The sequence below is a fragment of the Adiantum capillus-veneris genome, chromosome 13 (assembly GCF_014529385.1).
Source record: "Adiantum capillus-veneris isolate H3 chromosome 13, ASM1452938v2, whole genome shotgun sequence".
Taxonomy (NCBI): Eukaryota; Viridiplantae; Streptophyta; class Polypodiopsida; order Polypodiales; family Pteridaceae; genus Adiantum; species Adiantum capillus-veneris.
In genome coordinates, this window is record NC_140943.1 from 140,407,145 (window position 1) to 140,479,233 (window position 72,089).

The following is a 72,089-nucleotide window of genomic DNA, read 5'->3' on the forward strand; positions in this document are numbered from 1 at the left end:
AAATCATGAAGAAACCTGATCGGGCTGCTTTATCATATCCCTTCCCAATGACAGTCTATGGAACAAATTAGACTGACCCAGAGGTCATCACTCAAGGATGTGCGACGGCTATTCAATCTAATTGGAATAAAAGTGTGAATTCCATTGGTCAGATGATGGAAGCCTAGCATCTACTTCCAGTGCTGATACAAAAAGACTTCAGGATTAACTTCATAAAAACCAGGTTGAGTTGAAGAAGCTACGGGAGGAGAATGTTGGTTGGTAATCTAAAAGGTTGTCCCTACAGACACGGGAACAATAACAAAGAAGAGAGATAGAGGGACTTGAAAAGAAGATCCAAAAGCTTACTCAGGAAATCAAGTAATGATGGAATCAAAAGAGGAAGCCCATCGGATGTTGATCGCTTCCAAACACTTCTTGAGGCTAAAAGAGCAGACTATAGGGGCATGTACAAGAAACATCAAGTGATGAAAGAGGCCATTTCTCAAAAGTACATTTATCATTGTCTCGTGCAGATAGTGAACAAGAATGGAGATTTAACTCTCAATGTGACTGATCTGGAAAGTTTTATTGAGACAGCTCGATCCGAGCTCCGAGAAAGAACAAGTCGGTATACTACAACACTAGCCAATGAAGCCGTCATGGAATATTTAGACAATCAAGAAAATATGGATAAGACCCAGGATCAGGACCAACAAACTTAGAAGAAACCTGATGATGATGAGGATGGACCGGGTGGTCACAATACTAGTTCAATGTGGGTGGTTCAGCAACTGGTAGCACACCTCCAAATCAGGCTTCTGAAAAGCCATATGAAGACCACACCCCACCGGCTGGAGAAACTCAGAATCCACCTCAACAGGCTGGAGGACATGAAGGTTAGGCATATCCTATCAGAATAAAGAAAAAGTTATCTTATTAGACACTAACTATGCATCTGACCATAATCATTCTACTGAACTACTGGCATTGAGCAAAAGACTGCGGAGAGATAAGAATCTTTAGATCCAGCAATTTCTAGAGGATGACTTGGTCTACTTGGATCTGGAGAGATTCCAGATGCTTTATGTTGGAGCAAGACGGATGGTTGCAGACTGGAAGTCAGACAGTTACCACAATCAAGCAGTTTTTCAGTTACCTACACATCCTGCATGTGTCCAAGAACTGGAAAGAATTCTAGAATGGGACCTCACCAATGATGACAGAATGGTTAACCCAGCTGCTAAAGACTTGACCACAGAAGATCTTAAGTCACTAGGGCTACAAGTGGAAATGTTGTTAGGTAATAAACCAACATAAAACGCATGACCGATATTTGGCAGCAATTGAAAGAGATGCTCGTGCAGATGCAAAGTGCCAGGGGTGTTCTAGATTTGAGAGTCAAAGCCTTACTAGAAAACAATGAAGCCAATAATAGAGGACCCAAAACTAGAATGACTCTCCGGGAACAGGAAACGCAACTGAAGACTCTTTACCACTTAGTAAGGATTACTAGGAAAATGATGTAGCAGGAGAATCAGATGGTTTTGAATTTTCTAGAGTTTGTTCTTGATTCCAGCACTTCTATATGCCATCCCAGCCACAGAAGCTGAATTACCTTCCTTCTTTCCAGCTTTCTATCCACCTCACACTAAGCCAGCAGATTCAACAAAGATACCTTCAGATAGTCGATGGGCTCAGAACCTAGTATGAAGAGGCAACCATTGAATCGCTAGCATGGAACCAAGTACTACAGGACGCGCTTCAGAAGACTGTGGTTAATGAACTACTGGGTGACCTCCGCAGGTTTCAACTTTTAATGAGCCAGTGGAAAGTTTAAATCAAAAGGCTCATTAAGATCACAAATCAGCTGGTGTAGCTAACAATTGAGGCCTGTAAGATTCCAGAGAAGGAATTGGCTAGCAAGGCAAGCTTTGAACCCCCAATTTAGAGAAATGGTTGAGATCCTATTTGAAGCTCGCATTAAATGCAACCAGCCATTGCCTCAAGGATGGATGCACACTACTACCTATTGTCAACTGGCAAGGACTCGCCTAAGGAGAGGCAAATGCACTCCGTATGATGCTGATACCAAGACTTGGAATGCTCTGACGCCCTACGAAGTGGAAATGGCAATTGCCATGAAGGACCAACTGGAGCAAGAGGCACCGTTGGAACCACTATCTGGAAGGCAATCGAGGCACCACCCAAGAGGAAGAAGGCACCTGACAAGAAGAGGGTTCGCTTAGGTGAGCTAATTGGTGTTCTACTACTAGCCTTTTGCAAGATGAAGTAGATTCAATGGTTTTAGCAAAACATGCACCTTTGGAGTCCTATGTTGACATAGAAGGGTTTGATGCCCAAATACAAGAGATACAAAAAGCAATTGGGAACCGTTATTGGGCAATTGGGAAACAGTCTAGGAATCATTATCTAGAAATTTTGGATACCAAAATTCAAGAAAGAAGAGAAGGAATGTAGAAGACAAGAACCACCTCTAGCAAGACTGGCGGATTTCAGAAGCTTCCAGAAGTAGTAACCAACGAGTTACCACAGTAACTGACACTGCACAGTCAGACAAACACCAGTCCGGGAGCTTATAAATAGGATCCACTATTCATTTTTGGGGACTTTTGGACTTTTGTGACTTTTGTAATCATCTTGTACTGCTGCGCTCTCTCTCTCTTGTAATTCCAAAGTCATTTATTGACATACTTAATGCTCACCAGGTGTACACTGACTATTCTGAATACAAATCCAATCCTACTTCCAGTCACAATGTCTTGCGATTTCATTTTCCAGTTCTGTCTTCCAGTATTTTGAAGTGTTCTCTGAATCTGAGATCTCTAACTCTAAGTACCAACCTGGAATAGCTGTCTGAACACATCCAGCTCATTCTAAGTCCCTTTGAGGACTTAAATTGCCCTTCCGCCTACTAAGCACCTCTTGGTGGGCTAGCTACCACTCTTACTCGTTCAGAGGTTTCGAACCCAGCACTTTGGGGGGGTGTTTAATTTAGTTCACACGCTCTAGACCAAAGAGTGTAAGTGCGTCGATGAAAGGGCGGTCTCTTTGAGAACTTAAATTACCCTTCCACCTACTAAGCACCTCCTGGTGGGCTGGCTACCACTCACTCATTCAATGGTTTCCTACGAATTGAACCCAGCACTTTGAGGGGGATGTTTGATTTAGTTCAAACACTCTAAATCAAAGAGTGTGTGTTTCAATGAAAGGGGAAACCCTTTGAGAACTTAAATTACCCTTCCGCCTACCAAGCCCACCAAGAAGCACCTCTTGGTGGGCTGGCAACCAATCTCACTTGTTCAGAGGTTTCCTACGAACTGAACCCAACACTTAGGGGTTGTGTTTGATTTAGTTCAAACGCTCTAGACCAAAGAGTATAAGTGTGTTTGAACCAAAGGGAAATCCCTTTAAGGACTCTTCCGTCTACTAAGCATGGCGACCACTGACTTGTTCAAGGTTTCCTACAATTTGAACTCTACACTTTGGAGATGTGTTTGATTTAGTTCAAATGATCTAGACCAAAGGGTGTAAGTGCGTATCCACAAAAGGGCAATCCCTTTGACTTAAATTACCCTCCACCTACTAAGCACCTCTTGATGGGTCAACTACCACTCACTCATTCAAAGGTTTCCTGCGTCTTAAGACTAAAATGCCTTAAGACTGTCGGCAAATGAGCGTCGGCGTCATGACAGGCCCTATAACAGAGGTTGCTTGTGACTATGTGCTACGCTGTTTGACAATGTGATAGTCTATTGTAGCTGGTTGCAACTATGCTCTCTACTACAAGTCAGCTGCAGCAGCTGCCATCATCAAATACCCCTTCCTGTGGGTGCATTGCGTGCTTGGATTGCAATACAGACGACGACACCAGGGGCAACATCGCAGGAGTTGCTCTATCACCATTGGACCAGGGACCACAACAGATTTAATTGACCCAATCAAGTTTACAGCACTACAATGGTGCCAGCAAGTGGAGGCGAGGTAAAAACGCACCTAAGAGCTCGCTTCTTAGTAAATGACTGACGCTTGTGGCAGAGTAATAGAGTATGTTATGAGGATGGAGAGAAGCTGATGCATCCTCCTAAGTGACCAGCATCATTGCAAGAGTCTGATTTCTGTAGAACTAGCGAAGAAAATCTGTTTACTGCGAACGATCACGAGGAATGATTTTGCTTGCCGTAGGTCAACTCATTACAGAAGAGGCACAGGTATAGAGCGCCCCAATCGTAAGAAGAGAAAAAATGTTCACTTCTTTGCACATTGCAAGCATATTCTTGCTTATCCAACAAACAGCTGCACTTCGGCATTTGAAGTTGTCAGTGATAGGGAAATGACTCACATGGAGGAAACAAACATGCTTACAAAGACAAACTTGCCAACAAAATAACATCTCTTCCAGAAGTTTTTGGTCAAGAATGAAGCACGACGTTGCATAACTTAGCCATTTTACTCCAAAGCGCAATCGATGAAGACCATACCTCAAATTTAAACAGACACATGTAAACACAGATTTGTATTGCATTGACAAACAATGTTACCAATATATAATGTGTGGAATGTGATTAACATGAGGGTGCTTATGAGACAATGATCAGGTAGAGGCTTCTTTCGAATGCGTCTCCATGCTGCTCTGGCTCTCCTCAAGGTTGTAGCTTTCTTGACCCACCTCTAAGAGCAAGGTTAGAAGAGCTTCGCACATTTGGGAAGCATCTGAACACTTGATATCTTTGCGGGACTGTGAATAGACCATCCATGCATGATCAAGCTTTCGATCTGGCCTCACAACAATGGAACCAGGAATCTCTGCATCCTTTCGAACCACGAGACCATCACTTTTCTCTCTATACCTCAGCTCCAGATGAAAGGAAGAAAGAGCCATCGCAGCTGCCAAGGGAGCAATCACATTAAGCTTCTTGGCACTGACAGGTTCTTGTAGATCCACCCCATCGATGGTAGGTAAAGGTAGCCATGGAAGCTCTGCATGTGCTATATATGACATTGTTGATAAAACCTCTGGGGCAATGCTCACCTCAGTGTGAAATGAAACTGTGGGGAAACCCAACGGCAATGGATGCTTGGCCAAAAAGTCTTTTCTTTTGTCATATGTGAGGTCGTCGAGAGAGCGGATGTCACCCTAAAATTTCCCACAGCAATAATGTAAAGTAGTGCACTAGCCTAAAAACAGATTACATGCAACATAGGAACAAGTTACGATGGCTACAATCTTACCTTTATTATCTTGCATATGAGCAGCTCCATAACACGCCGTGTCTCAGTATCTGCAATCTGGCCCTCTCTAAGTATGTCAGACGCTATTGGGCTTCCACCATACGGTGATTGGATTACAACCAAACCCGCAACCTTCTCTTTTAGATCAGTCCAGTATTTGGAAATTGCAGCTGCAGCATCTACGCCACCTTTACTGTGCCCCAGGAGCAACACTTTCTTTCCACAACCCCAATAAAGCTCCTCAATGTAGTTTTTTAACACGAGTGCATTTGTCTCCACAGAAGCCTGTTATACAGCAATCTCTCTCTCTCTCTCTCTCTCTCTCTCTCTCTCTCTCTCTCTCTCTCTCTCTGGGCACAAAAAGTGGCTATATATTGTGTGCAAAGACACCTCTAGAGATGCTCAAAGGTCTATCACCCAAAGGATGTACAAGACAGGGAGTACAATGTGAGGGCTATGTATATATCAAGGTCTCGAAAGGACTCAAGATCTCACCCATGTCAAAAGAAAAGAGTATCGACGCCTCTCCACTGCCCTGGAGGAGCCTGCTGAAGTATCCCACTGGCTACGAAGAGTATGCAGCAGTTCAGTCCAAATAGCAGTCAAAGTGGACGTGGATAAAGGGGAAGACTGTGAGCCCAAAATGGGAGCACAACGAGCTTTCACATGGTCCAGAGAGTGTTGGCTACATATCTTAGTAAAAACCGATGACCTCTATCTGGAATCATTTGTAGAGTGCCAGTTGCCCAGTCTATACCCCAATGAAGTAAGCATAAAGACTGGATCTGTCAAAGAGCCCTGAAAAAAGCTGTGTGACCCCAGAAATTGCAAAATCCATGCAACTGTCCCCACGTCACAAACCCATCATGAATGCTAGCACTAATAAAAAAGCAGCAAACTGCTCTCCACACTGGCTGAGCATACGAACAATGTCACAAGTCAGGCACCACGTGCCAATAGAAAAGAACAGACTGAACAGACTTTTAGTACTTCAATAACAACTGAATTGAAAGAGAGAGAGAGAGAGAGAGAGAGCACACGCGACACGGAGTAGCGGAATTCCACCCAAGAGAGTACTAGCCCCAAACCTTGGCGCCCCTTTTGGTATTTCTTTATATTACTTGAACTCAGTACAATGCCGGTACTCGTGCTCTGCACCTCACTGAAGCATGCCAGAGAATGAGCCCTCTGCTCATATTTAAAGGCCCTTGGCCTCAAAAGCAATGACATGAAAAGCAGTATACTCAAAAGCATCTGGTCCAAAACCAGGTGCTCAAAAGCTGTCAACGTAAATCATGGAAATCCGTACAGGCTACCACGTCAGCAAGCCAGTGCAAAAAGCGGAAATCCGTACAGGTTTCCACGTCATCAATCAGTGCGAAATATGGAGATCCATACTGGCTGCCACATCATCAATTTTTACGCTATTCTTTTTTTGTGTGTATGTGTCCAGCTTTATTTTAATGCCTTTATGTCCTCTGGGTCCCATCGGATGGGGTCCCAAAAGTTGGTGGAACTTTTACTTTCCTGTTGCTTCTTTTTAGGATTTAGAACCCTCAACCAGGATCTGAAGGTTGGTTCCGTTCTTCAATGGCTTGACACGTCATCAATTTGTACCATCCCCCTTTCTTGAAAGAAAGTAATCGTCCACGATTATAGCATATCTGCAAAACAACTCAAGTTAGCTCAAAAATTTATGAGGGTCATCCCGAGGGACATTCCGAGGGACAATCAGTTTTCTCATTCCAAATCGGAGCTTTTGATTTCCTGGGTCGTTGGCTTCCCAGAAGAATCTCATCCAATAAGGAGTATTCAGTGGGTAGCACATCACAATGCAACACAAGTGCTCACATATGCATGTTACAAGACATAGAAACATAAAGTCGACGATGAACACTCCACCCGCAAATAACCATCCAAGTCCGGGCCATAAGCTGTTCAAGTTTCAACGACTCCCTCATCACTCCTCCACAAATAACCTAAAAAGGTCTGGGCCATGAGATATAGAGGCCTTTTACAACCAAATGCCCCCCAGACCGCAACCTGCGTCGTTTGGAGGTGTTGAGAGTAACCACTGCTCAGACTTCTTAATACTCCCCCCATAAATAACCATCCAAATCCGGGCCATGAGTAACAACAACAATTCTCCCAACATAAATAACCACAAGGGTCCGGGCCATGAGTAAAAACAACATTTTTCAAACATTCAATACTCCCCCCACAAATAACCACAAGGGTCCGGGCCATGAGTATGAATAAGCATTCTTAAACATCATTTCTCAATACTCCACCCAGGAATAAAATCACCAACCATTGAAACGAGTATTAAAACCAGAGTCAAACAATTCAAATTGGCACCAAGATACGTTTAAAACAGATACTATCCATTTCAAACAAATTCCAAACAAGTCACCAAAAAAGTTCAAACAAAACTCAAACATGAAAAGCAATCTCGACATCAGTCGAGCTCGAAAAGACGACCGAAACCTGCACCAAGATTAGGGTTAGATTTCTTCCATAAGGTTGTAGCTGACCGCAGCGTAGTCCATCAACTCTTGGACATACAGTGTTCCTCTGGCAGCGATGGTAGTCCCAAGACATAGCAATCACACCGGACCTCCAAGCTTATCAGCTCGAAAAAAGACACCTACTGAGAGATGTCGAGAAATTTCAAGTTATAATCTGTTAAGGTCTCCATGGCAAGCATTTCAAGATTCCCCACTCTGCCAGAAGTTGCACTCCGAAGGAAGATGTCAGAACCATATAACTTCGGGCAAAAAAAAAATGAAAGCTTGCCAAGTCCTTGGAGTGTGCGGCTTGGTAGCTATAAAAATCCATCACTGCATGGCACTGCCTCTCAGAAAAACAGCAGCTTGAAAAAAAATCCTTGATCCTTCTCTTGCAAGTGATCTTTATGGCTTATGCCATGTAAGACACAGCGATGAAGATAGGAGCGTGCCCGATGCGCGATGAAGTAATGGTGGGAGTGGCTAATAAGTCCGGGGTAGAGACACGAAGATTCTTCAAATAAAATTCCAAGAGCCTTTGGAAGCACCGGTTTGCTCTATCTGCTCTTTTGTAGGACCGGTATGCTTTCAGAAAAGCACACGCCTAATGCTCCGATACCACTGTCACAAGTCGAGCGCCAATAGAAAAGAACAAACTGAACAGACTTTTAGGACTTCAATAACAACTGAACTGAAAGAGAGAGAGAGCACACGCGACACGAAGTGGCGGAATTCCACCCCAGAGAGTACTGGCACCCCCTTTCGGTATTTCTTTATATTACTTGAACTCAGTACAATGCCGATACTCGCGCTCTGCACCTTCTCACCAAAGCGTGCCAGAGAATGTATCCTCTGCACATATTTAAAAGCCCTTGGCCTCAAAAGCCGTTACATGAAAAGAAGTATACTCAAAAGCATCTGGTCCAAAAGCAGGTGCTCAAAAGCTGCCAGCGTAAATCATGAAAATCCATACAGACTGCCACGTCAGCAAGCCAACGTAAAAAGCGAAAATCCGTACAAGTTGCCACGTCATCAATCAATGCCAAATCTGGAGATCGGTACTGATTGCCACATCATCAGTTTTTACGCTATTCTTTTTTTTTGTCCAGCTTTATTTTAATGCCTTTATGTTTTCTGGGCCCCATCAGATGAGGTACCAAAAGTTGGTAGAACTTTTACTTCTTCTATTCCTTCTTTTTAGGGTTTAGGCCCCTCGGCGGGGATCTGAAGGGTGGCTCCGTTCTTCAGTGGCTTGACACGTCAGCAATTTGTGACAAACAAACCCAAAAATACTCACGAACTCACGCTGCAAAGTGCGTCTCTGAAAAGTCGGATCATGACCAGCACGCTCAGCCCAAGAGCCAACAAGCAATGTTGCACACACCATCATCCACATGAAATAGCAAATTCTGCAGCTGATCTTGAGGGTCCAAATGCATAACAAAAATTGTCGTTGAAAAGTTGAAGAAATGCATTAATCTTACCGTACCTCTGATTGAAGTGGACGGTGAGCCGCGTGTCGGGTCCTCAAGATAATCCTCCTCCCAAGGGATACAATGTACTCAAAAAATGAGAGAGGGGCCCCATCAGCTCGTAAAGAAGGCCACTGGCACTCAACAAGATCAGGTAGAGGTTGTCCCTACCAGATCCACAACCTCCAAAGCGGTGCCCCCTCTCTGCAGTCTCCATTGCAGTGAAAACAAAGTCAACACGAGCGTCTCTGTCACGAGGAGGTGTATTTTTCCTGTTGCCTTCCGTAAATAAGTACTAGATATTTTATTTATTTTTATTCTTACTTGTTTTCCCCGAAACCCTTGAAAAGGTGCAAGTGGACATTGCATGGCCAGTGTGAAACGACTGCGGCCGAACAGGTTTCTAGCATCGGGAGTCTAAGTCAATCGGTCTGGGACTGGTTGGGCCAGATAGCACTGAATTCTGAAGAGTATGGAAGCCTGTGTGCACCAAATGAAATCTGGGCCACTTAGAAAGTCACAACTTTATAAGTGAGTGGGAACTAGGAAATTAACTCAAAGGGGCAAACTGGACACTTGGCATGAGGAGAGCAGTCTGCAAGACACCTCAGCTGGAGGGGGGCGCCCATTTTGAGGCTGGGGCTGATTTTAGCCTCATAAGTGACCTACAGAGTGTGTGTGAGTAGTGGGTGCAGGTCTACAGCTTTAATGGAAAGCTTGCCTTCTCCTCTGTCTCATGTAGCGCGGTGACTTGCTCTCGTGCATCGCTCTCTCCCCTTTGACACATATGGTAATGTCCCACTAGTTGGGATACTCAGATAAATATATACATTTCTGGGGGTTTATGCGCGTTTGCCAAGGCAAGAGCCTTCTGAACAGGAACTGGATTAGCTAACTGTTAATCCCCCACAGGTACGCACAGTTCCATCGCGAAAGTTTGCGAGTTTGGAGAGTTTTCTCGCGTGAAAACTCGTCCAATTCACAAGGGAATTGTCCCATTGCGGGCGGGAGGTTCCATCGACGGGATAGCCAATTTTAAAAGTGCAACGTGGATTGTTGTGGGTGAAAGCAACACAGAGCTTGTCGTTATGGCAGAGAAGAGAGACCAAGCACCAGAAGAGGGATCTTCCTCACATGGCACAGAGAAAGTTCCTTCAACTCTTCAAGAAGAGGACAGGTTGTTTAGAGCTCAACTGCGTTGCTGCATGGACATGTTTCAGCAATTGGCTAGCAACCCAAGGATGTAGGAGTTCTTACAAGCTCCAACACAGGGTTTTCAGCCTCCTACACAGGGCATGACTGAGCCGTCGCAAGAAAAGGAGATTTCCAATGCGCAGAGGACTCATGATGCTCGAGGGAAAGCCCATGTGGTTGAGCAACCAGTGGTGTTCAATGATCCAAAACAACTTGCTTTAGTTGGACAAGAACCGTTTGTGAATGGTCAAGTGAGTAATGAACAGGCTATGCGTCAGACCCTTCCATTACCTAATACTTATCCTGGTTATTTTGGAGGTGGTTCAGTGTTTCAAGCTATGGTTGGACCTTCCACAGGTTATATGCCAGGGAATGTGTTCGGGACTATGCAAATAGGCATGGGTAACCCTATGTACGCGAACATGGGTGTCCAACCAAGTTTTCAGGGCGCCTATGGCCAGTTTCGAGGGCCTGGAACACAATTTGGTATGGCTGGTTTTTCGCAGCCATACACCCAAAATGCAGATTTGACAGGTAAAACACGTGATGGGAGTGCTGGAATGGGCAATCATGTAGCACCACTTTTGCAGGCACCTGTTTATGATAATGTGGCTCCTTTGAGTCAACCAAAGGATTACAAGGAAGGTGGGCAGGAAGTGAAGTTTGAAACTTTCAAAGGAACTGAAGATCGATTGAAGACTTTGACCTTCATACAGCAGTTTGATGCAGCTTATGCTGGAGGAAACTTCACGGAATCTTCAAAGATATGCAAGGCTTCCACTTTCTTGAAAGGGAATGCGCTTCAATGGTGAACCGCATTGTTGAACCAGGGTCAAACCCCAACAACATGGGTCCAATTCAAACAGCTTTTTGCACTTGCATGGCTGACAACACTTTTGAAGTGGATGTGTTGACAAAATGGCACGAGTTGAATGCTAAATAGTGTGAGAATTTGAAAGAGTACAATAAACACTTTTGGGCCGCACTCTTGCCAGTCACCTCTTACAGATTTGTGCCATTGTCGAAACAGATTGACAAGTACTGTTGCGGATTGCCCAAGAAAATCAGGGACTACTACACAAAGACTACTATCATGAATATGTTCCAGTTGATTGAGAATGCAAGAGTGGCCAGCAATCTGTCGAAGGGAGATTCCGATGGATTTAATAGCCACAAGAAAGGGTCCCAGGGCAAACAGTTTTCAGCCAAGGGCAATGTTGCAGCAAAGCCTTCTGTGCCTCCCACAAACAAGCCCTCCGATGAAGAAGCTGATACGTCCAAGAAGCAGTCTACATCTTCTTCGGGACGAGGACAAGGACAAAAAAAAACATTTTTCTGGCAAAACTTTTGAAGAAAGGAAAGCACTTAGGGAGGCCAAGAAATGCTACATTTGTGAAGAGGAACGACATTTTGCAAATGAATGCCCACAGAAGAAGTCACACGATAAGGATGATAAGTTCGACCATAAAGGGAAGAAGCCAAAGCCGAGTGCAGGACTTGTCCCAGATTTGGTTGGAGACCAGCCAAACATAGATGCCACGGAACTGTGCAGAGCTTGGGGCAAAGTTAGAAACCAGACAGTGCTGGTTTTCTTTGATCCAGGAGCCCGTGCAAATTTCATATCACCAGAATTGGCATCAAAGTTGGGCATTCGTTTAGAGGGAGATGGGTATGACAAAGGAGGCAGGTTTGGCATGCCCAGGTCATTCAAAGCCTATTACTCCCATTTTGGGGAAGGTTCGTCTGCACATTCAGAGCTATGTGGATGCGGAAGAATTTCATATTATGCCACTTGAGGGTTGTGATGTGTTACTGGGTATCCCATGGTGTTACAGGTTGCATGCTATGGTGGATACTTACAACAAAAGAATTACTTACCCCTGTACATAGAGGAAAGACTCATGTCCTTGATGTAAAGCTTAGAGGTGAGTCTGTTCCAGTTGTTTCTGCTTTTACTATTTCATCTGTAATAAAGAATCATCTTTCTGCGTACTTTGCAAAAGAAGTACCTGAAGTTGTATCTAATTTGTCTACCTTAGATAAAGACGGGTCAACTTTTTTGAGTGGTTTTAGTGATTGTTTTTCAGACTCTTTGCCAGGGGAGTTACCTCCTGAGAGAACTGAGGATCATACCATAGATCTTGTGCCACGTTCTAGTCCACCGAATAGACCACCATACAGGGTTAGTGCAGCCCAACGGAAAGAGATTATAAATCAAGTCAACGAGCTTTTAGAGAAGGGGTTGATTGAGCCCAGTTCATCCCCTTTTTGTTCGCCTGTACTCTTAGTGGAGAAGAAGGATGGTTCATGGTGTATGTGCCTTGACTATCACGCCATGAATAAGAATACCATCAAGAACAGGTTCCGCATACCGAGAATAGATGACATTCTTGATCGGCTGGGTACCATCAGATACGCATTAGGCCAGAAGATGTCCATAAGACTGCATTCAGGACAACATTTGGTCTCTATGAATTTCTGTCATGCCATTTGGTCTCACAAATGCTCCTGCCACGTTTGATAGAATGATGGACAGAATTTTTAGAACACGTAGAAACTTCGTGGGTACCTTCTTTGATGACATGATTGTCTACTCAAAGTCTGAAGAGGAGCATAGGGATCAGTTGACCGTAGTTTTCAATGAGTTACATAAGAACAGGCTACTCATTAATGTGAAGAAGAGTGAATTCTTTTTGGAAGAGATTCACTTCCTTGGGCACATTGTTTCAAAGGATGGGTTACGCATGGATCCCGCCAAAGTGGAAGCAATTAGGTCACGGCCAGACTTGAAGTCCGTACATGACATTCAAAGCTTTCTAGGCTTATGTTCCTACTACAAGAGGTTCATCCGAAATTTTGTTGAGATTGCTTCTCCACTACATGCACTGCAAGAAAAAGGAGTTACTTCCAAGTGGACAACCAAGGAAATTTTTGCCTTCAAACACTTAAAAGAGAAGCTGACTTCAGATCCGGTAATCATTTTGCCAGATCTTTCGAAAGCTTTTGTGGTTCAGTGTGATGCATGTGGCCATAGTCTTGGTGCAGTTCTAATGCAGAATGACCGGGTAGTCCCATATGAGAGCAGAATTCTTTTGAAGACTGAAAGGAACTTGCAAGTCTATGAGAAAGAATTGCTCGCAGTAATCCATGCTCTCACTAGTTGGAAACATTATCTGCTAGGGGCTAATTTTGTTGTCCAAACAGATCATCAAACTTTGCGATATTTTCTCACACAAACGAAGTTGTCTGAGAAGCACATGCGATGGGCAAATATCTTGTCAATGTTCCATTTTCAGATTGTGCATGTGCAAGGGAAAAAGAACGTGGTAGCTGATGCGTTGTCACGAAAGCCCCAAATTTCAGCAGTGTCAATTCCGTACCATTGTGAACTAAACGAAATGAAGACACGATATGCTAACGATTCAAATTTTGCAAGGATCTATGACCAGCTTGTTGATGGGCAACATCATGAGCACTATATGCTTAAGAATGACTTTCTCATGATGCATGGAAAGTTATGCGTTACTAAACAGTTACGGCCAAAAAACTTGATGGAAAGTCATGCTCCACCTTATGCTGGGCATCGAGGAATTGGTGCGACAATGAAAGGGGTTGAGGCATTCTTCTATTGGCCAGCTTTGCGTCAAGATGTTGACACATTTGTAAGATCATGCTTAGTTTACAAAAAATCAAATTTAACAGGCAAAAGCAACCAGGATTGTTGCAGCCATTGCCGATCCCTGATAGGTCATGGGAAAGCATAGTGATGGACTTTATCTTTGATCGTCCAAGGACGCAAACAGGCAATGATGGGATTTGGACTATCATTTGTAGGTTCAGGAAGCAGGCCCATTTCATGCCTGTTAGGAAGAAGATAAAGCCTGAACACATGGTCAAGATATTCATGAGACAATATTACGGGATGCCTCAATCAATTGTAAGTGAACAGGGATCAACGTATGACGAGTCTTTTCTGGAAGGCATTGTTTGAGAATATGGGCACTACGGTAAAATTCTCATCTTCGTTTCATCTGCAAACTGATGGACAATCAAAAGAGGCAAATTCTATTGTCCTGGATCTGCTCAAATGTTATGTGTCAGAGCACAAGGCAACTTGGGAACACCATCTTCCATTGGTTGAATATGCTTACAATAGCACTTTGCATACGTCAACAGGTAAGGCACCATTTGAGATAGTGGAAGGAGGGAGGAAAGTCCCGCCCATTTTGCAGACTAAGGACAAGATATTTGAGGCAGACAAGTATGTGCAAGATATGGATGAAACATACAAGAAGATAAAGATTGCTCTTGAGAAGACTCAAGCTAAGCAAAAGAAAGCTGCTGATCGCCACCGTCGTGAACTTGTATTTTCACTTTATGATTGGGTGCTTTTGCACTTTGAAAAGGCCAGGTTAAGGAAAAGGAAAGGCAAGGAACGTTTGTTTCCTAAGCTCAGTATGCGATATTATGGTCCTTTTCAGATTTCAGAAAAGATCAGCAATGTAGCTTACAGGTTGAAGCTACCAGAAGGCTGGAAAATACATAATGTTTTTCATGTTAGCCTTCTAAGACCTTTTATTGGTGATGTACCAGAGAATATGCTTGATGAGGAATAGCCCGAAGTGGAAGAATTGGATGAGATTCTTGTTCCTGAACAGATATTGGCACATAAAGAAAGAAAGGTTAGAGGAAAGGTTGCAAGACGCTATTTGGTGAAGTTCAAGAATTATCCATCGTTGGATGCCAAATGGATGGAAGAGTCTGAATTGGTTGATTCACCGCAGCTTTTGTAATTGTATCTTGAAGCCTTTTAGATGGAACCCACAGTGACTTGATGTAGCCTTTTTGAAGCAAGGCAAGAGAATGGTTCATGATGCTCAAGAGAGTAGTCAAACAATTGTATCTACTCTTTCCATACAGAATTTAGCTAGAGAAGTTTGTGCTTTAGAGTACACTAGAAGACTTCTATGCTTGATATATGTGTTGTAGTCAGGTTGGTGGGATTGTTTAATCGTCCAACGCTACATTTCCGGAAGCATGTTATCTTGGATTCCCATCATAGAATATAAGTAATATCAAGAGATACCGCATGTATTATTTGTCACGTGACACATCCAAACCTATGTGTCCGTGGACAAGCTACAGCACGACAAGGACTCAGTCAGTCCAGTCAGTTTAGATTAGCAAGTGTTCTGGCACTTTTGTGAGTCTGTTCATAGACCGTGCATGCCCAGGCACTTAGTGTAGATGCATATCCTCTGGTTGCACACAGCATGATCATAAGCATTCCCATCAGAATCCTTCAGGGGAATTTTCCAGTGCATTTAACCTATTTTCCCTATTTTTGACATTTTTCACTTATTATTTTTAAGTGACTTTTGGTGGAAAGTAGGTAAGGCAAATTGAGTAAGTTTGTATATAAGCAAACCTAGACTAGCACTAATTGGCAGAAGAGGCAGCAGGAGCACCTTGCTCAACACGCAACTTCTCAGCAAGACCAACCCCCGCGACTACTCTGGCGTTTTCTCCACAAAAGACCTAGCATTTTTGCATCAGATCAGCCTTGGCGATTTGTGCACAGCAGATCAGCCCCGGCGTCAACACGACACAGCAGATCAGCCTAGCGTTTTGCATTTGCAGAACCACCGGCGACAGCAGGACAAAATTCAGCCCTAGCATTTTTGGTTTGCAGCCCAACCTCAGCGTTTTTGCAGATCATCGCGACGGAACATCAAGAACCACCAGCGTTTTCAGTTTTCAGCCTTTAGCACTCTTTGCAGATCAAGTCCCGAACCTCGCAGATCTCACCTTTCCGTAGCAGATCCTCGCCGCACGGTCAGGTCCGTCGAAGTTTGCAATTTCAGCCCAGAAAATGCAAATTTCAGCATCTGCGTTTCAGTGCGTCGTCGTCGCATCGTCGCCATCGACATCGTCATCGACATAGAGTCAGAATTCAGCAGATACAAGATTTGCAGATTTCAGCCCTTAGCGTTTTCAGATTTCAGCCCGTCTCGTCGTCGTCCTCATCGTCGTCGACATCGCCAGCAAGTCCAAGCATTGTAGAGATTTGTGCAATCATAAGTAGACCGCTCTCGCCATAGAGAGTGGGGCCTTCGGAGGAGGGTTTTACAACGTCTCTGGTGTCGTATTCTCTTCTCTCTCTATCTCTCAGTCTCATGCACTTTCACGCACATTGCCCATTCACTTTGTCTGTGTTCATTGCACTCTCTCATTAAGAACGGAAGGCTCTCCCTTCCATAAGAACAAAAGGAACCTTGAGCACAGTTCGGAGCACTCATCTTGAGCAAAGTTCAAACATTCATTCCGCTGCACCTTACATTATTGGCATGCAAGCGAGGTCACTTGCAATATTTCAAGGGTGGGGTGTGTCACAAGGAGGTGTATTTTTCCTGTTGCCTTCCGTAAATAAGTACTAGATATTTTTATTTATATATTTTTTTACTTGTTTTCCTCAGAACCCTTGAAAAGGTGCAAGTGGACATTGCATGGCCAGTGTGAAACGGCTGCGGCCGAACAGGTTTCTCACATCGGGAGTCTAGGTCAGTCGGTTTGGGACTCGTTGGGCCAGTTAGCACTGAATTCCGATGAGTATGAAAGCCTGTGCGCGCCAAATGAAATCTGGGCCACTCAGAAAGTCACTTGCAACTTTATAAGTGAGTGGGATCTAGGGAATTAACTCAAAGGGGCAAATTGGACACTTGGAAGGAGGAGAGCAGTCTGCAAGACACCTCAACTGGAGGGGGCGCCCATTTTGAGGTTGGGGCTGATTTTAGCCTCATAAGTGACCTACAGTGTGTGTGTGTGAGTAGGGGTGCAGGTCTACAGCTTTAATGGAAAGCTTGCCTTCTCCTCTGTCTCATGTAGCGCGATGCCTTGCTCTTGTGCATCTCTCCCCTTTGGCACATATGGTAATGCCCCACTAGTTGGGCTTCTCATATGAATATGTACAGTTCTGGGGGTTTATGCGCGTTTGCCAAGGCAAGAGCCTTCTGAACAGTAACCGGATTAGCTAATTACTAATCCCCCACAGGTATGCATAGTTCTATCGCGAAAGATTGCGAGTTTGGAGAGTTTTCTCGCGTGAAAACTCGTCCAATTCACAAGGGAACTGTCTCATTGCATGCGGGAGCCCTTGGGACACGCGTAGCGTGTTTGCTTCGCTAAAAACGATCCGAAACATGGAATTACAGCCTGTTGTGTTTTTCTGCAGGTTTAGGATTTCGCATCTAAACTGCAAGAGAACACAAGGGGAGTCTCGTGAGAGCCTTGGGATGCGTGTACAGGCTTTTGGGCACCCGGCAATGAAAAACAGAGAATTACAGCACGCTGAATTTCTGTGACAGCTCACCAAAAAGCTTCAGATAGCGAGGGAATCCGCCCTAGACAGGTACTTTTGACCTACAAGGGTTTTTGCGCCGTTATGCTGCCAAAATCAAGTCGAAAACCTGCGTTTTCAGCCCTCGCCAAGTTTGGACAGCTTTGTGAAAGCTTGTACTAAGTGGTCCGATCGTCTACCTTAAATTGAATAAAGAAGTACCGAAAGGGGCGCAAGTCTTTGGGGCCTACAGGGTGTTGGTCTCGTGTGCGCGGCGACATTCTAGTCGCTGGACGCATCTGTGTTCTCTTTCCTTCTCACTCCTCTGTGTAAAGTTATCGGGTAATTGAAATAGTACCGCCCTCTACGTTGTACATGCCGGTTATAGTCTGCCATGCAATGGACATCCAGCCACTGATCAAGATCCACCTCACCCTCAAAGACCAATCTGATGTGATAGCCATGATGCTAGTCTCGCCAATGCCAAACACTTGTGTCCCATGCTGCACAACAATCGGGTCGCCAGAGGGAGGGTGAAAAAACGCCCACCAATCGCCCCCTCTTTGAAGTATCAAGTCTTGAGTTCAAGACTCGTCGGGTAGATCTTCGAGGTCTCTTGGGATTGTTCTTAGACTTAAAATCCTCTCTCCTCTCAGAGCAAATAGATGTGCACCCATACCCCTAGAGATAGAACTCCACCCACCCCCCACCCCATCCCTCTCATATACCATGTATCTTGTATCCTAGTCTCCCATGGATCATCCCCCCTCACAAGAAGAACACAATTTGTTACTTAGTATTTTTTGTCCTTTCTCGATAGATGGAGGACACACGTGTAGATTTGATATGTCTCATAGGCCGACTTCCGCCTCTAATAGACATAAATCAATCTCTCTCTCTCTCTCTCTCTCTCTCTCTCTCTCATACTCATAGATGTCTGGGTATTTTTTTGCTCAAGCTGCGCAGACACAAAAGAGGGCCTGATGAGAGGAGAGGCTAGCCAGTCTCAGAGACGGATCACAAACTTCTCTAGAGTGGAAACTGGGCAGCCAAAGGTGCAACTACCACAATAGAGCTCACATTCTCCTCACACCAGAGGCACGTTGATCGATCGAGCGACCGAGCTAGGGAGATCTAGATGCCCACGACTACAGAGGACTACACAGCATCGACAGTGGATTCGGATCACTTTGGCCCGACATACACGAAGTCCGGTCAGAGCATTGACCATGGAGGAGATTGATGAGATCCGCCAGCGACCAATGGCTCTCCTATGATTTAGCTCTTTTGAGGATTGTACATCCTGCTCATCTTGTATCAGCTCTCACCCATTATATTCCCACACGCACACCCACATTGTGTTGTATTAGCCCCCAGTCACTACTTTCACCCCCCCCCCCCCCCCCCAACTCATGTCCTACAAAGTTCTAGCTAGTTGCTTAGTTCACATTTAGCGATTAAGATTTTAGTTTCACTTTACTTCATTTTATTTTTGTACCCAGACATTGTATTAGATCCACCAAGATTGTATCAGTTTGGTCTCATAGGTCATTTCGGCCTTTTGAAGACGTTTAATAGAGCATTTCATTTCATTTCTCTCTCTCTCTCTCTCTCTCTCTCTCTCTCTCTATATATATATATATATATATATATATATATATGTTTATTTATTTATTTATTTATTATTATTTTATTTTATTTTTTTGAAAAAATCAGGGCTGTATATTACTGAGTACAATATAATCCCCAACGGATGCCAAAATAGCCTATCACGTGGGGTGTACAAGCTGAATGTAAGGGTGGGAGCCACTATAGTGACAACTCGACTAGAACAATCTCATGGTGGTCGGTGTGATGAGTGTAGGAGAAACCACCGAGGGGGGGCATAATGCCATGTAATCTGACCACCTGTAAGTGTGAAGAAGAGTGGAGATCGGGCCCAACGCCGAATATATATATACTTGGAGCCTATCTACTATTGTACCTATCTTCAAGGCAGGAGACCCTATGGAGCCTGGGAATTATCGCACTATCATGATTGGACACACATTGGCACGGTTGTACGCATCTATTCTTGAGCAGCAGCTGAGTAGATAGGCAGAGAGGGAGGGGATACGCGCAGCCGGGCAAGCAAGTTTCAAGAGGGGTTTTTCTACTCTTGACCATATCTTGACACTGAGAGCCATCATTGAGGAGGGCAGATCGCGTGGGAGAAGGATCTATTGTAGCTTTGTGGATTTCCTCAAAGCATTTGACACAGTGCCCAGAGCTAGACTCATGCGCAGATTACAGCAGATGGGAGTACCCACAAAGCTCATTTGGGGGGTCATGGCATTATACAGGTCAGTAGTAGGGCATGTACGCACCCCAGAGGGTCTATCCACACCGGTTTACTCCACTATTGGGGTGAAGCAGGGCTGCCCGCTCTCTCCTACTCTATTTGTTATGTATGTGGATGAGGTTTCTGACTACATTGAGAGAGATGGTGATAGAGGTGCACAGCTGGCAGGGACATGGATTCCACTATTGTTATATGCTGATGATATTGTGTTGATCTCCGACTCTCCGGAGGAGATGCAACGTCACTTGGATGCTTTGCAGAGGTTTGCCCAGGGAAGTGGTTTGTCCGTCAACCTTGGTAAAACCAAGGTCATGGTATTTAATACCACCCCACAGTGGATCAGGAGGTCAACGCCAGCATTCACATACGGCCAGCACAAGGTGGAGTATACAGATGCTTACACTTACCTTGGAGTGGTATTTAGTGGGCCAGCATTTTCATTGAGGAGGGCAGCAAAGACTAGATTGACCAGAGCCCACGCAGCATTAGGTAGATTGGAAAGGATGTGTTCACAGGTTCAGTTTCAGGAGCCTCGGACGAAGCTCTGGCTCTTTGACACTTTGGTGGCTTCTGCATTGCTTTATGGAGCTGAGATTTGGGGACCTTCACTGGATCATCACAGGAGGACAGACCTCAGTGATGGATGGGGGGGCATGGAGAAGCCTCTGGTCTGTATGATCTCGAGGCTCATTAGAGCCAATGCTTCAGTACCACGTGCTATTGTACGAGCAGAGCTAGCTGCCCCCCCACTAGTGGTTGAGGCGCTCACCAGATCTGTCTCCTTCATACACCACATGTGGAAACTTCCCAGAGACAGATATGCACGCCTTGCACTTGAGTCCTCTCGACATTTAGCCATGCAGGGAGATACAGCATGCTGGTATGGGGAGATGACATCATGGTTTCAGGCACATGGGTTCAGCATAGACAGATTGCCTCCCTTCCAGTACTCACTGGATGCGCCCTCTCTGACTCTTACACAGTCCGAGATCACCAGGCTCATTCGCCAGGACTTGACTCAGCTAGACACCAAGAGGACATGGATACATCCAGCGCACGAGCTGGGCACGAAGATGGCTTTCTACAGAGAGCGTCTCCTCCAGCTTACGGAGGATGGTTTTGTGACGAGGCCCAGATACATGGACACCCACTTGTCTCATGGGTTACGATGTGCTATTGGCCAGATACGCACATCCTCACACCAGCTACGGATCGAGACTGGGAGATACAACAGAGTACCAGCAGAGGCCAGGACATGCCTCCTGTGTGACATCGAGCCTGAGACAGAGTTGCACTATACATGCCACTGCCCTATCTACTATGAGATACGAAGCCGCTTCCATTGCTTGTTCAGAGAGAGCTTTGAACCATTCTCTAGAGTCATGCAGTACGAGGATCAGAGATGCCTAGGTTTGTTTTTGCTCAAGCTGCGCAGACACAGAGAGAGCCTGATGAGAGGAGAGGCTAGCAAGTCTCAAAGAGAGATCACAGACTTCTTTAGAGCTGCCCCTGGACACCCTAAGGAGTTACTCCCACAGCAGAGCTCGTCGCCTCACACCAGAGGCACACTGATCGACCGAGCGACTGAGCTGGGGAGATCCGGACGCCCACAACTGCGGAGGACTACACAGCATCGACGGAGGCTGCATCAGAGGATTCGGATCACTTTGGCTCCACATGCACGACGCCCGGTCAGACTACTGACCAAGGAGGAGATTGATGAGATCCGCCAGCGACCGATGCTGGATCTCCTGTGATCTAGCTATCCCAGCTAGCTGTTTTAGCTGCTTAGTTCACACCTAGCAGTTCAGGATTCCATAGTATTTTATTTTGTCATTTTTGTCATCTTGTTACTCTGACTTTGTATCAGATCCACCACATTGTGGCTTTCTGGTCTCATAGGTCACTCTGGCCTTTTGAAGACGTTAATATAACATTTCATTCCATCTCTCTCTCTCTCTCTCTCTCTCTCTCTCTCTCTCTCTCTCTCTCTCTCTCTCTCTCTCTCTCTCTCTCTCTCTCTCTCTCTCTCGCGCTACCCCTGCTGCCCCCGCACACCTGCCCTGCCGCCCCCGCACCCTCTCTCTCTCGCGCGCTATCCACCCCTGCCCCCCCCCCCCCCTCTCTCTCGCGCTCCCTGCTGCCCCCGCACCCTCTCTCTCTCTCTCTCGCGCTCCCCTGCTACCTATCGCGCGCCCACCCCCTGCTGTCTATCGCCCCCCCCCCCCCCCCCCCCTCCTGTCTATCGCGCGCCCACCTCCCCCCCCCCCCTTTTTTTGGTCTATCGCGGGTTAATCCCTTGTCTATCGCGCATTTTTCAACCTTATTTTTCAGCCCCTTTTTTAAGTTTTAAGTTTTAAGTTTTAAGTTTTTACTTTTTGACTATAGTCTATCGCCCACTCCCCCCCCCTTAAAATTTTTCAAACTTTCGCCCCCTCACCTCACTCTATCGCTCTCTCCCCCTCCCTCCCCCCCCCCCCCCCCCCCCCCCGGGTGCTTCTCTCTCTCTCTCTCTCTCTCTCTCTCTCTCTCTCTCTCTCTCTCTCTCTCTCTCTCTCTCTCTCTCTCTCTCTCTCTCTCTCTCTCTCTCTCATCAACCCTTTAATTTTTTCATCTATTCCCCCCTCCCCTATCTATCGCCCCCCCTTTGTCTATTGCCCCCCTTCCCCCCCCCCCCCCCCCCCCCCGGCCCCGTTTTCCGCCCCCGTTCCCCCCACTCTATCTACCATACTTAGTCCCACCCCCCCCCCCCATCTCTCTCTCGTAACTAATGTTTTCACCCCCGGGCCGTACCGCCTCCGCTCTACCACTCGCCGGGACCGCTACTAGTGTGGGTGCATACGTGCATCTAACCCCCCCCTTGCGGACAGCGATCAAGCATGAGGAAGACAAACGATAAAGCCGACCCTCTAGAGGATGCCATTCGAAAATGCAAGAGGAAATGACGGAGACCATCACCAAGTTGAACCGCAATCTCTGGGGCACAATAAACATTCTCGAAGGACGTGTGCTGATCCAAGAGAGCAAGATAAGCACACTGGAAGACCGAGTGACAACCCAAGAGGAAGAGATCGCGTCACTCAAGAAAGAACTCGCCGAAGCCCGATCAAGAAACACACTGGAAGAGGGCGAACTGCAACCCTCAGTAATTGAAGAAATCAACACAATCAAGGAACAAGTACGGGCCATCAAAGAGGGAGAAGAACAGCACAAAGAAATGACGACTTCTTGGGTGGATGTTCTTACCAAAACCCAACAGAAGGCGGACGAAGCCGAGAAATGGATCAAGGTGGCCAAGAAAGGGAAAGACAAGGAGATAACGCCCACATCCACACCCAACAACATCATTAACCAGACACTAGAGGAGGAGCAGAGGAGAAGAGTGCGCGCTTTACATGTGAGAATTTGCGGTCTTAAAGACAAAGGCAATGTGGACAAAGAGGTAAAAGAACTCACAGCCTTGATGGGGATTCATGAGCCGACACACACAAGGGCATGGAGAGTGGGCAACATAAAGAAAAATGGAGGCAGTGGAGAAACCTCAAAAGAAAGAGTACTCATCCTCCGTTTTCCCTCTATGGAAGCAAAGAAGTCTTTCTTGAAGAAAAGACCAACTCTTAAGGAGACTGGCATCTTTCTCGGGGACGATCTCACCCTCTCGCAGATCGCTCATATGCAGGAAGTAATGCCGGAGATTAGAGCGGCAAGGGGGAAAGGCAAGATCGCTTTCTACCGAGACGGAAAAGTAGTAATACTGGAGCGACGCTCCACATGACGGTGCGAGACTTATGGGACCACACTCAAAGTAGCTTCCTGGAATTGCAATGGATCTATGCGTCTTGATGTGGGTGCTTTTGAGGATAGCTTTACTGGAAGAGACATCATTTTCTACTCTGAGACACACCAGGCCCCGGGGCAATCCATGCCTCACATCAGTGGATATAGGTGGGAGACAGCCTACAGACAGGAGACACGCTCAGAGCACAGAGGGCGGGGCTCGGGAGGAGTGGCAGTGTTATTTAGAGAGGATCTGCATCCACTGATACATATAGCCCGCAGGGACGAGCAGGCCAAGTACATGTGGGTGAGACTGAAAGCAGAGACACGCAGATACCTCTATCTAGCTATTTGTTACTTTCCCCGAGTACATCAGTTTATGCACCACCTAGGGGACAATCCCCTTTCTCTATTTTAGATGACGACATATGGGAGTTCTCTAGAGACGGTGACATTATCATCCTCGGGGACTTCAATGCTAGGACTGCCCATCACCAGGCAGTGTTTTATGATACTTCAGAGGAGATGCTAAGAGAGATAGATGTGGCAGATACGGGCCTTTCCAGACTATCACACGATAAGGAATATATTGAGTATGGGCGACACCTGATAGACATGGGCACTGCACATGGATTGGCCATCTTGAACGGCCTCCAGAGATTTCCTGCTACGGGAAGTTTTACATGCTTCCCACACAGACATAGAGCCAGCACGGTGGACTATGTCATGGCACAACCGAATCTCATTTCTAGTATCCAGGATCTCACAGTTGGGCCCAGACCGGTCGGGGTGGCAGTGGATCATGCTCTAGTGTCAATGACCATCTCTTTCCAATTCAGTGTAGCACACAGGCCACGAGTAGCACCCCCTACTCGCTACACATTCACAAGGGAGACGGACTCTGTATACATGGACGGAATCTATAGACGCCTATGCACTGAGGACCCGGGGCGACCTCTGGAGGAGTTAACTACTATACTGACACAGACATTACATGAGGCAGCAGCAGAAGCATACCCACACACCCAGCCTGAGCAGAGCCGCCGATCTGGGAGCATGCCTCAGAACAGCTGGTACGATGAGGAGTGCCGCCAGACTAGAGCCAGACTTCAGAGGGAGGTGCTCTTGGGGGACGTCACTCACAGACAGTCACAGATGGACTTTCGACGCCTGGTGCGGCGGAAAAAGAGGGCTTTTTTGGCCCGACTCGAGCAGGATCTATATCAGCTATTCATGAGTCAAGACTCGCGTGAGGCGTGGCAGCTCTTTCATGAGCAGTCCCCACCCCCTGCTATTTCCTCCACAGAGACCTGGGTTCAGTACGCATCATCTTTGTACACAGTACCTGAACAGCCGCCCCTCCCCAACCCCCCCGACCCATGCCCACATACATGTGTCTTTTTCACCATTGAGATGGTGAAGAAAGCTATTGACAGGATGAAGACTGGGAGAGCATATGATCATGAGGGCCTAGTAGCTGAGCAATTCATGCATGCCAAAGACCTACTAGCAGAGCTTCTAGCAGTTATGTTTAACCGTGCCATGTGTGAGGGCCTACCGGACACCTGGAGCCTATCTACGATAGTACCTATCTTCAAATCAGGAGACCCCAAGGAGCCTAGGAATTATCGCACTATTATGATCGGTCACACACTGGCACATTTGTATGCATCCATTCTTGAGCAACAGCTGAGTAGATGGGCAGAGAGCGAAGGAATGCGTGCAACTGGGCAGGCAGGATTCAGGAGAGGCTTCTCTACTCTTGACCATATCCTAACACTCAGGGCCATCATCGAGGAAGGCAGATCTCATGGGAGACGGATCTATTGTAGCTTTGTGGACTTCCGCAAAGCTTTCGACACGGTACCCAGAGCTAGACTGATGCGCAGATTACAGGAAATGGGAGTACCCACAGAGCTCATTTGGGGGATCATGGCATTATACAGATCAGTAGTAGGGCATGTACACACCCCGGAGGGACTCTCAATACCGGTTCACTCCACTATTGGGGTGAAGCAGGGTTGCCCACTCTCTCCTACTCTTTTTGGTATGTATGGATGAGGTTTCTGACTACATTAACAAGGACGGGGATAAAGGTGCACAGTTGGCAGGGACATGGATTCCACTTTTGTTATATGCGGACGATATTGTGTTGATCTCCGAATCCCCGGAGGGGATGCAACGCCAATTGGATGCTCTGCATACGTTTGCCCACGAAAGTGGTTTGTCTGTCAACCTTGGTAAAACCAAGGTTATGGTGTTTAATACCACCCCACAATGGATCAGGAGATCAGCACCTACATTCACATACGGGCAGGAGACTGTGGAGTACCAGACGCTTACACTTACCTTGGAGTGGTTTTCACTGGACCCACATTCTCACTCAGAAGAGCAGCAGAGACCAGACTGACTAGAGCCCACGCAGCATTGGGTAGATTGGAGAGGATGTGTTCGCAGGTTCAGTTTCAGGAACCCCGGACGAAGCTCTGGCTCTTTGACACCTTGGTGGCCTCAGCATTGCTCTATGGGGCTGAGATATGGGGACCTTCATTGGATCACCACGGGAGGACGGGTCGCATAGACGGATGGGGGAACATGGAGAAGCCTCTCGTCTCTATGATCTCGCGGCTCATTAGAGCCAAGGCATCAGTACCACGGGCCATTATTCGTGCAGAGCTGGCGGCCCCCCCACTAGTGGTAGAGGCGCTCACCAGATCAGTCTCCTTCATAAACCGCACATGGGAACTTCCCAGAGACAGATATGCTCGCATAGCACTTGAGTCCTCCCGACAGTTAGCCATACAAGGAGATACAACATGCTGGTATGGGGAGATGACATCATGGTTTCAGGCGCATGGGTTCAGCATAGACAGGCTGCCACCATTCCAGTATGCATTGGATGCACCATCTCTCATTCTTACACAGTCAGAGATCACCAAGCTCATTCGCCAAGACCTGACCCAGCTAGACACCAGGAGGACATGGATACAACCAGCACAAGAACTGGGCACGAAGATGGCTTTCTACAGAGACCACCTTCTCCAGCTTACGGAAGATGGTTTTGTGATGAGACCCAGATACATGGATACCCACCTGTCTCATGGGATACGGTGTGCTATTGGCCAGTTACGCACATCATCTCACCAGCTGCGGATTGAAACCGGGAGATATAGCGGAGTACCAGCAGAGGCCAAGACATGCCCCTTGTGTGACATGGAACCTGAGACAGAGCTGCATTATACATGCCGCTGCCCCGTCTACTACGAGATACAAGGCCGCTTCCATTGCTTGTTCAGAGAGGGTTTTGGACCACTCTCAAGAGTAATGGGATACGAAGATCAAAGATGCCTAGGTCTGTTCTTGCTCAAGCTGCGCAGACACAGAGAGAGCCTGATGAATGGCGAGGCTAACCAGTCTCAAAGACGGATTACAGACTTCTTCAGAGCATACACGGGACAGCCGCAAGAGCCACTCCCACAGCAGAGCTCCCCCCCCCCCCCCCCCCCCCCGTCTCACACCAGAGGCACATTGATTGACCGAGCGATTGAGCTGGGGAAACCCAGGTGCCCATGACTGCGCAGGACTACACAGCATCGACGGAGGCTACGTCAAAAGATTCAGAGCACGCTGGCCAGGCATGCACAACGCCCGGTCAGACTACTAACCATGGAGGAAATTGATGAGATCCGCCAACGACCGATGCTAGATCTTTTGTGACTCAGCTATCCCAACTAGCCGCCCATTCTTGCTCAATTTTTCGGCTTAGCTCACATCGACCTATCTAGAATCCCATAATATATATCTTTGTTTTGTACTGTTGATTAGGTTATTTTGTTACTCTGACTTTGTATCAGATCCACCACCTTGTAACTTTCTGGTCTCATAGGTCACTATGGCCTTTTGAAGACGTTAATATAACATTTCATTTCATTTCACTCTCTCTCTCTCTCTCTCTCTCTCTCTCTCTCTCTCTCTCTCTCTCTCTCATATTCAACAAAGTAACATTCAATTTAACACACCTCACTATGAATTTTTGCAATATGGCAAGTAAGACCCAGCTTGGAAAAATGTTTCTTCGTGTCAACAAAGTAGAGAGGACTGTGATTACTGAAAAGCCCTGTTTAAACAAATAAGGAAGCAATAATGAGAAACTTCTGGCTCTAGGATGTATCTGTAGTGGCCATAGAGCTTTCAGTCAAGGACATCAAAGCTACCTGGGATTAAGAGGTAAACAAAGCTGTTTGGTAACTTGTGTATGCCATTACTGCATATAAAGACCATGTCAAAAGACAACTATATGATCACCTTCTCTTACTTCCAAAAGAAGGGTGTGTTTACCTCACTAAACCCAAAAGTTGTACAAATCTTTCTGTCCTTTCTTCCACTGGAGGGAATTCCGGAACACGCTGGAGCCAGCCAATATCGTCAACAGAGCCTCGTAAAGTGGATTGTACTCGCTTGTAAATCCTGAAAAGATTCCACAGGAAAACTGAAGCGCAGAAAAACAGGATGGACAGAGATTATCTATACATGTTCAGCAATGCTGTGACACAAGTAGTCATGCATCGTAAAACTAGCAAATCATCCCCATTTAGAACCCCTCTTTCCAGGGACATGAACACTGTGCGTGTCAAAACGCGATGGCGATGCCTTTTCTTGTGAAGTTTGAATACCTTTGTAGATGCTCTTTCCTCTGAAAAAGACGATCTTGCCAAGACCTGAGTATTGAGAAACCCAGCTGCTGTGCATAAGTTACAGGGTAGAACAGTCTGCACGGCCAGAAAGTGAGACACTTGTCAACTCCACAGACAGTGTATCATTCAACATAAGCACACTCTTGAACATTGAACACAGAAAATGTTAAAGAAACAATTACCCCTGCAATAGAGATAATGCCAGGCCTACTTCAGAGTCCCCAGCATCTGCCATGGCTGAGAGGACCAACGCAAAATGTTTTCCACTCTCTGAACCTTAGACAATATTGATCATTTTACTAGATTCTTAATTCGATACACGAGAGAAGCCAATGCAGACAGCCTCCTACAAAACATCACACAGATAAATTAGCAAAGACAGCAACTACACAAGATATCTAACCATTACCTTCAAACATTAAGGTATAAAATCCAGATGCATGATCACAAGCAGAACTAAAAAGACGAGGGTACTCACTTTAGCCCGCTAAAACAATGCCTAAAAGAGCTAGCATTTCAAGGAGAAATAAAGCTCAATAGCTGAAAACGAAGATAAAAATCCAAAGCTACAGCGCTAGCTAGGGCCTAGGCAGGCACTCTTCTCTCTCTCTCTCTCTCTCTCTCTCTCTCTCTCTCTCTCTCTCTCTCTCTCTCTCTCTCTCTCTCTCTCTCTCTCTCTCTCTCTCTCTCTCTCTCAAGCGGGGAGCAGGACTGCGAGCAGGTTTGGCTCTCTGGTGCTTCAGCGGGAGGTGCTTCAGCGGGACCTGACCTGCGCGCTACAGCCCCTACAACCCCACGCGCTCCCCCCCCTACAGCCCCTCGCGCCAGTCTCTCCCCCCCCCCCCTCGCGCTGCCCCTATAGTCCCGCCTCCCCTCGTTGCACTGCTCCTGGCCTGTCATCCGCCCTGCAGCAGCAACCCTAATGTGTGCCACTCTGTCAGCGCGACCTACTCACAGCCAGCTGTGCAGCCAGCGCACGTCGAGCTCACAGCCCACTCGCTAGGAATTGCTGCAGGCAGCGTGTGGGCAGTTCACGCGTAACACTTCGTGCAGCGTGGGATGCTTCATCGGGATGCTGTGCAGGCTGCTGTCTGAACGCAAGCAGGTCTGCCATGTTCTCTCTCTCTGGTGCGTGAGGTGCTTCAGTCCCTTCATCGAGTGGAACTCCAGGTACTCTCTCTCTGGCTCAGTAGCGGTGACAGGTGCAGGTGACAACAACATATCACAAAGGGGCTGAACCTTTGGAACTTTTGCTGAACTGGTCGAGCGCCCGTAGTGGGCTGTGGATGTAAAGATACCCGCATCGGGTTGTGGGGGTTTTGGTTTCTCTGCCTGGACTCAGCTGAGCCATAGCGTCGAGTTGGTCGTGGTGGCTGATCTCTCGAGTGGGTCTTTAGCCCATACTTTGTATGCCAGTAGAAGGTGGTTTCTAGTGTGCCGGCCACTATAGACCCGGGCATCGTACGTGTAGGATTTAGTGGGAAATTCTGTGCGCGAAATGGTAAGTGAGCCCGATACATCTATTGAACGACAAAACATGGAAACAATCTCCCCTGCACTGGACCTTGCACAGGACACGGAAGCCGTCAATGTCTCACCTATTTGCAAGTCGCGAGCAAAGGCAACCTTCATGCTCACGAACAAGCGGATGGCGCAGATGGAGAGGGAAATGAAGGAGTGGAAAACAGAGATGGAAGGAGAAGGCCAACCTCCTTCAGATGGTCTTCAATGAAGGCGCACAATGGAAGAAGGAGAAAGAGAGCCTTAATGCAAAAATGCAGACACTCAAAGAAGAAGTCTCAGCCCTCAAACAGGAGAACCCAAACGCCAAGATACAGACACTCAAAAAAGAAGTCTTAGCCCTTAAACAGGAGCTTGCTGATAGAGTAAGCAGTGGACTAAAGGAAGGCGAATTTCAGCCCTCGGTAATAGACGAAATCAAGGAAATCAAGGAACAAGTAAGGATGATCACAGAGGAAGAGAAACTGAGTGTGGCAAAGACATCTTCATGGGCGGAGATGATAACAAGGACACAGAAAAAGGCAGACGAGGCTGAAAAATGGATCGAGGTCGCCAAGAAAGGGAAAGGTCAAGAAACTCCTTGTACACCGATGCTTATCAACATGACCCTCGAAGAGCAACAAAGAAGGCGGATGCAAGCACTGCATGTGAGAGTGACCGGTCTCAAGGACATAAACAATGTGGAGAAAGAGGTCACAAGCCTTACATCCATGATAGGGATGGAGAAGCCTTTGCACACAAAGGCATGGAGGGTAGGTAAGAAAAGTGATGGCACGGGAGAGTCTTCAAAGGGGAGAGCTCTCATACTACGCTTCCCCTTGTTGGAAGAGAAGAAGGAATTCTTGAAGAAGAGGCCTACTCTCAAAAAGACAGATATTTTCCTCGGTGATGACCTAACTCTCTCACAGCTCGCACATATGAGAGAGGTAATGCCAGAGATTACAGCGGCAAGGGAGAAGAGAAACATAGCCTTCTACAGAGATGGATGGGTGGTGATTTTAGAGCGGCGCACTGCATGACGGTGCGAGACCTATGGGACCACACTGAAGATGGCTACCTGGAATTGTAATGGGTCTATGAGGTTGGACGTGAGTGCATTTGAGGACAGTTTCAAAGACAAGGATATTGTATTCTTCTCAGAGACTCATCAGGCCCCTGGACCGGTGATGCCACTTGTGGTGGGATACAGATGGGAGACAGCTCACAGGAGAAATGCGAGATCTGAGCACGGGAGTAGAGGTTCAGGAGTAGCAGTGCTATTCAGAGAGGAACCACAACCATTACTGCATATTATACGAAGAGATGATCATGCCAGATATATGTGGGTGAGACTGAGAGCTGACACAGGTCGATTCCTATATATTGCCATATGTTACTTTCCTCCCAGTACATCAGTGTATGCTGCATCCAGAGGGCAGTCGCCTTTCTCTATACTAGACGATGACATATGGGAGTTTTCTAGGGATGGTGATAACATTCTCCTAGGGGACTTCAATGCCCGAACGGGCAACTCGCAGACAGTCTTCTACGACACTTCAGATGAGATACGTAGAGAGCTGGATGTGGATGAGCTGGGACTTGACAAATGCTCAGATGACAGAGAGCCGACGGAGTATGGAAGATACCTCATGGAAATGACGACTACACATGGATTAGCCATACTTAATGGTTTACAGCGATTTCCTGGAGCAGCAGGTTTCACATGCTTCCCACACAGACATGGGGCCAGTACAGTGGATTATGTTATGACACAACCGAGCTTTGTACCCTGCATTCAAGATTTCACAGTGGCAGTAAGGCCAGTGGGCATAGCAAGTGGGCATAGCAATAGATCATGCTCTCTTGACACTGTCCGTTAAATTTCAGTATAGTACAACCCAGACATCAAGAGGTAGGTCACACACCCGCTATACATTTACACCAGAGACTGATTTCGTTTATACAGAGGAGATCTGGGACCGTCTATTGGAAGACACAACTAGCACAAATGGTATAGGCCTCTCAATGGAGGAGTGCACCACTCTACTAACTAAGACACTGCATGGGGCTGCATCAATGGCATACCCACACACTCAGCCAGGCAAGAGACGACATTCTGGGAGCATGCCCCAGAATAGTTGGTATGATGAAGAGTGCAGAGAGATGAGAGCCCAGCTTCAGAGGGATCTTATCTTAGGAGTCATCACCTACAGACAATCTCGGATTGCTTTCCGACGCCTTGTGCGACGGAAGAAGCGAGCTTACCTAGCTCAGATGGAGCAAGACTTATATCAGATGTTCTTGAGTAGGGACTCAGGAGAGGCATGGCGACTCTTCCATGAGCACTCCCCTCCCCCACTGATTACTTCACCTGATGTGTGGGGCCAATATGCGACATCATTATATACGGTTCCTGGACAGGAACCCCTTCCAGACCCTACCAAGCCTTGCCCAGCTACGAGCACTTTCTTTACATCTGAGATGGTACAAAGGGCCATCAACAGGATGAGGACCGGGAAGGCATATGATCATGACGGTCTAGTAGCGGAGCACTTTATACATGCCAGGGATATGCTCACTTTATACATGCCAGAGATATGCTGATGGAGGTTCTCGCAGTGTTGTTCAATTGTGCCATGTGTGAGGGGTTACCTGAGACTTGGAAGTTGTGTAATATTGTGCCCATCCTTAAGGCTGGTGACCCTACAGAGCCTGGGAACTACCGCACTATTATGGTTGGACACACATTGGCACGGTTGTATGCATCTATTCTGGAGCAACACTTGAGTAATTGGGCAGAGGGCGAGGGTGTACGAGCAAAGGGTCAGGCCGGTCAGGAGGGGTTTCTCCACTCTTGATCATATTCTGACACTCAGGGCCATCATTGAGGAGGGCAGAGCACATGGGAGACAGATCTATTGTAGCTTTGTGGATTTTCGCAAAGCCTTTGACATGGTACCAAGAGCTCGATTGATGCGCAGACTACAGGAGATGGGGGTGCCCATAGAGGTGATTTGGGGGATTATGGCTTTGTACAGATCAGTGATGGGACATGTACGCACTCCGGAAGGGGTATCTGATTTAGTTCACTCTACTATTGGAGTGAAACAAGGATGCCCATTGTCTCCTACTCTATTTGGTATGTATGTTGATGTGGTGTCTGATTACATTGACAGAGAGGGTGATAGGGGTGCCCAGCTGGCAGGGACGTGGATCCCATTGTTGCTATATGCTGATGATATTGTGCTAATATCTGACTCACCAGAAGGTATGCAACGACATTTGGATGCACTAAGCAGTTTTGCAGAGGATAGTGGATTGTGTGTAAACCTAGGTAAAACCAAGGTTATGGTGTTTAACACCACACCGCAATGGGTCAAGAGATCAGCACCTACTTTCAAATATGGTCACGAGATTGTGGAGTATACAGATGCATACACTTACCAGGGGGTAGTCTTTACTCGGCCGAGATTTCTTTGAGAAGAGCAGCAGAGACTAGACTAACTAGAGCTGGTGCGGCTCTGGGAGGAATGGAGAGGATGTGTTCGCAAGTTCAGTTCCAAGAACCTAGGACAAAGCTATGGCTCTTTGATACTTTGGTTGCCTCTACTATGTTATATGGGGTGTGCAGGTTTGGGGACCTTCTGTAGGCCAGGATGGTTGGAGGCGTATGGAGGAGCCCCTGGTATCTATGATCTCTCGACTGATTAGAGCCAAGGCTTCCGTACCGCATGATATCATTCGAGCGGAATTAGCTGTCCCCCCATGGAGATTGAGGCGCTTACCAGATCAGTCTCCTTTGTACACAATCTATGGGACACTACCAGAGACAGATATGCCAGGGTGGCACTAGAGTCCTCCAGACAATTAGCTCTTAATGGGGATACATCATGCTGGTATGCACAGATGGCATCATGGTTTGAGACACATGGTTTCACCATGGACAGATTGCCTCCTTTTCAATACTCTCTACAGGCACCCCTGAGGTCTCTGACGCGGGTAGAGATTAATAGACTCATTCGTCAGGATCTGATCCAGTTGGACACGAGGAGGACATGGATAGAGCCGATACAGGAGTTGGGCACAAAGATGGCTTTCTATAGAGAGCATCTTCTCCACCTCACGGGGGATGGGTTTGTGATTCGACCTAGCTATATGGACACGCATCTTTCTCATGGTTTGCGTTGTGCCATTGGACAGATACGCACGTCCTCACATCAGCTCGAGATTGAGACTGGCAAATTCAGAGGTACACCAGCAGATAGCAGGATATGCCGCTTATGCCATCTAGAGCCAGAGACAGAGGTACATTACATATGTCATTGCACAGTGTACTATGAGATACGAGGCCGTTTTGATTGTCTATTCAGAGAAGGTTTTGGGCCTCTATCTAGGGTCATGAGTTATGAGGATCACAGATGTCTTGGGCTATATCTACTTGAGTTACACAAGCATAGAGAAACTTTACTAAGGAGAGCTGGAGAGAGACAACCCCAGAGACAGATCACAGATTTCTTTACACTAGATAATGTACACCCAGAAGAACAGACAGAGGAGCAGCCAACAATGGAGAGGTCTGCCCGCACTACTGGCATTCTCATTGACCGAGCATTGGAGCTAGGGAGATCTAGACGACCCCCATGGAGAAGAGGAGCTACACAGTTTCGAAGGAGGCTACAGCAAAGGATTCGAGCCATACTTGTTCGTCGTCCCGAGTGCAGATGAAGATGGACCTACACCGCATTGTAACTTTCTGGTCTCATAGGTCACTTTGGCCTTTTGAAGACGTTAATATAACATTTCATTTCATTTCATTTCTCTCTCTCTCTCTCTCTCTCTCTCTCTCTCTCTCTCTCTCTCTCTCTCTCTCTCTCTCTCTCTCTCTCTCTCTCTCTCTCACTCAAATAACAGGTCTTGAGTTATGCCATTTCCCTCTCAAATAACAGGTCTTGAGTTCAACTCTGGATAGATCTTTGTCACAAAAATACGGAAGCGTAAACTGACGTTTAATTGCACTTCAAATACTCAAGAGAATTAGAGGGAGCGAGAAAACTTGACACTTCATTGGGGACCAGAAGATGGGCTCGTCCCCCCCCCATAAAGAGAATATCTTTATTACTAAGGGAGAATCTTTACAAGCACAGGAACGGGGCATACGCCCGTCCTCTATTCTTTCTTCTGTTCTGTTCTGACTACTGACTGAGAAAGTGTTTCCACTTTCTTACTGCTTAGGGGATTTCCCCTCTTCTGCGAGACTGGTTGGAAGCTCTCGAAAAGAGAGTCTATCTTCCGAAACAGCTCATCGGAAGCTCTCACAGAGGAGAGTCCATCTTCCGTTATGTGTTGCCTTCATGCTCATTCATTCATGCATCGAACACAAAAGAGAAACAAGCAAAATGCACACGCACATGCTTGCTGTAATTTTCTGCACATAACCTGAAATTCTTACCTGTGCACACCCCTACGCCGAAACAGAGGTCTTCTTCGCGATGGAATCGCGCCAAACTTGATGTAGACTTAGGATAAGGAGAGAGAAGAGAATTTCTATGGCTGATCTGCTGAAAACAGCCCTAATCTAGGTGATTAGGGGCTGAAAACAGAGAATTACAGCAGCCGCACTCTGCTAAGAGAGCGTCTACGGCAGCTTCTCGCGATGAAACTTCACCAGAAGGTGTCTATGACTGTGAGATCCCTTGTTCTTGACAATGGGAGCACAAGGCTACCACATATGTCGCAAGGGGCTGCTCTCAAGCTTCAATGGAGGGCTCCACCGCGTAGAGCACGCTCACATTAGGGGGGGTAGGTGCACTGCCAGCCCTGAGAAATGGGGGAGGGGGGGCTCCTAAATAGCCATCAGGGAGAGGGGGCGCTAGGAAGAGAGAGAGGGTAAGAGTGAGAGTGAGAGAGAGTTAGTTTGCATTGGTAAGTGTGCCACTTGGCACACTTACTTTAAAAACTTAAAAACCATTCAACTTTTGACTTTAAAAACTTCTAGCTCATAAAAAAATGTGCAACTAACTAACAACTGCTACCAATGATTCTTTTATGAGAACACCAAAGGTCTGCCGGCGCAATGCCGCATGGGCACTGCACCGCCTTTATCTGTTCACACTTGTCCGGCCGCCCGCCCGGGCACGGACCGTTAAATTTAATTTCACGAAATTTACCCTAAGGCTTTATTAGCTTTATTAGCCTTAGGGTCACTGTTCTAAGGACCCCATCTCATTCATGTGCTTGTACTGACGCGCGTATTTTTCCTGAGCCTAAAATCTGAGGCTACTGCTTACCCCTTTCTGAAGACCTGATTTCGCAATCACTAGGGCTTCAGGGTAATTTCTGCTAAGGTCCCTCTGAGGTGTTCTAGCCCGCATTTAGGCTCACCTGAGGCCTTAGAACTGCTAGGTCTATTCTGGTGTGCACACAACTAATTAGATAATTCTTTTCTCGTAAATAAATTAATTATTTACAAAGTCTGACTTAGTTACAATCTTTAAGGTCTCGGGATAGTTTCTACGACGTTGAAATTCTCTTCTTCTCGGCTGGGTGTGTGGGTGTGTGTCTGTGTGCTAATAAGAAGAGGAAATTGGTATAACCCTTCTATCACCCAAGTGTAGTAGATTGGTTACACCATTTCCCTCTCGAATAACAAGTCTTGAGTTCAACTCTCCTCGTCGGATAGATCTTTAAGGTCTCTTGGGATAGTTTCCTACGACATTAAAATTCTCTAATTCTCTTCTTCTTCTTCTTCTTCTCTCTCAACAAAAGGGGAGGTGTCACCTCTACGAGACCTACACTCAAGAGAAGGAAAAATCCCCAAGGTGGGCACACACACCATCAAAGAAGTGCTCACCAAGGTGATCACCACAAGCATAAAGGAGAAGATTGCAGCCAAGGATGGATGGGTGGAAGTGGTGAAGAAAAACCTCCGTAAAGTGGTATGGAAGGAATCAAAAAAAGAGGAATTGCAAATTCTTCACATGACTTTGCACGAAGAGAAACAAGGCCGCCGCATCACCGGCATACCCGAGAAGACCATACTCCAGAAGTAGATGGGAAGACCCTATGCAAGAAGCTTGGCTATAAGGTCCTCTTTAGGAAACCTTGGAGAGGCGGCAAAGACAACCAAAAAGAGAGCCCTTATCCTACAATTTCGGAGTGAGCCTAGAGAAGACTGCTTTCACGCTAAAGAGGGCAATATTACGCACTTTAGCCGGTGTTCCCATTCTTCCTTTGTAACCGGCTTGGCATTGACAAGGCAGTAATTCCATAGGAGATACACGAACAAAACTGAAATCGTTAACATTTTGAACTTTGATACAAGCTATGGTCGCAACACAAAGTGGCGCCCCAAAATCTAGCACCCCTTTCAGTACTTCTTTTCAAAATAAAAAGCACATAGTACAATTGCTGGGGAGTCTGCTCTTTAGCTGTGCAACCATGCACTGATCTGCCAGAGAAGCCCCCAAGGCACAATTTTATAAGCATTGTAGCCAAAAGCAACTGATACAAAAAGCTGGCTATTGAAAGCCGATTCTACTAAAAACATAGCCATTCCAAAAGCTGATAAGTCAGCTGTTGCCTGCCACGTCAGCAGACTTGCAGCCTGCATGCTACACCGCAATTTACAGTGAAAATTGCACTGCTTTTTCCAGGTTCCTCCATATTTTCTGGGTTCCTCCGTACATTGCAGGCTCATGCTCCCTCTCTCTCTCTCGCTCTCTCTCTCTCTCTCTCTCTTCTCAGGTGTTCGACTAGCATTTTGTGGCATACCCTCCCCTTAAAAGAAGAGTTATCACCCTCGATTGCCTCTACAAAACAGACGGTGGAAAAGGAAATAGCTCAGTAGACAGTAACTTTAGCACATATGCACTTGACTAGGCAAACCGTACACAAGCACTAGCAAAGGCACAAGTCATCGAACAATCACAATCACATCCACATCATTATCTCCATCGAGATCTCCAATACAAATATCGATCATTATGACTTATTTAGCAATCACATCCAAAACAAATATCTTGATCTACTAAATCTCGTCATTTTCAGATTCACATGACCTCCCAAGTGCACAAAGACAAAATGTTGCAGTTATTTCATCTTAAGCACATACTCACACAATAAAAAAAAAGTACATAAATCAATTAATACTTATAGAAATTCAAACCATAATCACGCACGTCCCAGATTACAATCAGCTTAGTATGATACATATCATAAAGTCACTCCACAAAGTATTGTCAGCTTGTCAACACCCTCAAAATCTCCAAGAGAAATTAATTGATTTTCTTACCATCTAGGCAATTTGTGACAAAGGAGTGGAGTGGCTCCTTTCTTGTGCAGCACGCATCGCACCAAATTCAACCCACCAATTCAACGTGCACTTTTGGTAAACCACAAGCCTCAACGTAAAGCTCTAAAATCTGAGGAGTATTTGCTATGTCCTACTCCTCTATCCACTTTGCATCAAGATTTGGATAATTCCTAAACCTAACAACATATTTGTGGATGGGCTTACCCTTGACTTTCCTTTCCTTGTGCGCTAGGATCAGTTACCATACAAGAATCTCCTCAGTTTCTTCTACCTTTGGTTGCTCTTGAGGCTCCTTGTCCTCTTGCACCTCACCCTCGAAAGGTCTCAATAGACTCACATGAAAAGCATTGTGAATCTTCCGAGTATCTGGCAACTTCAATATTAAGGATACATCATTGATCTTTTCCAAAACCTGAAAGGCCCATAGTCTCGCTTAGCTTTTGGAAAGCTTCTCCTTACGTGCCTGCGATCATTCTCCTCCAGCTCCAAGTTGCATCGATGCTTGTCTGCCATTCTTGAGACTTCCGCAAAGCCTTTACCTTGGGACAAGCAATGTCTAGATCCAAAACAAAATGATATGCCCGTAGAATTGTCCTTGTTGTACAATCTTTTTGCGACCCTCGACAATCTCAAATGGTGGCTTCCCCCTAGAAGTGTGGATAGGGTTGCTGTAGGCACTCCATCAATGGCAAATACTTGCTCACAACTTCTGTAGGTCTGGTCTCTCTCATATGAGGCCATGACATGGCAATGCAATGGAACTTACTGCTACTTAGTGGTACAAAACTGACTCCTTCAAAAATGGTTTGATTAGCAGAGGGAATAATGACTGCAAGGAAGATTTAGAATAACCACTTCTCCCAATACAAGCATGCAAGTGCAGATTTAATGGTGATTTATTATTGTCTTGTGCAATAAGGGTGTTGTTTATATGCACGATCATGGGTGTGATCCCGGCACCACTGACCCTGTCAGAAAGACCAAAATGAACATACCTGCTAAGCATGGAGTTTACTCACTCTCTAACATTGTTTCAGAAAGACCAAAAAGGGCATACCTGCTACGCATGGAGTTTGCAGAATTCCAAATGGGCGCTTCGTGAAGCTGAAGCTGCCCTGCTATTCGATTGAAATGAGAGTATATTGTGTGTGTGTGTTTGCGTAGGGGTGCGCGCGCGCGAGCGAGCGAGAGAGAGAGAGAGAGAGAGAGAGAGAGAGAGAGAGAGATAATTTTTGCGAGTCAGCGAATGGTTGCGTGCACGCTTGTCTGAGGAGAGTATGTGTGCGCGCGCGCGCGTGTTTGAGAGAGAGAGAGAGAGAGAGAGAGGAGGCTGCCTGCGTTATCCAAAGCTTTCAAAAACATCACCTGTCATCAGCCCGACTCGGCCATCCTATATCTGGGTTCCATAGCGGCCAAAGCCCCGATTTAGAAAAGGCTGGTCAGCATTTCGAGTTTTGGCCCTTGATGCACTTTTGAGGCTCCACCTTGTCTGCCACCCCACAAGCCCCCAGACATTCCTTCAAAGTTCAGGCTTCATGCACTGATCTTGACACTTGTGATTGTTGGTGGACCACTGCACTCTGCAGGTATCCTTTTTAAATAGCAACACTGGCATCTTGATTCTTCAAAGTTCAAACACATCCCTTTCCCTTATCTTATACGGAAATTCTCTCATCTACCCACTTCCTTTTATAAATTTGAACTTTCAACTGCTCCCACTCAACATTTTTTTTGATGGCTCAAATGCTTCTCTAGTGAAGCAGCCAATCCCGTACACCATAAGCTTACTATCTAGGGGTGCATTATTATTGGGGGTTAACCCCATGTATAAAGTGTGTTAGGGTATTTTTTTAAAAAAATTATTGACATGTTTGAATGAATAAAATGACTCTTTCAGAAAAAAAATAATCTTTTTTGTTTATGTTTTTCTTTTAATTTGTGTAAAATATTTGCATTCAAAAACTCATTTTATTGGACTCACTTGGTACATTTTTTGGAATTAGGGTTGCAAGAGAACACAAACAGCTTGGAGAAAACGAAAGAAGCTCAAGACACACAATAGAGAGTGTTTTATGTCATAAAAAGTAATATCTAATACTTTCAAATGATTTTCTCATGTTAAAATGATCATTTAATATGGGGAAGTACCAGAGGAGTAAAAGCTAGAATATTGGTAAGGTTGTCGGATCGGTCTCTGTCAGGGATCCAAAGGAGGGAAAATGGGGATCCAAAGGGGGACAGTCTGCAAAAGAGCAATGTGCTTCAATGGAGCTTAAAAGACCTAAGGTTCAGCTCCATTAAGACTTCCATAGGCTAAGGTTCCAAAAATTATCTCATTTATCCAATGGCCAAAGCAAGGGGAAAATTGGATGGTCATTGGAAGACTAAAAAGTCTTCCCACGTCCCTAAGAAGGAGGGGGCGAGCCCTTTTAGTAGGGGATGAGAGAGAAACATACACACACACCCAAAAGCTTCCCCTTTACACAAAGGGAATACTGGACACATCAAATACTATTGGATGGCCATAGAGGTGGATCGATGAGAATTAGGCTAGAGTAAAGTTAGTCTAATCAATTTAAAAAATGCTTGATAAAAGAACCAATAGAAATTAAGCTCCCTAGAAGACTATTGGACAGTCTACCAAGGGGTCCAATGAACATCCAGCAGCCCAATGGCTTGTTTGATTCCTATTGGCCAGAAGACTAAGAGGTTCAATTGAGAGTTTAATTGAATTATTTAATTACCTAAAGCCCTCACAAAAGAGAAAAGAGAGACACTTGTCAACAGGCTATCAATTATGCTTCTAACAACTCTAACACAATGCTACACACACAAACACAACTCATGTGTGCAAGAAGAACTCTATCTCCTTCTCCAAGCATTGAGAAGTAGAGGCGTACACCAACAACTCTTGGCTATGGAATGCAAATACAACCAAGAGGCAAGCTTCAATGGCATGCTCATCTCCTCTACCATGCTAATTACTAAGCTAAGCTATGCTATTAGAGTGATTATGTGAGGAGAATACTTCTTTCTCGTAAGATACATCTTGTTCCTCTCAATCTATCCTCATTGCCTACTAGCTCTCACCATTTTTGAAGGTGTGTGAGGTCTTGAGACTGAGGCTAGGGACACTAGGTGTGTTTTTTAAGCATAATTTGGTGCATGAAGCTTCCATCTTCATGGTACCAACTAGTTTTGTCAAGTAACACAAAGATTGTATCGTACAAAAATCTCCTTTGATGGGAGAAGCTATAATACAAAGCCTTTATGGAGGGGGGACTGGCTCTATGTAAATCCGGTCCTCAACTGTTGTCAATTGTTCTATTTTTCTCTTTTCAAGTATCGTCAATGCCAAATTAGCTAGGTGTAAATTGCTATGTTGCTTTCTCAAATTAAGTACTCTCTCTATGCTCATTAGGAACTTGTTCTTAATGAAATGCTCACTATGTTATCAATTTCCGCTACACACAAGTTACTAGTGCATTAAATGTTACATTGGTATCAGAGCTATTGGTTTCTCTTTTCTTGCTCAAGAAGAGAGGTCCTCAAGCTTGCTACAAATGGTTGGTGTTATTAATTGCAAAAGAGGAAGTAGAATAGGGATTTTTCAACCTTGAAGCACGCTTGCTTTATGCAATTAACAGGGACACCGTCGAGAGCTATGGTCTTAATAATGGAGTCCTACGGGGCTTGCCTATGGCTTAACCATTATTGAGCTATTAGAAGCTTGGCAGGAACCGGTGTTGTCTTGGCTATGTTGAACCCTCTCTTCTATTCCTTGCAATTAATAATATTCGAGCCACGGGTATAGATGTTTGAGTGCTTACCTTTGAAGGTAAAGAGGAGTAGTAACTAGGGCTTGAAGTGCCAAAGTACAAGTGAAAATTTACACCTAAAATTTGCTAGTATGGCCTGAAGCCATGCATTTTCAAAAGTCCACCAGGCAATGGTGGTCTAACCTACGAGCAAATGGTGAAGCTCCACAAACATGGAAAGCTTTAAGAGCTTCCATCATGAAGCAGTTTTTGGCTACCAATGCCAAAGACAAAGTACTCACCAAATGGCAAAGCTTGAAGCTCTCTCCCTACGAATCTATCCATAAATATGTAGACAAGTTTTGGGATTTACACCTCAAAGCCACTGTCTTCAAAAAGATGGATTTTGGAGAGCAAAAACAACAATTTTGTACGGGTTTAACCAAGGATATGGAGGAGTATGTTAACTCCCAAAGGCCACGCACCATATCTGCGGCCATACATCATACCATAGTGGCTTCAAGAATCAATTTCCAACAAGAGGCTAAGAGAAATCTTAAGCCCACGAAAAACAAGGACCGTAACGAGCCTAAGGGGAAGGACAATGTCCAAAAGTCTCCCAAAGGCAACGCCAACAACAACAAAGCTAAGGAGAAGGGAGTTTTTAAAGGCAAAAATAAACTCTCTCCTGAAGAGCTAGAGCGTTATCGAAAAGATAACCGTTGTTTCAAGTGCGGGGAGCAAGGGCATGCCTATCGTGCTTGTCCCCACAAGAATACATGTAATGAGCCTCCTAGAGCTACCTTGGTCAAAATTCAAGAAGGGGATGCTCATCACAAGGGATCTCCTCTATGCCATGCTCGGGGAAAGGTAAGAGAACATGATGCTTTCATTCTCTTTGACCCTGGTTCTACTCACAATTTCATATCCACAGAGTTGGCCACCAAGCTAGGCATCCAAGCCTATGAGATGGGAGATGTCCTACCTGCCAATGATGCTTTCAAGGGGCAAGAAGCCTCAGTCACTCCCTTAATTGAGAAATTGAGGTTCCATGTCCAAACCTATGTGGACAAGGAGTATTTCTTCATCCCTCCTCTCAAGCACGAGGATGTAATCCTAGGGGCACCATGGTTTGATCCATGGCTACCAATGTTAAATTCCCTAAAAGGCAAATCTACTTTATGTTCAAGGAAAAAGATATGTACATAGATGCTAAGGAGTTGGGTAGTACCATACCCCTTGTACATAAGCAAGCTTTCAATAAGTCAATAAAGAGCTCTATTTCCGTGTACATGATTTTTGTTAAAGATTCTAAAAATGAACCTAATGCTTTAGCAAAGGAAATATAAATAATCAAAAGGAATTAGAGTCATCCAACTTCCTCAAGGGGTTCCAAGATATTTTTATTGACGACATCCCTTGTGAACTGCCTCCCAAAAGAGGCAATGCCAACCATGCATTTGAACTTCTTCCAGGAAGCTCACCGCATAATAAACCTCCTTATAGAGTTTCTCAAGCTCAACAAGAGGAGATTATGTGGCAAGTGCATGAGTTAGTTGAGAAAGGCATGGTTAGGCCTAGCTCATCTCCATTTTGTTCACCAGTGTTATTAGTGCAAAAGAAAGACGTGACATATCGTATGTGTGTCAACTATCGAGCCCTAAATAGAATCATTATTAAGAAAAGGTTTCCCATTCCACGGGTAGAAGACTTGTTTGATAAGCTATAGGGGTCGACCTACTTCAATAGAGTTAACCTAAAAGTGGCTACCATCAAATAAGGATATTTCATCAAGACATTGTAAAGACCGCATTTTGGACTACGTTTGGTCTTTACGAGTACATTGTCATGCCTTTTGGCTTGACCAATGCACCAGCCACATTTAACCACTTGATGGAGAAGCTATTCATGCCTCACAAAACCTTAATTACTGGAGTGTTCTTTGATGATATAATCATCTACTCTAATTCATTAGATGAACACAAGCAACACCTCCAGGTAATATTTCAAGTTTTACGAGAGAATAAGCTTTATATAAACCGAAAGAAAAGTGAATTTTTCTTACAAGAGATTCAATATTTAGGTCACATTATCTCTCAGGATGGAATCCAAATGGATCAAGGTTAGAGGTAATAAAAGGATGGCTTAATCCGAGGAATCTGCATAAACTAAGAAGCTTTATAGGTATGTGTGCATACTATAGACGCTTCATAGAAAAGTTCTCACAAATCGCAAGACCATTACATGACCTAACCAAGAAAAGCGTTAGGTATATATGGTCCACCAAGGAGAACAATGCTTTTGAAAAGCTTAAAGACACGCTTATCTCTCAACTTGCGCTTACACTGCCGGATCTCTCAAAGCCATTTGAGGTCCAATGCGATGCTTGTGGTGATTGCCTTGGAGCTATTTTGCTCCAAGAAGGGTACGCCATAGCCTATGAAAGTCGAAGGCTCGACCCAGTTGAGCAAGCTCTAGGCATATATGAAAAGGAACTCTTAGCAGTTCTACATGCTCTAGATTCATGGAAGCACTATTTATTGGGGACTCCTTTCATTTTGCAAACGGATCACCAAAGCCGTAAATACTTCATGACGCAGATCGAGCACTCCGACAAACAAATGAGGTGGGCAAATTTCCTTTCGCAATTTCATTTTCATATTGCTCACATTGCTAATCAAGTAGCCGGTGTACTCTTAAGACGACTGAGAGTGAATGTGGTATCCATAGCAACTCACAATGATCTATCTTCTATGATAGATGTGTACGCTATCGATCCCGATTTTAGAGATGTGATTTCAGCCCTTGCTCTAGGGAAGAAGGAAGAACGATTTACCCTACAAGATGGTTATCTTCTCTATAGCAATAGACTATGCGTTACTAACTCACTACATGAGAAAGTAATGTATGAATCTCATGCTCCTCCTTATGCGGGGCATAGAGGGATTCAGTCTACCCTAAAAGGGATAGAAACATATTTCTATTGGCCTGCCATGAAAGCAAACATACAGGAGTATGTTTCAAAATGTGTGGTATGCCAAAAGACGAAGTTTGATAGAGGGAAGCAACCTGGATTGCTTCAACCATTGCCAATCCCTAATTCACCATGGGAGAGCATATCCATGGATTTTATCTTTGGATTGCCCAAGTCTATCCATGCGAATACGGGAATATGAACAATAGTAGACAGGTTTAGCAAACAAGCACATTTCATACCTGTCAAAAAGACTATCAAGGCCCATCAAATGACAACCCTCTTTATATCATGAATCTTCAAATACCATGACTTGCCAATGTCTATAGTTTTGGATAGAGATCCTAGAATGACCAGTAACTTCTGGAAGGGTCTCTTTGAGAATTTAGGTACAAGGCTAAACTTCTCTTCGGCCTATCATCCCCAAACGGATGGCCAAAGTGAAATAGCTAACCTAACAATTCTTGATCTACTAAAAGCTTATGTCATAGAAGTAGATCAAAAGTCCCAATGGGAGAAGTACTTACCTTTAGTGGAGTATGCTTACAATAACACTGTACATACTTCCACGGGAAAAGTACCTTTCGAGGTGATAGATGGAAGATCAAAAAGTCCCATGCTACTCAAAGTACATGGGAAGATCTTCACTGCAGATGAATATAGCTGAGACCTGCAAAACAAAGATCAACAACAACAATGAACAACAAAAACCAACTATAAGGACATGGGTCCTATGGGCAAGGCCACCGGCACGGCCTGACAGTGTGTACACTAGGGGGAGGCTATAAGATAGCACGGTTGGGTGGAGAATAGCACACTCATTACCGCTACCCTTTCACTGATATCAGAGAAATTTTTGGAGAAGGGGAAAATCGAGTGCTACTTCTCTCCCACGTTCCGCAGACAGTTTGACTTCTCCGCTGTGCAGCAAAAGAAGATAGGCACACTTTTCTATGAGCGACCCAAAGACAGCACACGACAACTCTACGGTATCGAGGCTTCAATGCATCCGTCGGTGCCATTGGTTGTGCGCATAGGAAGGCCTGCTTAACCCTTGCATGAAGGAGGGTTGAACCCACCCGATGAGGGTAAGAGGCCAACACTTTACCATCAAGCTATTGACCCTTGATGTGTATAACAAGGACAAATAACATACTTGTGTTGAAAGGAAAACTAGAAGGAAAAGGAAAGCTTCAAACTTCAAGGAAGTAGTTTCATCCTTCCTTTTCACTTCTTGGAGGAAGGCAAGTTTTTCTCCTTAAAAAAAAAAATCCTTAAGGAGGTAGCTTCAAAGTGAACAAAAGCCTTCACAAAAACAATGAGTTTTTGTGAAGAATCAACAAAGGTGTTCTTACAACAAATGACACGTGAAGCGCTACAATTTCCACAAGGCGAGGTTCGTATGCAATGCAAATTGTGGAGCATACAAAACACAAAGACTTCAATTTCACAAGGTACAAGTTGACATTTTTTTTTCTCTCGTTGCATTTGGCCAGTGAGGATATCCCACCTACACACACTTTTGATTTTGAGCACCTAGATCAAAATCAGGGCACCACGGGTGCTGCTGACACTAATATGCATGAAGATGATGATCTAGGAGATCATGGCCTTGTAGATATGGCTTCTTTCAAGACTTTGAAAAATCGCCAAAGAGTACTTGAACGCAACCTCTCTGCACTCAATGCAAATGTTACCAATCTTACGGAGTTACTTGTGAAATTATGAATTCACAGACGGCTCAAGGAGCCATAAGTGGCACGGTTCAAGGGAACCAAGCTCGAATGAAGACGAGTGCTTCGAAGATGCAAAAGGTAGCAATGCATTACTTAAGAATATCACCATTCTTGAGTTTCACGGGGAAGAGCGTGATCACAACAAGGATGCGGTCAATACGTTCTTACACAAATGGAGTGATATTCATAGATTGAGACACACCCCGGATATAAATACGGCTGTGGAAACAAGTCTATCTCTTAAAGGCAAGGCCTATAAGTGGTGGATGACATTTCCAATAGATGATCGTCCTCCGTCTTGGGCTGCGTTTCGGGCTGCGTTTCAAGCTTCTTTCTCCAAAGAATTTTTGGACTTTAATGAAGAAGATAAGAATTGGTTAGCATGGGATGCATGCCGCATGTCTGGCCTCTCTCTCACACAGTACCTTTCAAAGTATCCGAAAATCATATTAAAACTAGAAGGTCTAGATGAATTCCAAAAGATACGGGGTTTTAATAGGGATCTAGACAAAGACTATCGTCTTCATGTCAAGACCCAACATCCAAAAACTTTGGAAGAAGCCATTAGTCATGCCCAAAGATATGATGATGACCAAGAGAGGAAAGGAAATGTTCCCTACTATAAGAATAATTTTGCTAAGAGCAATGTGGCTAAGAGCCAATCGCAAGGTAGATCTCCCACACGTTCCAAGAGGAATAAGAGACAATCTACCTCTCTAGCCCACAAGAGGCTAAGAAGCCTAAGCAATCACGAGACACTCCACGTGGGTCTCTCAACACTGTTGATTTTGAGCTTGCAAAGAAACACAGTTTGTGTTTTAGATGTCTTTCGGACCAACATAACAAGAAATATTGTCTTCTTTTGCAAGGCAAAGAAAAGGCCATGCACACGGTGCAACGCCTCACATTAGATTCATCTCCTAAATATTGTGTTGTAGAGGTTCTTCATTGGAAGAAAAGCACAAGTGTTGTGTGCCTGCTTCAATGTGGCAGCCCACCTTTGGCCACTATGATTTGATTCGCATGCATGGCACTATTAACGGACAACGTGTTCGTATTTTAGTGGATGATGATGCAACTCATAACTTCTTGAACTATAAGCTCGTTGAGAAATTGAAGCTTACACGGAGTCCCTGCTCTGACAAGTATGTGGTAGAGCAGATGTATGGAAATGATAAAGAAGTATGGGACATGGTAGTTCAAGGGGTTGAGCTTATTGTTCAAGATCATATGATGACCCTTATACAAAGTGCAATGAATTCTAATGATAAACAAAGTATTAACAAATCTAACGAGCAAAGTGCTCTCAATTTTAATTCTATAGAGCAACGTGCAACTGTTGTAAAACAAACACTATAGGAATTATAAGATTCTCTATCCCAGCATAACTCTAGTTTACTTTCTCCCTTTGCACGGCAAAGGCTGACTCACTTACTCACGGAGTATAGTGATGTATTCTCAAGTGATTTACCGCCGGGTTTACCCCCTACACGTGATGTGCAACATGGCATAGATGTCTTGCTAGGCACTAAACCGGTGAGTAAACCACCTTATCGTATGAGTGCTAAAGAAGCCAAGTAGGTTGAGAGTCAGTTGGCTGACTACCTCGCCCGTGGTTTCATTAGATCTCGCCTTGGACATCACCAATTCTATTGGTAAAAAAGAAAGATGGTACTATGCGCATGTGCGTAGATTATCGCGGATTAAATGCCATAATTATCAAGAACAAGTATCCTCTGCCATGAAAATACCAAAATTCTGTAGAGTTAAGGTGGATGTGTTAGTGTGCCATTCATGGCATAAGCATGCTTGGAGAGGTTAATGTAGAGCTTGAGAGAGAAGCTATTGCACAATGCAATATAGAGTATAATTGCAAATGATAAAAGGGTTACAATATTCAGAAGAATGTGCAATATAGATTTCAAATGATAAAAGGGTTACAATATTCAACAGAATGTGCCTCTATATAGGCTTATACAAATAGACGCCCTTTTGGCACATGAGCACAAGAGGTGGCTGCCTATGCACAAATACAAGTGGTGGGGCTTTACACAAAGGTTCTAAGAGGTTCTTCACATGGTTTGACACATAAGGCTTTTCTAGGTGGAAGAGACTGTTCACACAAGAGATGCAACAAAACCTCGCATCCCAACAAATATAACATGGATTTGTAGATTTATGTGGGGAAGAAAATTATCCAAAGTAACCACATAAAATAAACCCTATGTAAACATGTGTAGCCTTGATTGTGTTACACCCTCATATGTATAGGGAAGGATTGTGAATCTTTTCTTGTGTTTTGGAAGATCGTGCGTGTGCGTGTGTGTGTGTGTGTGTGTGTGTGTTACTTTACCTAGTTGTTCTAGGGGAGGCTTGTGTGTGCATACACTTGTTATGTAAGGAGAGGATTGTGCATCTACATCTACACTCATTCTATTAACGAGAGGCAATTGTGTGTACCTCTATCTTGTGTGTTTTGAGGGGAGGGCAACATGAGTGTGAGGTGCTAGCATACATGAATTTCCCATGTGGACTATGTGTGCGCCATTGATGAACGCAAGAAATGTGTGTCAACAAAAAGCTTGTGTGTGTGAGAGAGAAGCTCTTTGTACTCACAATGAAATCTAATTCAACCACTATGTTCATTTCCAACATGAATGGTTCATTGTGCGATCCACCATAACTATATTATCCCTTCATGTGTGTGTGTGTGTGTGTGTGTGTGTGTGTGTGTGTGTGTGTGTGTGTGTGTGTGTGTGTGAGAGAGAGAGAGAGAGAGAGAGAGAGGCATGTGTAGAAGGCAAGGTCCATATGAAAAAATTCTATAAAGTAACTCTTTGTACTCACAATGAAATCTAATTCAATCACTGTGTTCATTTCCAACATGAATGGTTCATTGTGCAATCCACCATAACTCTATTATCCCTTCATGTGTGTGTGTGTGTGTGTGTGTGTGTGTGTGTGTGTGATGAGAGTTTGTTCATTGTGTGATCCACCATGACCCTATTATCCGTCATGTGTGTGTGTGCGCGCTTGGTGATACTGAGAGTGAGTGTGTGACTATGTGTGGATGAGAGACAATTTTCTCCTTATTCTCAAACTGATCATTATCATATTGAAAACAAGAGGGAGAGTGTGAGCATAGGGTGTGTGTGGATGTTTGTGTGTGCGTGCGTGCGTGTGTGTGTGTGTGTGTGTGTGTGTGTGTGTGTGTGTGTGAGAGAGAGAGAGAGAGAGAGAGAGAGAGAGAGAGAGAGAGAGAGAGAGAGCTTTTATGTATTGCTACAAACCATGGGATGAAAGAGAGTGATAGAGAATGAGAGAGTGAGTGTCTGTGTATTTATAGACATGTATTGTGTGTGTTTGTATGTGGAGTTGAAAGTTGAGAGAGTACTCCTATTACTCTCACTAGCCCAGAGAGAGAGAGAGAGAGAGAGAGAGAGCGAGAGAGAGAGAGAAACACCATACTTGACCCTATATTAGCATCCATGCGTGTCTGACATGAGCACGTCAATTTCCTCATCCTTTGTGATTGGAGAGGCACGCTTTGTCATAAAATCTAATATCTAACTAACCCAAATGATTTTCTCATATTAAATTGATCACTTAATGTGGGAGAATAAACGGGAACAAGTGTTAAGATATAGGTATGTGCTTTTAGATCTATCTCAACACGGGGCCAATGTAAAGGGGCCCAAAAGGGAGATGGTCTATCAAAGAGCAAGGCTAACCAATGGAGCATAAGACCTTAGGGTTAGCTTCATTGAAGACTTCCAATAAATGTGTGTAAAAGTCCTTTTGACCTTAAGTAAGCTAGGGCTGAGCTTGAGGTGGTGGGAACCCGGCCCAAGCTCGAGGTGCTTGTCCTGCTTGAGGTGCTTGTCATGCTTGAGGTGTTTTTCATGCTTGAGGTGCTTGATTAAGATGCTTGAGGTGCTTGACTGGCTCCATGCTTGAGGTGCTTGACTTGCTGCATGATTAAAGTACTTGAGGTGCCTTGAGAAGCTTGCCTGAGATGCTTGTGGGAACCCCCCCTAGTTCAAGTGCTTTGTCATGCTTGGTGAGTAAGGTGCTTGATCACCTAAAAGTCAAAAGCATTCCTACAAGAGGGGGGGCGAGCCCTTTTCCTAGGGCCTAGAGAGAGAACACCCACTCACACACACAAGGGAAGCCCATCTTGAAGAGGCAGCAAGGACACATGTCAGGCCCCTACCCATGTTACCTTCATGTGTTGCTTGAAGCCTATTGGCTAGGATTCAAAGGGGTCCAATGATAAATTACATGAATTATCTAATTGTTTAAGCATTTATCAAGTCCTCTCTCTCAAAGGGGAAAGGGGGACACTTGTCCCAAGGCTACCCATATTGCTTGTAATGGCTCCTGCTTGTGATTGGCTAGGCCTGGAGGGGTCCAATGAGCTTCAGGCATGAGCTACAAGGGGGGGTCGACCCAAGCAAGCTAGGGGGGTGCCTAGGGGGTATACTCACCCACACACACTCACAAGCACTCTCATTGTGTGATATGCAAAGTGCAAGAGCTCCCTCTCCAAGCAAGTAGAGGTTGAGAGCCTACACCAACACTCTTGGCTATGGAGTGCAAATCCAACCAAGGGCCATGCTTCAATGCTTAAGGCTTGCCATCTCCTTCTTCTTCATTACTATGCTATTATGTATGCTAGCAACAAGAGTATGATAAGTGAGGAACTAATTCTTTCTCCTACGAAATGTTTCTTCTTCCTCTTCCCTACCCTCATTCCCTGCTAGCTCTCTCCACCTTCGAAGGTGTTTGAGGTCTTGGGACTGAGGCTTGGGATAGTTAAAGCTTTCTTCAAGTTTATGTTATGTTTGTGGTGCATGAAGCCTTCCATCTTCATGGCATCACCTAGGTCACAAGGAACACAAAGACTGTATTGTAACAAGTCTCTCTTTATGGGAGAAATCATAATACAAATGCCTATTGGAGGGGGGACCGGCTCCACATAAATCCGGTCCTCAATTGTTGTCATGTTCTCTAAACTCTCTCTCTTGCAAAAGTATTGTCTATGCCAAGTTAACTAATTGCTATGATTATGTTGATATCTTCAATTATGTCTACCCGCTATGCTCACAAAATCATTTCTTGAAAGTACTCTCATTAAATTCCGCTATTCTCAAATTGAATAGGCAAATTCCATTACATTGGTATGAGAGCATTTGGTTTCTCTTTTCTTGCTTAAGAAGAGAGGTCCTTAAGTAGCCTATAAATGGTTGATGTTGTTAATTATAATAGAGTAAGTGGAACTAGGATCTAATACCGGTTTTGTTAAGCCCACTATGTGGGGGATGGTGCACACCTCGGGAGCTTTGGACTTAATAATGGAGTCTTTTTAGACTTGCCTACGGCTTTACCATTATTGAGCCATAAGAAGTCCGAAAGGAGCTAGCCCTTGGCAACTCTGCTATGTTAGACCTACTCCTCTACTCTCTATAATTAACCACTTTGAGTCGTGGGTGTAGATACTTAAGAGCCGATTTTCAAAGGCTAAGAGGAGTGGCAACTAAGGTTTTGAATTGCCAAAGCATCCACTAAGTACATACATAAAATTTTGTTAACATGGCTGACAATAATCAAGAGAGTAGAATGAACATTGATAGCTTTGATTTTGCACATGAAGGTGCTAATGATGATGCTCCCATGTTTGTGAATTATCTTGTGACTAGGTTGCAACAAGCTATGGGCAACCCTACCTTGCAAGCCGAAGTTACTCAACAACTTCGTGCCTATGGAATTTCCCTTCCTCTCCAAGAGGAGAGAGAGCTTAGGAGGCCTCTTGAAGAGACCCCCAAAAGAAGACTCTCTCCCATTCGAGAGGAGGAATCCAAAGAGAAAGAAAGCAATGAAAGTCTAAGTTCTTCTGAAGATGTGGCTCCACGAAGAAGGCGGTCTAGACGATCGCCTACTCCTCCCAAGAGGAAAAGAGCAACCCATAGTCCTTCTCCTCATCACTCTCAAAGGCAAGAGAGGAAACAAAGGAAGAAAAGGGCTAGGAAGAGGTCACCCTCTTCTCCTTCTTCTTCACCTTCCTTCTCTTCCGATGAAAGTTATGGCTATTCTCCTAGAGAATACAAGAGGGGAGGGCATCGCAAATCATTTCCTGCATGGCGAAGGTCACAAAAGCTAAAGAAGTTCAAGGAGGGAGGAAAGAGTATCTCTTTTCTCACCTACGATGGCACCTTTGGTGCTACCGACAAAGTGTTGGCCTTCATCCAGCAATTTTATGCGGCCTTTGGGGATGAGGGCTTCACAGAGTCCTCCAAGCTACGCCATGTAGCTATGCACTTCCAAAAATCAGCTCGTCAATGGTGGGCTAGCCTTCGTGGCAATGGAGAAGCCCCAAAGACATGGAAAACTCTACGAGTTTCCATCATGAAGCAATTTCTTCCAAGCGATACTAAAGATAAAGTTCTTACCGAATGGCGCGGCTTGAAGCTCCTCTCTCATGAGTCTATCAACAAGTATGTAGATAAGTTTTGGGATTTACATCTCAAAGCTACTGTCTTTCAAAAGATAGACTTTGCCGAGCAAAGACAACAATTCTGTGCGGGATTACCTGAAGAGATGGCCGAATATATCAACTCTCAACGGCCCGGTACTATTACCGAAGTAATCCACCACACCATGGTTGCTTCACGCATCAATTTCCATCAAGGGGCTAGACGTAATGTCAAGCCCATGGAAAACAAAGATAAAAATGATGCAAAGGGGAAATCCAATGCTCAAAATAATTCCCAAGGCACTTCCAACAACAACAACAACAATCGGTCCAAGGAGAAGGGAGTTTACAAAGGTAAAAACAAACTCTCTCCTGAAGAGCTTGAAGCTTTTCGCAAGGACCATAAGTGTTTCAAGTGTGGGGAGCAAGGACATGGCTATCGTTCTTGCCCCAAGAAGAATACTCGCAATGAGACTCCTAGGGCTTCCACCATCGAAGCTCCAAAAGAGGATGCTCATTGCAAAGGATCATCACTCTCCTATGCTTGGGGAAAGGTAAGAGAGCATGATGCCTTTATCTTGTTTGACCCTGGCTCTACTCTCAACTTCATATCAATAGAGTTGGCCACCAAGTTGGGCATTCAAGCTTTTGAGATGGGAGATATAGTAACAGATGATGCAGCTTTCAAGGGACAACAAGCCTCCGTTACTCCCTTGATTGGGAAGTTGAGGCTTCATGTCCAAAGCTATGTCGACAAAGAAGACTTCTTCATCTCTCCCCTCCAACATCAGGATGTTATCCTAGGGGCACCATGGTTTGATCGCATGGTTGCCAACATGAAGTTCCCTGAAAGGAGAATTTACTTCACCTACAGGGGAAAGAACATGTATATAGATGCTAGTGAGCGTGGTCGCACTATTCCACTTGTAAATCCTCTTTCTTTTGATAAATCAATGAAGAGCTCAGTTTCTGCGTACATGATTTATGTCAAAGAGTCTCTTAAAGCTAATAATGTTTCATCAAATGAAAATGATAGGAATCAAGAAGAGTTAGACTTGTCTACTTTTCTAAAAAGATTCCAAGATGTGTTCATCGATGATATCCCTATGGACCTACCTCCAAAACGAGGGGATGATGAACATCGTATTGAGCTCCTTCCAGGAAGCTCACCGCCTAACAAACCTCCTTATCGAGTCTCACAAGCTCAACAAGAGGAGATTATGAGGCAAGTACAAGAGCTGGTAGACAAAGGGATGGTGAGGCCTAGTTCCTCTCCCTTTTGTTCTCCAGTCCTTTTAGTGCAAAAGAAAGATGGTACATACCATATGTGTGTGGACTATCGAGCACTAAACCATATCACTATCAAAAACAGATTTCCCGTACCTCGGGTAGAAGATCTGTTTGATAAGCTACAAGGCTCTACCTACTTCAGTAGGATTGACCTTAAGAGTGGCTATCATCAAATAAGGATAGTGGATGAGGATATCTTAAAGACCGCGTTTCGCACAACATTTGGTCTTTATGAATATCTAGTCATGCCTTTTGGCTTGACTAATGCACCAGCTACGTTCAATCGTTTGATGGAGAAAATTTTTAGACCATACCGAAAATTCACTGGAGTGTTCTTCGATGATATCATCATCTACTCCAAGTCTTTGGAGGAACATAAGCAACATCTCCAAGTGATTTTTCAAGCCTTGTGGGAGAACAAACTTTTTCTCAACCAAAAGAAAAGTGAATTCTTCCTTCAAGAGATTCAATATCTAGGCCATATTATCTCTCACGATGGTATTCGTATGGATCCATCAAAGTTAGAGGTAATAAAATCATGGCCTAACCCAAGGAATCTACATGAGCTAAGAAGCTTTATTGGTATGTGTGCATACTATAGACGCTTCATAGCAAAATTCTCTCAGGTAGCAGGACCACTACACGACTTAACCAAGAAGAACGTTAAGTTTGTATGGACTGCTAAGGAGCAAAATGCTTTTGAAAAACTCAAAGAGAAGCTTACTTCCCAACCAGTCCTCGTGCTTCCGGATCTCTCAAAGCCATTTGAGGTCCAATGTGATGCTTGTGGTGATTGCCTTGGAGCGGTTTTGCTTCAAGAAGGGCATGCCATAGCATATGAGAGCCGAAGGCTCAATGGTGATGAACGAGTCTTGGGCATTTATGAGAAAGAGCTTTTAGCTGTTCTACATGCCCTAGACACATGGAAGCACTACCTATTGGGGACTCCATTTATCCTACGAACCGACCACCAAAGTCTCAAGTATTTCATGACGCAAACCAAGCTTTCCGACAAACAAATGAGGTGGGCAAATTTTCTTTCGCAATTTAATTTCCATATTGCTCACATAGCTGGTAAGCACAATCAAGTTGCCGATGCACTTTCACGACGACCAAAAGTTAATGCGGTGTCTATAGCTACTCACAATGATCTATCCTCTATGATAGATGAGTATGCTACTGACCCTGACTTTAGAGACATAATGTCAGCCCTTGCTTTGGGGAAGAAAGAGGAACCATTCACCTTGCAGGATGGTTATCTTCTCCACGGCAATAGGCTATGTGTTACCCATTCCCTTCGTGAGAAGGTTATGTATGAATCCCATGCTCCTCCATATGCAGGGCATAGAGGTATTCAACCTACTCTCCGAGGAGTAGAGACGTATTTCTATTGGCCTACCATGAAAGTGGACATACAAGAGTATGTTTCAAAATGTGTAGTATGCCAAAAGACCAAGTATGATAGAGGGAAGCAACCTGGATTACTCCAGCCATTGCCTATTCCAAATTCACCATGGGAGAGTATATCCATGGATTTCATCTTTGGATTACCCAAGTCTATCCATGGGAATACAGGAATATGGACAATAGTCGACAGGTTTAGCAAGCAAGCACATTTTATTCCTGTCAAAAAGACTATTAAGGCACATCAAATGGCAACTCTCTTCATATCTCAGATTTTCAAACACCATGGATTACCCACATCCATCGTGTCAGATAGAGATCCTAGAATGACCAGTAATTTCTGGAAAGGTCTCTTTGAAAATCTAGGAACAAGATTGAATTTCTCTTCGGCCTATCACCCACAAACGGATGGCCAAAGTGAGATAGCCAATCTTACGATACTCGATCTACTCAAGACTTATGTTACCGAAGTAGATCAACGCTCACAATGGGAAAAGTATTTACCGCTAGTAGAGTATGCCTACAATAATACTGTACATACTTCTACGGGCAAAGCACCTTTCGAGATCATAGAAGAAAGACCTAAAAGTCCCTTGCTACTGAAAGTACATGGGAAGATCTTCGCCGCCGATGAGTATAGCCGTGACCTACAAGAATCTTTTCAAAAGATTAGGGAGGCTATAGCCATCTCTCAACAAAGGCAAAAAGCTGCTGCTGATAAGCACAGAAGAGCCTTAATGCTCAAAGAAAATGATTGGGTCTTACTCAAGTTTCCTAAGGCTCGATTAAGGCAAATGACGGGCAAAAATCCTACGGGCCATCAAAAGTATTATGCTAAACTAGCAAAAAGATACTATGGTCCTTTCCAAATCTTGAAGCCTATCAATGAGACGGCTTATCAACTCAAGTTGCCCAGCCATTGGCTTATACACAATGCCTTTCATGTAAGCTTACTTAAGCCCTACAAAGGAGAGCCACCAATTGAACCAATTATTGAAGACCCTCCCGAAGTTGAAGACCAAGAAGAGGTGCTACAACCCGAAGCTATCCTTCGGCATGAAGAAAAGGTACTCCGACATGGTAAGATTATCCGACGGTATCTTATTAAGTTCAAAAATTATCCTTTTGAAGATGCTAAATGGATGCAAGGAGTACAACTTAAGGATAGTATGAACCTTGTCAATGCTTACAATGCTACATTAGAGTAAGCAAATGTACAAATTTCTTTTAAATAACTCATGTTTTTGTCTTATATGACTAGTCCTCTTTTTAAATTGTGCACAAATTTAACTAATATGCATGCTTAGAATCATGTTTGTGATGACGACGTCTCTCAAACACCAAGTAGAATTTGTCACTCTACTTTGGGAGAATGAAATGGACTAAAGAGCAGACATCCTTGCGGCAGCTATGTCTCCCAAGCACCAAATGGATTAGTCATCCATCTTGGAAAGATGTCGTAGGGTAAAAAGGGATCCTTTACCCGCTAAGTACGATTGACTAATGACTAAGACTTTATCTCTTCTACCTCATAGTCGAGGACGACTATGATTTCAAGAGAGAGGTAATGTCATAAAATCTAATATCTAACTAACCCAAATGATTTTCTCATATTAAATTGATCACTTAATGTGGGAGAATAAACGGGAACAAGTGTTAAGATATAGGTATGTGCTTTTAGATCTATCTCAACACGGGGCCAATGTAAAGGGGCCCAAAAGGGAGATGGTCTATCAAAGAGCAAGGCTAACCAATGGAGCATAAGACCTTAGGGTTAGCTTCATTGAAGACTTCCAATAAATGTGTGTAAAAGTCCTTTTGACCTTAAGTAAGCTAGGGCTGAGCTTGAGGTGGTGGGAACCCGGCCCAAGCTCGAGGTGCTTGTCCTGCTTGAGGTGCTTGTCATGCTTGAGGTGTTTTTCATGCTTGAGGTGCTTGATTAAGATGCTTGAGGTGCTTGACTGGCTCCATGCTTGAGGTGCTTGACTTGCTGCATGATTAAAGTACTTGAGGTGCCTTGAGAAGCTTGCCTGAGATGCTTGTGGGAACCCCCCTAGTTCAAGTGCTTTGTCATGCTTGGTGAGTAAGGTGCTTGATCACCTAAAAGTCAAAAGCATTCCTACAAGAGGGGGGGCGAGCCCTTTTCCTAGGGCCTAGAGAGAGAACACCCACTCACACACACAAGGGAAGCCCATCTTGAAGAGGCAGCAAGGACACATGTCAGGCCCCTACCCATGTTACCTTCATGTGTTGCTTGAAGCCTATTGGCTAGGATTCAAAGGGGTCCAATGATAAATTACATGAATTATCTAATTGTTTAAGCATTTATCAAGTCCTCTCTCTCAAAGGGGAAAGGGGGACACTTGTCCCAAGGCTACCCATATTGCTTGTAATGGCTCCTGCTTGTGATTGGCTAGGCCTGGAGGGGTCCAATGAGCTTCAGGCATGAGCTACAAGGGGGGGTCGACCCAAGCAAGCTAGGGGGGTGCCTAGGGGGTATACTCACCCACACACACTCACAAGCACTCTCATTGTGTGATATGCAAAGTGCAAGAGCTCCCTCTCCAAGCAAGTAGAGGTTGAGAGCCTACACCAACACTCTTGGCTATGGAGTGCAAATCCAACCAAGGGCCATGCTTCAATGCTTAAGGCTTGCCATCTCCTTCTTCTTCATTACTATGCTATTATGTATGCTAGCAACAAGAGTATGATAAGTGAGGAACTAATTCTTTCTCCTACGAAATGTTTCTTCTTCCTCTTCCCTACCCTCATTCCCTGCTAGCTCTCTCCACCTTCGAAGGTGTTTGAGGTCTTGGGACTGAGGCTTGGGATAGTTAAAGCTTTCTTCAAGTTTATGTTATGTTTGTGGTGCATGAAGCCTTCCATCTTCATGGCATCACCTAGGTCACAAGGAACACAAAGACTGTATTGTAACAAGTCTCTCTTTATGGGAGAAATCATAATACAAATGCCTATTGGAGGGGGGACCGGCTCCACATAAATCCGGTCCTCAATTGTTGTCATGTTCTCTAAACTCTCTCTCTTGCAAAAGTATTGTCTATGCCAAGTTAACTAATTGCTATGATTATGTTGATATCTTCAATTATGTCTACCCGCTATGCTCACAAAATCATTTCTTGAAAGTACTCTCATTAAATTCCGCTATTCTCAAATTGAATAGGCAAATTCCATTACACGCTTTGAAACATGTGAGTCTGTCCCCCCTCCACCACCAAAACAAGAATCCCAACATGAGCCGCGGCGGCTGCTCTGCCTCTCGCGAAGTTGGCTACCCTGAGACGAAGGCCATGGTGCGCTACTAGAAGATGCTCGTCGTCCACTTTTGGACTATTGATGAGGCTCGAGCAAAGCAGGAGTCGAATGGAATGGTGTGGGGCCTTTTGATGCAAGGGGGGTGTGTCCATGCGATGGAAGGGGGTGGGTCCATAATTTTTTTCCCAATTTCATTATGTGGTACCCTTCCGTATGTGAAAATGTGCAATGGAGGATAGGTTGCTATCAAGTGCCTAAACACCTCTTGATGATGGTGCACAATACTCAATGCTCCGAGCATTGTTGGAAGTCCTCACTTGCAAAAAAAATTGGTTGGAGCAATGCAAGTGTAGAAACACTCCTCTGGCAAGTTCTATTTATGGAATTTTGTAAATTGCACTCTCTTCTTGGTCCCTCCTTGAATTTGTATCCATTGTTTGTTTCGTTGTAGTTTGATGGAAAAAATGCTTCCTAAAGACCATCACATGCCTTCGGATTGTGGACGAGCGAGGTCGTATGTCAATGCACTTGGCATGGAGTATGAGCCCATCCATGCATGCACCAACGATTGCACACTGTATCGCAATAAACATGCACATGCTACCTCATGTCCCATATGTAGAGAAGCATGCTATAGTATCGGCGTGAGTGGGGCTCACCTACCCCGCAAGGTATTGATGTATTTTTCACTTATCCCTCGGATTAAAAAAGCAGGTCTACAATGGTGGTGTGCCAACCACGTTCAAATGACAGGATGATGCGTGTCCCTACCGATTCACCTATATGTAGGCACATCAAAACTCATTGGCCGGAGTTTTGGCTAGAGCCTCGACACTTGAGACTTAGGTTGGCAAGTGACGATGTCAATCCCTTTGGCACCAAGTCTACATCATGGATCACTTGGCTTGTGGTGAACTACAATATTCCACCATGGGAGACTACCAAGAAGGGAAATATACTTCTTTCTTTTCTTGTGCCAGGGAAGTACAAAGTGGTGAGTATTGATGTCTACCTTGAGTCCCTCATCAAATAATTCGAGGAGTTATGGAAGGGAATCCCCGTTGTCGATCCTTATGTGGACCATGCACAACTATCCTGGACTTGGAGAGATTTCTAGTATGTTAAGTTCATTCTTCTCTCTCTTTACCATGAAGCCTGACACGTTTCTCTAAGGATATGATCTGAGTGCAGGGTTTTCCACATCGGGTCACAATGTTTGTTCTACTTGTGGGCCATCATTGGTGAAAGAGCGGCCAGATGCCTTTCACAAGGTAATCTATCTAAACAACCATCATTTCTTGCCCCAAAGTCATAGCAAATACAAGGCTCCACCAACAAATGGAAAGACACCTCTAAAGCTTACAATGGCAAATTGGGCAAGCATTTGGGAAGAGCACTACAATAGTGATCCACACCCGTCTACTCCACCAAAAGGTATGTCAAGGTACTCATATTTTTAAGGCTTCCATTCTGGAAGGATTTAAAAATAAAACACCTCTTGGATTTCATGCACATATTCAAGAACGTTTCCACACCCTATGGGACCACATTACGGGCAAAAGGGACTCTTTGCAAGCTAGAGAGGATTTGAGGCCTTGAAATGTCTCTCCGCAACTGCCACTCCATGTCAAGCCCCCAATGGGAAGATTGTGCTTCCTAAAGCCCCATGGATTCTAACCAAAGATGATTGAGTGATGGGTTCCTTTGCATCTATTCGCACACCAACGGGGTACATAATGTCACTAAAGGGAGCTATCACAAAGGCAAAGAAACGTGGAAGCTCTTAATTGTATGGGTTAAAGTCCCATGATTGGCACAAGATGTTACAGGTAATTATTTCATTATTATTTTTCCCTCTCATATTGAATTTTGTGCCTGACTTAAAGAATATTGTTAACCCTCACGCACATTCCTGTCACCTATGGGATGCCGTATTATTTATTTGGTAGAGTCAGGTAATGGGCTTGTCGATCCAATAGGAAAAGGCTAAGAGTGATCGTTGATGAGAGGCGCACTCTAACATGAATATTCAAGGGTTAGTTGGCTAAGTATGGGCGCCCAAGTGTGAATGGGGCGAGCTCATATACAAGTCACCTAAACCTAAAAATCACTCATTCTTTCATTTGTGCAATTGAAGAGTTCTCTTGCTCCATCTCCATCTTCTTCTTCATCATCTCCTTGTGTGTGTGTGTGTATGCATGAGAGAGAGAGAGAGAGAGGGTGCGATTGAGCATAGCGACGGCAGCACGGCGGCAACAAAGCGGTTGAGCGCGGCACGGCGTTAGCTCCTTCTTCTTCGCGGTGAGGAATCCTCCACGAAGGCGAGCGTAGGGCGGTGAGTGACACACCCTTGCTCTCTTCAGCTCGCTAGATTAGTCTAGTTGTGTGCTTGGAGCCATTTGTGGCTCGTACACAGTGTATTGGCAAGTCCCTTGCATTGACATGTGCAACAGACGTGCACATTTTTGGCGCCGCTGCCGGGGAATGCCTTGCATTAAGCTTGAGTAGCACTCTATGCTACTTTGTGGTGCATTTTGAATTGTAGGAAAGGTAGAGAAGGAAGGTGTGTGTGTTGAGAAGGAGTTTGTTTTGTTGATGTGTATTGTTTTGTTAAAGGTACTGTGTTTTTTTTGTTAATAAGGTGTTGAAAGGTACTGTGTTTTCTCTGTGATAAGGTGTTAGGATTAAGGTAGTAGAACCATAATGTTAGTTCTGTGTAAAGTACAGTAAGTAATTGTGTTAGCTAAGGAGTTGTTGTAGTAGTGTGTTAGTGTGTAACAGTAGCTGTATTAGTTGTAAGTAGGTAGGTTAGGTGTGTGTGTGTGTTCGCGCGCACAGTACGGCCGCGGCGAATTTATCCCAAATTTTTTTAAAAAAAAAATTAAAAAATTTTATAGGTAGGATCGAGATTGGGAATATCCCCCAGACCCAAGCCTAAGCCCAAGCCCACACTCTGGCTCAAGCCTCAGTCCCCCTTTAAAATTACGTATTTTAACCTCACGCGTAGGTAAAAATTGACCTTTTTGAGGACCAACGGAGCTTCGGGTAACCGAACGCTGTGCTATAAAGCACACCATGACTCCCTAAGTGATATGCTTGTTTTGAGCTATCACATGCTCTAATCCAAAAATCGATCATTAAAAAACATAAAAAACAAGTGAAAACGGGCGCCTAAAAAAGTAAGCGGTTAACCTTCGAGGTTATTCGCCGACGCTTGTAAGGTGCAAAAGGCACATGCATTTGCGCTCTGGTCGTGTGCTAGAGACCGAGCAACTAGAGAGCGTTTTGACTTACGCAAGTTCTCAATATCCACCTACCTTAGGTTCCGGGCCCTCGGTAGGGACCCAAGGTAGTACAAACCAAGACCCAAATATAGCGGCTAGTGAATCTTTCTCTGACTAGGATGTCATGGAGGGTTTCTCAATGCCTAATCCGACAGCTCAAGCCAAGACATGCATGCCATGGGCGCACGGTCTGGGCCGAGCGTGCTTAGCCGCTTGAAGGAAACCTTTAGTAGAGCCACTCGCTTCAAACATGGAGCTAACGATGTAAATGAGGGGGTGGGGAAGTAAATTTGCCATTCATGACCAACGTAGACCCTATGCTCTTAGAGAGTGTGCACGTGAATACTCCATTCACTGCACCCCCTAACTCTTTAGAGCTATTCCCCTTCGAGGTCATATTACCTGATGGTAGAAGCCTTGCTGAAGTGCAAGAGGTTGAGCGATATATCATCGCGGCTAGGGAAAAGAAAATTGAGAGTTTACGCAAGGCGGAGCAACGAAGAGAGTTAAAAGAGAAAGCCCCTATGTCAATATCTTTGCTAGGAGAGCAATTGAGTGCTCCTGAATTAGCGACCACTAAGGGTCAACCCATAGAGAGACACATTGCATCTAGCTCAAAGGACACTCCTAGCACCTCAATCTTAGATGGAGCCTTCTTAAATGAGAACTGGGAGTACGAACTACAAACAAAACTCTAACCAAGCTATACACATGTAACACCTATCATGTGGGTTGGTTAGATGTCCTACAATCCACAACGGGTGCTACTAGTGTGGAGGATCAACAACAAAGAGTTTGTGAGGTCATTCATAGAGTCATTGAGCTAGAGAGACAGAACAAGGGGATCCACATGCCTTCAACGGGTCTCATGAGATTCTTGGATACAAGGAAAGCTAAACAACCAACCTTATCGCAAATGGAAACTCCCTCGGTAACTCCGATGGATCCCCCATATGTTGTTTTGCCAGCGGTCTTAGTGCAATCTGAGCCTACAAGTGATAGCTTTACTTTTCCAAGTCTAGCTCATCTTTCTCTTGATGACACCACGGCTACCATGCCTACCCCAATGATGGGCATGCGAAGAAACATGCCATGGACCTCATTTGTTAGTAAAGCACCACTACATGGTAGCTCAATGCCTGGAACAATACCTACAAGTGTGTACCAATTGTATATACGTATAGGTCCTCATACTCATGTAGTCCCTACCCCTCCCATTGTTTCAACTACCTATGCTCCACAACCAAAACACCCAAGTTCTTATTTCCATGGGACGATACCGGCTAGCATTAGCATGTCACATCTAACGTCTGCTATGCCTAGGGCCACACATATGAACTTTGGACCGCCACATGGCACAACACCGTACCAAACGTGTAATCCAAGGGCTTCCTATGAGCCAAGCCCAATGCCAATACCTACTCTACATGTAGTCTCTGGAGCACCTCCACCCATGGTTCCTGCTCACTTAGGTGACTTGGCAACATTTGCTCAAGCTATCGGTCGATCTATTGCTGAGAATATGTGTAACATGCCTGATAGAGAACCTATAAGTAAGGTAGTACAAATAGCCAAGCTCACACAAAAATTTAGTGGAGATGGGGATGTGAGAAAGCATATTGAAGTGTTTGAACAAATGTGCAATTCTCTAGGAGAACACAATGACCTGCATAAGAGTAATGCTTTAAGCCCAACCTTAAGTGGAAAGGCTATGGATTGGTAAGAAACCCTAAGGGTGGAAGAAAAAACAAATTACCCTACTCTTAGGAGACTGTTCTTAAAAGAATACATACGAGAGGGAGTGCTTTGGGGTATATCCTATCAGCTCCAGAAAGCCCAATGAGAGGAAGGAGAGTCGGTGAGAGACTTTATTAGTCGCTTGAAGCATTTGAATTCTCGTTGTAATCCAAATGAGCGCTTCAATAATAATCAATTGCTTGATAGATTCATTAGGGGATTACGACATGAGGATATCTACAATGGCCTAGTCATTAGAGGTATCACCACTCGCGAAGCAGTCACCACCAATGCGATCCAATTGGAGGATAATTTAATGATTCAAGGAGAAAGAGTGTCTATTGAGTCTAAATCTATTAGCTCGCAAGCATCGGGGAAATCAGCCAATGACCCTAAAGCCTATTGCTAAGGAGCCAAAGACATCTGAGATGACTTTAGCAGATCTCACCAAGGCCATTCAAGAGAGTCTTAGAGACAATCGTTCTGTGCAAAACAATCATATGTATCCAAGAAGGAAGCAACAATGGTGCTTAGTATGCTATGGACCGCATAGTACTGATGAATGCCCTACTTTTAGAGTAAAATTCATTGGGAACTGCAATGTCTATGGGAGGTATGGTCATCAAGGTAAGGATTGCATAGTATTTAAGCACACGATGGCCGATAGACCAACCTTAGCGTGGACACACACACCTCGAGTGCCTGCATTGATGCCGGCCCCACCTCTTGAACAAACATCACAACACATGGTCCCTAGGGCCCAAAATGTTGTTCAAACAACACCCTAGGACCACAACCACCACATCCGAGAATAACTTATGTGAATCAAGTGGGTTGTGAATCATCTATTGCTTGTTTGGAAGGATGTGAGGAGGATATAGACCCTAATATTGCCTATGGGATGGATGCGCTTGAAGAAAGTCCAGAATACTACATGGAGGACTATTGGGGACAAGTCAAACATGTCTATCAAGTAGCTGCTCTTGCTGCAAGAGGCCAAAATATCAATTACACTGCTAAGAGACCACCTCTTTAATGCTATGAGTGTGGAGGTCCACATCGTGTGGCCAAGTGTCCTATTAGGCTACAAAAGAACACCACACTAATGCAAACCAATCAAGCGAGCACGTCTACAATGCCGATACTCATGTGTAATCGATGTGGCATAGATCATTTGATTGCCCAATGTCCAAATAATCCAAATGCACCGAAGATCATGCCATTAGACTTGATTGAGATTATCGAGGAGCCACACAAAGTACACCTATGGAAAGAGACACGACATCAATTGCCCAATGTCAAAAAAAGAAGAAAACACAAAGGAAGAGATCGTAAAAATCAGTGAAGTCAGACCCCAGTTCAAAGACCAACATGGGGACTGGTGACGACCCCGTATATATGAACGACGTTGAAGAGGATTTTGATTCAGGTAAAACCATGGAGACCAAAACGACCACTAAGATAGAAACCAACAAGGAAGATCTTCATGAGCCACAATGGTAGGGATCCAAGAAGAAGGTAGGAACTTATCCAAATCCTACAGAGGAGATCGAGCGAGAAGCAATTAAGGAGTTTGGTAGAAGATACCCAAAGGGATCTAGAACCAGCACCTAGGCAGATCCAGATTATAGACACAGTGTTCCCTACGCAACAACAAGCTCACCAAGTCCATAGACCCTTAGCCATACCTAGTGTCATCCAAGAAGAAAGTGACTTGAAGTCATGGGAAAGTGGGCGTACTCACTTCTTGATGGAAAGAATGTTTACAGAGGGACTACCTGATCCTATTAAAGAAATGGAGATCCCATCTTCCCCATTTCAAGGGACTGAAGCCCAAAAGGTGCCGTTAAACATTGCCAAATTTATGGATTTCATGTCTTCAGAAGTTAGAACCACCATCATGTCCAAAATATATAAAGACCCTGAGCTAGTCTTAGCTCTTCGAGCCTTTCTCAATGGATAACTAAAGTTTGGGCTACCACAATTTTCACAGATGGATGGAGCTGGGGAGATGCCAATAGAGGAGGAACACTTAGATCCACAACCCAACCTAGATGAGAAACTTGTTATAGAAATACCTATTAACAAGTTGGGACAATACTTTGAGGGTGATGAATCCAATGCGACCATACCAATCATTACTAAGGGATTAACTGTGAAGGAAATCCTTGATGGTGGCACTAGGTTTAGCATTGTGACTAAAAATTGATGGGAAACTATGGGAAGACCTCACCTTGCGACCACAACCATAGTAGTAAAGATGGCCAATGGGTCTATTGTTAAACCTATTGGGATGCTAGAAGATCTCAAGATCAAGGTCTTTGGACATAAAATAAGAATTACCTTCATTGTTATGGATTTCTCCAAACACACTATGGCATCAGAGATGATCTTAGGATGTCCTTTCATGAGGGAAGCAAAAATGGTGCATGACTGGTCTAAAAACCATGTCTACTTGCAGTTCCAAGATTCTGTCATTCGAGTGGATCTTGTAACTGGTCGAGCACATCCTCTAGGAAAGAGGTTTATAATTGATCATAGATCTGACAATAGAGTTCACTCGGCCCCGTTGCAGTATTGTTACACGTGTAAAGCGGACACTGATGTTGAGGAAGATTCTCCTTATATGGATATACTACCTGGGATGACTGAGTCGGACAATGTGGATTGGGTCCACCTAGCAGCAACCATAGACACTTGGGGAAATAAGGGGATGACTTGGGTAACACCTGAGGGGGATGAAATGCCACCACTCATACCTTTAAATATGCTAGAAGCAATGCATATAGCTTCTCATGACCTACAAGATGAAGGTTTGACTGGCATTGGAACCAATAGTGCCTCACAAGACTATAGCCCACACAATTTGGGGTCAGAATAATCAATTGAAATTGACTCTGAGGATGAAGAATCTGAGTTTAATCTTAGTGCAAATGTGGGGACAAACCATTCAGGGCCCAGTGGTACCCCAGATGACAATCTATCCAAGGGAGCAGAAGACACAAGAAGCGATTCATCTAGTGACTTTTCACTAGAGATCGACTGTAATAAAAAATTAGACAAGAAGAGTAAGAGATATAAGAGGCGACGATATCGAGCAAATGTGCATGCTAGAGTAAATGAAAAGAAATCTATCGCACAATGGCTTAATTATATAGGGGCATGTGATGCTCATCGGAAGTTGGTAGATAACTGGGGTAAATACCTTCAAAGCGTTATGTGGTGTAGTCCACAACCCAGTGACATCGCACAACTAGAGGCTATAGAGAAGCCAAAGTTGAGCTGTACCGTAAGGAGACGACAAAATCGAGAGTTAGCCCAACAACAAAAGGAATTGGAAGTGAAATCACAGTCCGCAGAACAACAGGACCCCATAGACTTACACCTTGCACCTGAACATTTCGAATCCTACACCAGAGACGAACGTAAGGTTGTGTATACAAAGGCTCAAAGAAAACCTATCGATGGAAGCAATGGAGTCTATGATGGTCCAATGATAGTTAAGGAAATAAAGTTAGCAGACCCAGGAGAAGAGTCCAAACCTGTTTTCATTGCCCAAGATTGTTAGCAAATACATGTGGTAGTGATGTGTGTGAACACACTAGGACCACCGGGGCATTTTTTCCCTCTTTAGGAAGTTTTTTCCCTTGAGCATTGTATATACGCCCATCACTCTAGGGCTATCGATCTTTCCATTGCACACTAAGTAACACACTCTCTATTGTGTGCCTTGAGCTTCCTTCGTCTTCTCCAAGCTGTGTGCGTTTCTCTGCAACCCTAATTCTAACAATTGGTATTAGAGCAGGTTGCGTCCTCCCGGGCTTAGTCGCCAGCTGCTCCAACACACGCCTGCTCACTTTCTCCGATTTCAGTGAGCTTTGGCAAGAGTTCGTAGGTCGACAAAAAGTTTGGGAGTGCTCGTAGAGCTCAGTCTGGTCAGTTTTTTTATTCGGGCTCATTTCGGCTTCCGTTCCCACTACAGGCAATACTGTGCAGGCTATTTCGTCATTTTGTGCAAAATTTCTGTCAGTGCCATTTTTTGCATAACAGGTGCCTCATAGTCTTCTACGGTTTGTGCTATATAGCACTTGTTGTTCCCGCTACATTTCTCCTATTTTTGGATAGTTTTCACATAAGGTGCAACATTTACCATGGCTGACAACAACATAGATGTGTTCAAGATGTTTGCTCTGCTGAGGACAGGTTGGATGGGGACAACTACCCTATGTGGGCTTATATGATGCAACATGTTCTTGTGTCAAAGGGCGTTTGGAACATTGTGCAGGGCATTGATGTACGTCCTGGTTCTGAGGATGCAGGCGATGTTGAGGATGTTGCAGGTCTTGTTGCAAGGATTGCTGCTAGTAGAGTTGTTTTGCCTACGGTAGAACAAGCTCGTTGGGATGTAAAGGATGCACAGGCTCATGCATTAATTGCATTGTCTGTGAAGCGCACCATTGTTCCTCACATCCGCTCAGTAAAATCTGCAAAATAGGCTTGGGATATATTGGCTGGTCTTTATGCAAGTCGCAATGAGGCTAAAATTGCTTTGCTGCATAAAGAGCTGGAGTCGAAGATTATGCATGAGGAAGATGATATGGACACTTTCCTTGCTAGTGTCAAGGATATCAATGAGCAACTTATTTGTGCAGGTGAAGTTATTTCAGACAGTTCCCTTGTGCAAACTGTTCTTGATGCCTTACCTGATTCTTACCAGACTTTTGCTAATACTTGGAGACTTATGAGCCAAGGAAATCGAGAAGTTGTCAAGTTTGATGCTTTATACACATTACTGTTGCAAGAGTCACTTTCCAGGAAAAACAAGACTAGACAGCGTGCAGTTGAAGATGCTTTTATTGCTTCTCAAAGAAAGCCTGGTAACAATAATGCAGCTACTTCTTATGGTTCTGCTGCGAGTGGAAAAACTTCTGTTCCCAATGCTTCTGTTGGCAGCACTTCGTCTAGCAATTCTGGTGATAAGGGCAAAAAGAAGATGCGTTGCCATTATTGTAAAGCTAATGATCACTTGATCAAGTCGTGTCCTAAGTTGAAGGCCAAAGAGACTAAGAAGAAAGAGGGTGGGTCCACTGCAAATGCTGGTTCCACTACAAATGTAGCCATTGTTGAGTCTTCTGGGAAAGGAGACTGTAATGCTGATGTTGATACAGAATGGGCTTTTAGCGCAGAGTGCACTTACAATCTTGCTGTCCATGATGCATGATTGTCAGTTGCTGCAGATTCACATGTGTGGTATTTCGATAGTGGTGCTACAAAGCACATTACCTCACATCGTGAATTGTTCACCTCTCTCGAGTCTGTCCCTCATGGGAATTCAGTCACTTGTGCCAACAATGCCTCTTATCCGGTTCAGGGAGTTGGAAAGATTGTGCTTACTACTGCAAATGGCAGTTCCTTCACACTTGTTGATGCACTTTATATACCTGGGATCAAGAAGAATCTCTTGTCTATATCTGCACTCGCTAGACTTGGACTTGTAGTCAAATTTGTGGATGATAGATGTACAATTCATGATCTCAGCTTTGGTGATGAAATTGTTGCATCTGGCCTTTTGTGCCGTGGGCTGTATAAGCTTACTTTGCATGAAAAGTGTGGAATTTTTTTTGCAAATGCTGTTGCAGATTCAAGGGCTATTTAGAAAGCAAAACTCAAGCTTGCACGTTTTGGTCATTTGAATTTTGCTGCGTTTGCAGAAATCTGATATGGTTGCTTCTTTGGCGCCTCTTGAAGCACATGTCAAACATGTTTGTGAAGGCTATATTTTGGGTAAGATGCAGCGTTCTAAGTTTCCAAAGGATGGTTCAATTCAGGCCACATGCAGGTTACAGCTTGTGCATAGTGATGTTTGTGGGCCCATGCAAACTCCGTCCTTGGGCAATTACCTGTACTTCGTGACTTTCATTGATGATTACTCCAGGCATGCATGGGTATTTCTGCTTAAAGCAAAGTCCCAAGTTTTTATGTGCTTCAAACAATTTCTGGCTATGGCTTAAAATGTCTCGAAATGTACTATGGGCACCACCTTCCGTTTCGATCGAGGGGGGGAGTATATGTCTCATGAATTTAATGCATTTCTGGCTAGTCGTGGGATAAAACACTAATGTACAGTGCCTTATACACCTTAGCAAAATGGTGTTACTGAGAGGAAAAACAGGTCACTGACGGAAATGGCATGATGTATGGTCAAAAGTCAAGCTTTGCCGCATTCTTTTTGGCTTGAGGCCATCATGTGTGCCACTTATGTACTTAACAGGTGTCCTACGAAAGCTTTGCAGTCTATTACTCCATATGAAGCATGACATGATAGAAAGCCTTCTATTGAGCACATGCGTGTTTTTGGCTGTTTGGCATATGCTTTGGTGCCACAAACACAACACGGAAAATTGGATGATAAGGCTCTCAAATGTATTTCTATTGGTTATAGTGCTTAAAGCAAAGGTTACAGGTTGTATCATCCGCAAACAAAACGTATTCTGGTTTCACGGGATGTAGTGTTTGTGGAAGATTTTGTTCAGCCCTTGCTGACATGTACTAGAGACAGTAATGTAAGCTCACAGGACATTTATGACACGTTGTTGCATCTTTTCAGTGGTGGAAATACGAATGTAAGTTCCAATGAGGCAAATGTATAGCCTAGGGGGTTTCTGAAAATGTTACAGATCAACCTATCACTGATGCAAATGTACATGATGTACTTGATGAGGAAAGGGCTGAAAATAAGCAGGCTAGAGGTATGCCAAAATGGTTGGTGCACGCTTTGCGTGATAGTAAATTGGATGCACCTTTGTCTAGTCGTACTCGTTCAAGCTCTCGCCATGCATCTTATGCATCAGATTGTTATGCTTTGGCTGTGTCTAGCTTACCTGATGTTGAGGAGCCTCTGTCTTTTGACGAAGCACATAACTCAAAAAATTGGATGGCTGCCATGCAATCAGAGTTTGATGCACTTATAGAAAATGACACATGGACTTTATGTGATTTGCCTCCTGGCAAAAAGGCCATTGGTACAAAGTGGGTTTACAAGTTGAAACGCAAGCCGGATGGTGAGATCGATCGCCATAAGGCTCGACTTGTTGCAAAGGGTTATGCATAGCAAAAAGGCATAGATTCTGAAGAGACTTTTTCTCCCACTTGTCGTATGACTACTGTGCGTTTTCTATGTGCATTGGCAGCTCATTTTGGTCGGGATGTACATCAATTAGACATTGTTACTGATTTCTTGAATGGTGACATATTTGAGGAAGTTTATGTAAGGCAGCCTCGCGGTTTTGTCATAAAAGGACAAGAGGACAAAGTGTGCAGATGTAATCTGAAGGCTTTGTATGGGTTGAAGCAATCTCCTCGTGCTTGGTATGAGAAAGCTGACACTCATTTGGTTAAACGAGGCTTTCATAACAGTCCAACAGAAAGCACATTGTATGTAAAGCATGAGGGTGATGTACTTCTCATTGTGGCTTTATGTCAATGATGATGATCACTGGACCAAATGAGAGACATATTGCTGAATTTAAGGCTGATTTGAATGCTACTTTCAAGATGAAAGATTTGGGGCTGTTGCATCATTACTTGGGTATACAGTTTAAGCAGTGTGATGGTGGTATTGCCTTGTGTCAGAAAAGTTACATAGAGACATTGCTATGTAAGTTTGGACTTGAGGATTGCAAACCTATTGCCACTCCCATGGAAACAGGTTTGAAGTTGAGTCTACATGATGCTCGCGATCCTGGTGATGTCACTCTTTACCAAACTACTGTTGGCTGCCTCATTTATGTATGCAAC

General features: G+C 44.6%; 1 protein-coding gene across 3 annotated transcripts; it reads right to left on the reverse strand.

Annotated features, from left to right (window-relative positions):
• Positions 1-4,501: 4,501 nt before the first annotated feature.
• On the reverse strand, positions 4,502-39,887 carry LOC147444976 (uncharacterized). 3 transcript variants are annotated; one of them, XM_086527477.1, is made up of 9 exons: positions 39,422-39,721; positions 38,569-39,332; positions 28,736-28,899; positions 28,533-28,628; positions 28,198-28,326; positions 28,074-28,123; positions 27,879-27,976; positions 5,233-5,517; positions 4,502-5,137 (listed from the first exon to the last, which is right to left on the reverse strand). In XM_086527477.1, the coding sequence occupies exons 3-9, from the start codon at positions 28,786-28,788 to the stop codon at positions 4,595-4,597; spliced, it is 1,254 nt and encodes a 417-aa protein (XP_086383603.1). In that variant the 5' UTR covers positions 28,789-28,899; positions 38,569-39,332; positions 39,422-39,721; the 3' UTR covers positions 4,502-4,594. The 3 variants fall into 3 exon arrangements, with proteins under 3 accessions (XP_086383603.1, XP_086383604.1, XP_086383602.1); XM_086527478.1 differs by lacking the exons at positions 38,569-39,332; positions 39,422-39,721 and adding an exon at positions 39,730-39,887; XM_086527476.1 differs by lacking the exon at positions 38,569-39,332.
• Positions 39,888-72,089: the final 32,202 nt, after the last annotated feature.

Excerpts from the sequence above, each read along its gene's own strand:
- LOC147444976 (XM_086527478.1), bottom strand. The coding sequence starts at position 28,788 with ATGGCAGATGCTGGGGACTCTGAAGTAGGCCTGGCATTATCTCTATTG. Across the intron at positions 28,124-28,197 it reads CAACTTTTGGGTTTAGTGAG|TAATGGCATACACAAGTTAC; the intron begins GTAAACACACCC and ends CTTTATATGCAG. Across the intron at positions 27,977-28,073 it reads TGTTTACCTCTTAATCCCAG|GGCTTTTCAGTAATCACAGT; the intron begins GTAGCTTTGATG and ends TTGTTTAAACAG.